At 40.1% G+C, this 72,089-nt stretch overlaps 1 pseudogene; it reads right to left on the bottom strand.

Moving 5' to 3' along the window:
- Window positions 1-6,291: 6,291 nt before the first annotated feature.
- Window positions 6,292-27,708, bottom strand: LOC116657792 (annotated as a pseudogene).
- Between the last annotated feature and the right edge of the window lie 44,381 nt (window positions 27,709-72,089).

The raw sequence follows: 72,089 nt of genomic DNA on the forward strand, positions 1-72,089 counted from the left end.
TACAGAAGTATGGAGGGGCCAAGCTGAGCCAGCTCAATGCAGGGAACTACCTGGCCTGGATCCAGGCCACCTCTTTCTCTGGCAATGGGTCTTGGACCAGTCCTGATTTCTTCTATGTCCAGGCCAAAAGTAAGGCTTGTGGAGGGAGTAACTGGAAAAACTGAAAGCAGGTGGGGCCAGAAATGGGGAGGCATGGGTCACTGTGACTCTCTGATTTTCTGATTTCTGTTGGCTGGCTTTCAGAAGCTGGCACCATCATCTGAGAGCCCAGTCTGGGGACCTTTGGTGCTTGGAGTCCCAAACCTTATCTGATGGGCTAGGAGAGTCTGAATCCCTCTTTTGATGAAGTCAGCAAGGGGCCTTTGATCTCAACTTGGCTTATGTACAAAGCACTTTACATAGCACTGTATTGAACATTCTGCCTCCTTCTTTGTCAGGGATGCTGGTTGGGGACTCAGGTTCAGAGCTTAGAATCCCAAGGTGGGGTGGAGACCTGGGAGGCCATCTGGTCCCACTGCTCTGGGCCAAGAGTCACTGTGACAGCACTCCAGGCTGAGGCATGACCCCCTTCACTGCTCATTGGTAAAATGCAGGTGTATGTTTAAAGCAGCAACACACATTGAAAGCTCACAGTGCTCACCCCTTGGCACAGAGACTGGGCCATGTTGTGAGCTTATGCTCAAACCATCACCAAGACAGAAGTCTTTGTATATCCTTGTAGCTTATTTTATACCTAATAATTTGTACCTCTTATTCTCCTCCCCTACATTGCCCCTCCACCTTCCCTCTTCCAACTGGTAACCACTAGAGAAATTTATTTTTCAGTATGATAGTGAGGTGCGGCTGCAAGTTCATTGAATGTCACCTGACAATCAGATGAGCCTGGGTCTATGTCCCTAGTTCTCTATTTGTTCCTTTGGTCTGTATTTAACCCTGCACCAATTTCACACTGCCCTTGGCCAATACCTCCCAACTTACCAACACAGGTGAGGTAGAGCACTGCATAGGCCAGGGGCAGGGTCTCATGGCTGGAATGGTAGAGAATCTGAACTTGTAGAGAGATGGGCCCAGGGTCAAGCTGGCTGAAGCCAAGAGCCTGCCCCCAAAAAGGTCTTGGGGGATCTGGCAAGGAGGGGAGGAGACCTCAGGAATCTCTGTACACTGAAGTTGGGTTTACCACCTAGACTCCTCCTTTAGTCTTCTCTGTGTCATTTATTTTTCCATGTCTCAATTGGCCCATCTGTAAAATGGGAACTATATGTGAGGGACCCCATGGAGACCTGTGTCCCATTGCTGCCAGTGACTACTGTACGATTTGGGTGAGCCTCCACTCCCCTTTGCATCTCCATTTCACCAGTCATCAAATGAGGGGTTTGGATGGGGCAGGCTTTAGGGATTCTATTTTCATGGTAGGATTCAGATAAGCCTCAACTTGAGCCCAGGAAATTTGGATTCTGTGACCTTGGCCAAGGCCCTTCACCTTTCTGAGCTGCCTCAGTTTCCTCACCTGCAAAATGAGGACCACACAGGTCCCTACCTCAGAGGATGGTCATGTAGCTCTGAAACAATCCACATAAAAGACTAATCCCATTGGAAATGCACAAGAACTACCAGTTTCTGTTATTAGAAGGAGTTAGTGTAAAGCTCAGGAGTCAGACAGCCTGGGCTGGGATTCAGAATCTACCAGGTGAGGACATCCCTGGAAAAGTTACTGTTCTCGCTGGGCCTCAGTTTCCTCAGCTGTAGAGGGGATGATAACATTTCCATAGGACTGATTTCAGGCTATGAGGATGAAAGACAGAACCATGTGACATATCCTATCATGGTGCCTGGTCCGCAGTAGGGACCGAATACCTGCCAGAGGTGAGGCTGAAGATGCGGGTGATGAGAAAGCAATTCCATGCAGATGCAACAAAGCCCCTTTGCCCCCCAGCTCTCATCCTGCACATTCCCTCCTGCTGTGGGTCCCTCCACTCTCTGGCTCTGATGTCCTCATCTCAGCCAGAAGGTTCAGGATCTTGTAGGGGCCACACACCCCTCCAGTCCTGGGAGCCCCTAAATCCTGTGGTTATTAGACCCCATGTGCCAAGCCCCAGCAATGATGTTCACCTGCAGGCAATTACTTGAATCTTGGCCAAAAGTGGGGGGGGAGGAACTGAGGACCCCTCTGACCACCCTCCTCAATCCCTGTGATCCTTAGGGCAAGGAACTTAGAGCACCCAGGGAGGAGGCTGGATTTGGTGTTGGAATAGGAAACCTTGGATCTGCTACAGACTGGCTGAGTGCCTCCAGGGGCCTCCTACCCTCTGGGCCTCAGCATCCTCACCTTTGAAGTGGGGAGATGCTGCCCTCGAGCTTGGATGGTTAGGGAGTTCTGGGAAAAGGTCCAGCTCATGGTAGGTGCTTAAGTAATGTTGGCATTCTCCACTCCCCTAGAGGGGGAGAAAGGTGAGTCAGCTCATGTCCAGAACTCTGCCCTGGTGTGTGTGCCCACTGGCACTGGGGATATTGGGGAGGGCCAGCTGCCAGTCTGAGGTAGGTTTGAAGGAATATCATGGTGTATCAGGAGCTGAAACTCTGGCCCTGAGCTCTGCCTTCAGAGCCATTCATGTGGGTCAGAATCCCTGCAGGGTAGCTGAGCAGTGATGCTGAGAATCCAGGAACACAAGCTGCCCCATAGCCCCCTTCACCTTGCAGGCAGTGCACATGCTGGTCACAGTTGTCCTGGTCATCACAGTTCAGATTGTCCCTGGCACAGCCCACCAGCAGGATGGCTCCATACCCACCAGGCCCCCAGACCCACTTCTGCTGCCAATGGCAAAGCAGAGCTGGTGGTGGGGTCTCAGACCAGACCAGTACCCATCCCCAGTGTCCCCTTGGCCAGCATCTGAACCCCATCTCTTCATCTTCACCCCACCCTCTGAGGATAGGTCTGCTCCTGCTCAAGAAATGGAAATGGCTCCCTAGTGCCCACACCATCAAGTCCAACTACACGGCTGTCTTTAATGGATGTCCGTGTTATGTCCTCCAGCCAGCATCCTTTTTCCCTAGGCAACTTCCTGACTGCAAGATCCATTCCTCCCTCCAGGCCTTGGCCCCTGCTGTCCCTGCACCTGGAATGTCCCCCTTATGGCATCGCTTTGGAGCCCAGCTCAAGTGGACTTCAAGTGAGTCCTCTTTGCTCACAAAGGCCAACTTGACCCTTCTTCTCTATACTCCTAATGCATTAAGTGCCACCACAGTCCAGCCCAAAGCTCTTAGTTTCAACCTTGGTAGATTTCCCTTTTCACCTAGATTGGGGGCTTGACATGCTACTGTCCAAGGATGACATTTGTCTCAGCAACTGCCTGTTTTTCTAAGTGAACTTTTATTGGAACATTGTCACATCCCTTTGCTTCTGTGTTGCCTGCAGCTCTCTCATCCCACAGTGGCAGAACCAAGTAACCTGCAGCGGAGACAGCATGGCTCTCAAAGCCTCAAATAGTTACTAGCTTGCTCTTGCAGAAAATGTTTGCCGACCCCCAGTCTAGACTGAAAATCCAGAAGGTCTTTTCCCTTCAAAGGAAGGTTTGGGCACCTGTGTGCTTGAAAATTCTTGGTGATGATTTTTCTCCCAGTGGAAGACCCCCAGCCACTGCCTGGTTCCTCTTTGGCACCCCCCCTACCTCGGCATCAGCTGGGAGGCAGGAGGACACCTGGGTGGCCTCATCCCTTTTAGCCCAGCCTAGAGCAGCTCCAAACTCCATCCCCCTTTCTGGGCCCAGCCAGAGATCCCCTGCCTTGTCCACAAAGCCCCTGTCCTGCCTGACTTCACAGTTCAGGTCGCAGTCCAGGGCTGTGTCTGCAAGGGGAGGGCAGAGGGCAAGTCACAACAGGGTTCCCTGGAGCCCAGCACAGGCCCATGGCCTCCAACTTCTAACCTGTTTGAGGACCCATCTGGGGCCAGGCAAACAGAAGTCATTTCCAAGAAGATACTGCCCAGAGGTGAGAGCATCTGGAACCCCTCACCCTGGGCTAGGGGCAGAGGCCTTGGGGAAGAAGAAGGGTCAGAGCAAAGGTCAACTGCTGCCCCCTCCAGGAAGCCTTCCCTGAACTCTCTCTTCTGCATCCCTACAGTCCTTGCTGTCCAGGGTGTGCCCTGTATGGAGCCCGGGTCACCCTGGATGCCCTTGGTCTGTATGAAGCTGCTTCATCTCTTTGGGATGGGGCAGTGAGCCTGGACTCTGGTGTCAGACAGTCACGGGTGTGAATCTGAGCTGGCGCCTACTGGCTGTGTGGCATCTCTGAGCCTCAGCTTCTTCCCAATTCTCATCCCCCTTCCCACCTTCTTAACCTTTCTGCCTAGAAATGTGGGGAGATTTTACAACACCAATGAAACACTGAAGGGAGAGAGGAGACCCCCCCAGCCCCCAGTATAGAGAGAGAGAATTTGAAATGATTTTTAATCGTGTGAAATGATACCAAATCACCATGCAACAGTGTATGAATCTCAGAAACATAACATGGGGCAAAAAAGTCCAACCCCAAAGAACGTGTGTAATATGATTTCATCCATAGAAAATTCAAATGTATGCCAAAATAGACTGTATTGTTTGGGCGTGACCACAAGATAGTGGTTACCTCTGTGGGAGGGAGGGGCTTATGATCAGAGAGGAGCTTGGTGGCAAGGTGTACTTTGGGGTGCTGGTCACATTCCATGTTATGTTTCTTGACCTGATGGTTGCCACACATGTAAAATAAAGCTTTGTGCACGTTTCTGTATGTATATTTTCTTTTTTTAATTAAAAAAATTTTAATTGAAGTATAGTCAGTTACAATGTGTCAATTTCTGGTGCACAGCCTAATGTTTCAGCCATTCATGTACATACGTATACTCCTTTTCATATTCTTTTTCATTATAGGTAACTATGAGATATTGAATATAGTTCCCTGTGCTATACAGTAGAAATTTGTTTTCTCTGTATGTGTATTTACCAATGAACAAGGATGTGTATGTGTTCTGGGATGGGGAGGCAGAAAGATACCCAACCTCAATCCTAACAAAAGAAAGGCAAATTAAAGCAACAGTGAGAACCTGTCCTCTCAGATTGTCAAAAATGGAAAAGGTTGATGATGTACAGTGTTAACAAGGCACTCCCATATGCTGTTGGTGGGTGTGTGAAGTTGTGTGGTCTTTTTTGAAGAGCCATTTGGCAATATCTACCAGAGTGTTAAATGTGCATTCCCTGTAGCTCACTGGATCTGCTTCTAAAAATGTTTCCTGCAAACAGAAAACAAACTATTGTTCCCAAAGGACAAAGCATAGGGGAGGGATAAATTGGGAGTTTGGGATTAACAGATACACATGACTCTATACAAAATAGATAAACAACAAGGTCCTATTATAGAGCACAAGGAATGATGCTCAATTTCTTGTAATGACATATAATGGAAAAAATCTAAAGAGAAGAAATATATATGTATTTATATGTATAACTGAACCGCTTTGCTGTACATGTGAAACTGTTACTGAGTCCAAACTCTGCTCACGACATGACAGGCCAATAAATCAAAAGATAAGGTGTTGGTGCAAAGAATGGCAACTTTATTTGGAAAGCCGGCAGACTGAGAGGACGGTGGACTAATGCCTTGGAGAACTATCCTCCCCTAGTAAGAATACAGGATCATTTTATACAAAAAAAAAAAAAAAAAAGACAGGGTTGGGTGTGTGTTAGTTGTTGTAAACTTCTTGGTGTAGGAATACTTTGTTCCTGCAGCTGTCCACGTGCAACAGGTCATGGTGCTCCTCCAAATCCTCCATCAAAACAAATGTTACTTTCTAGTCTGCAGTTTGTTATCTTTATAGGAGTGCAGAAGTGCTGACAACCTTAAAGGTCAGTGCCCCGAGAACAGGCTCTGCTGTCTATTTCAGGCTACAGGCAACATTGTTTTACAAAAGGTGCAGAGCCGGCAATGCTAAGCCTGGGAGACTGGGCACAGGGTTAAAGTTTAAGGAACAGATCTAAGGTGGACTCAGATTTGCTCTTTTCTATTACATCATCAGTATTTGTTATTGTCACTGTTTTTTAAACTGCATATGAAAAGATGCTCAAGTTCACTAATAATTAGAGAAATGCAAATCCAACCAGCAATGTATTGAAAAATCCAAAGTAATCAAAAGCAGAGCATAGGACAGTGAACCCTCAGTGCCCATCTGCTGCAAGGATCACGAGCTCCTGCCACTCTCGTTGGACAAATACTCAACATCCCTGCTTCTATGCGATTGTGTGGGTTTTTCCTGGGGGGGGTAATTAAGCTTATTTATTTTAATGGAGATACTGGAGATTGAAGCCAGGACCTTGTGTAGGCTAGGCACATGCTCTACCACTGAGCAGTACCATCTCCCCCTACCCAGGCTTTTCTGGCACACATCCAAGACATCATTTCAGCCCTAACTACTTCAGTTATTCAATACTCACTTAACTGTATTAAATTACTCATTACCCCAATGAACAGGCACTGAAATCAAAACAAAACTGGCCTTCAGTCCTCTAGCCACACAGATGTACGTCCCCACCCTAGTCAGAAGACACTGGCTCGCCTTTCATGTGGACTCTTGGCAAGATATTCTGGAAAGGGGCTGTGTGCTTCAGGTCACATAATTCTAAAAACCAGAACAGAGAAGTTCACATTAGGTAGTTTATCTCACAACAAAGATGGACAAAGAAATCAGTGCTGAAAACAAGGCACATCTTTGTCATTTAGTGTAAAATAAATGGAGTCTTGGGGCTGGTGGAAATGTTCTCTGCAGTCCACCGAGGTAGCTGCCAGCCACATGTGGTGATCAAGTCCTTGGCTGAGGAACTGCGTTTTCAGTTTACTTACTTTTGACTAACTTCAATGTGGATATGCACAAACACAGCCTCGAACATGGCCTTTGCTTTCCAGCATTGATGGTCTGACAGCCATCCCTGCACAGGTAGAAAGAAGGCACTTCCTGTGCAAACAGGGCAGGAGGCAGGAGGGATGGCACCAGTGTCCCCAGAGCCCTGGAAAAAGTTCTGAGCGGTGGCCCTGAATGTGCTGTTGGGTCACCAGCTCCTTTAGAGAGGTGATAACACCCTACACCATGCAAGGCCCATCCACTCTCCAGGAGAACCCAATGTAGAGAAAAATTTACTTCCAGCATCACAGGGGTGACAGAACTCCCAAAGCCCCACCGTGCATCCACAGATGGTCAAGCACAGGGCACCCTTCCCGAGTGTGGGGCCCGCAAACAGGGGAGGGCTCTCCCGACTGTGGTGCCTTCACCTCAGGGCTCAACTGTCCACCTAACCTGAAACCATAATAAAGCGGTTATTAAACAGAAATCAGAGAGTCAAAACATATGACTGTCAAGAGTTTCCCTTGAGGAGCTCCCCCAAGGTGACAGCAAAGCTAAGACCAAGAGGAGGGAGAGAAGGCTTTCTGTCCCCAACAGGTGAGGGTCCTGTTGTCACCTAACAGACACCTAATGCAGCGGTCAGCTAGCCATCCCTGGCTCCACCAGAACCCCCCAGAAGGAGGCTGACCCCTCAAGCTCCTGGTCACCTGTGCCTGAATCCTGTGCCCAGAATACATGTGGACAGGTGCCCTCTTAGCCAGCACACACACGAGCTGTTCCCAGGCCTCCCGCACTAGGAGTGTGTGTGTGTTGGGGGGACATACTCAAGGAAGGAGAGCATCAAATGGTGAGGAACAGCTTGCAAACAGGAATGAGGGTGGTGTCTGTGGGAGCCTATGCATCTACAAAAAGGTACAGGAATGTCACCACTCATGTGCTATTATCTCCAGGACATACTTACTGTCAAGGAAAAAATGCAAAGTGGAGACGGGTGATTGGCCAGCCTGCACCAATAGGGCAGGAGGGCATTTGGAAGGTGGCTGAGTGCAAGAAAGTGGACTGGCCAGTGTGTGGCATCACGGGGACAGTGCCACACAGACAGGGTCTCTACCGGTGGTAAAGCACCTGCCTACCAGCAGTGCCCCACCAGACGGCCCATCCAGCCATCTATGCTGCTTCCTGCTGCCACAGCCAATGAGCTCAAATTTTTGCCCCCAAACCAAACCATAGAAAGATAGTGAGTGGCTGTAAAAGTCAGCATTAGAAACAAACAAGCATGCAGCAATGTGGGTGGATTTGGATAGCATCATTTTAAGTGAAATAAGCCAGAAAGAAAAAGAAAAACACCATATATCATTCATATGTGGAATCTAAAAAAAGAAAAAAGAGGACACTAATGAACTCATCTACAAAACAGAAACAGACTCACAGACTTAGTAAATAATCTTCTATTACTGGTGGTGGGGAAGTAGGGGCTGAGACGGGATAAATTCAGGAGTTTGAGATTTGCAAACATTAACCATATATAAAAATAGATAAAACAAATTTCTGTACAGCACAGGTAATTATACTCAATATCTTCTAATAACCTTTAATAAAAAATAATATAAAAATGAATATATGTATGTAATGCATAACTGGGACACTATGCTATACATCAAACAGTGACACAATGTAACTGACTATACATCAATTAAAACAAAACAAAACAAAGCAGTGTAAAACTATTGTAAAACAAAGTTTAACAAGTATACACACATACAAGTTAAAAAGAATAAACTACATTACCAAAAATTTCAGGTTGGGTTTAGATGGCAGAATTTGAAAAACAAAATGAAACAACCCTTCTCCAGAAAGCTATAAGAAGCATCTATCTAATGCAAAGATTCAGAGCAAGATCGACATTTTTGGTTACTGAACAAATTCCCGGTGCCAGCCAGGGCCACCACTATCCTGGAGCCTCACCACAGGCACAGTGTCCCCGGAAGCTGGGGGATGGCTAACCCATTTGTCTAATTTGTGGCAATTTGAAGGCCACATCCATCCTTAACATCTCCATCTATATTAGTGGGAGCCCACATGGATGCCAAATGTAATTTACCACCACTTTCCTTGGAGACATGAAAATAACCACCAAGGAGAGGTCAGTGTCTGGAGTCTGGATGTGATGAGATGGAGTGCGAGCAGCCAGGCATCTTCCACTTTCCAAAGTCCACCCCGTGGACCAACTGGAAGACATTACCCCTATTTCTATAAGGACCAAAGCAACAGTGCAGAATTCCAGACTGGAGCTGAGGAGACTGCACTCAGCTTGGCTGCAGGCCATTTTTTATCTATGTTTTGGAAGCAGCCATCCACTCATAAGTCAAAGCTTTAAGATCAATTGACAGCTATTCATAACATCTTTTCTAGATGTCCAGTTCCTCACTGAGGGGAGTCATTACATGGTGTAGACTTGAGACCCAGGCCCAGGTGTCATAAGGAAGGAGACACCAAGGATGTGTGTCAGTGGGCAGCGGGGCCCAGCCCTCATCCACCTCCTGAGAGCTGGAAGGTCCAACCACTGTTGGGGCCTGTCTCCCAGGGCTGGGGGGCCTTTGAGAGTCCTAGACACCTCAGAAAGTCTATGCTTGTGTCCAGGGATAGACAACAAGAATTTAAGGGTCTGGGCAGGTAAGCATCTCATCTGTCCCAGATTTTTCTTTTCCAAGGTTTTTTTTTTTTTTTTTTAAGTATTTTTCATTACTTTATTTATTTATTTATTTATTTATTTAGGGGAAGTAATTAGGTTTATTTATTTTACTGGAGGTGCTGTGGACTGAACCCAGGACCTCGTTGCATGCTAAGCACTCGCTGTACCACTGTGCTATACCCTCCTCCTTCTTTTCCGAAGTATCTAACACAGGATCACACTCCTTCCAGAAGCCAACAAATGTCCAAGTGTTGCCCTGACAACTCCTTTCAGCTGATAATTGATGAGTTCTGCCCCTCCAGCTTCAAACTCCTGTGGTTCCATATATTTTTCTCCTGTGGAACAGAATATAATTATTTTATTGTATTATATCATTGTGCTGTATTACATTACCTTATACTGTAATGAGAGGTACTAAGATTATTTTATCATCAAGGTTACCCATTTGTAGGATAATCACCAGTGAACCCAACCCATCTTCAGTTATTTTAGACAGAACAATGAAAAGTCAGCAAGAAAACAGTTGTTCAAGAAAATCAATCATCTGAAAACTAGAATTTTTTAAAAATTAAAGTGTAGTGATTTACAAGTTGTGTTAGTTTCATGTGTATTGCAAAGGGACTCAGTTATACATATTTATCTCTATTCTTTTTCAGATTCTTTTCCATTATTGGTTATCACAAGAGACTGAATACAGTCCCCTGTGCTGTACAGTAGGCCCTTGTTGGTTATGTATTTTAGATATAGCCATGTGCATCTGTTAGTCCCAAACGCCTAATTTAGGAGTTTGGTTCCATAATTATTTTTTGTTCATACAAGGCATCCTTGACATTTTCTATTTTGTAAAGGAAAAGCTTTTGACAGTTAATCTTATTTCCTAAAAGGGCAGCAGGACCAGAAGAGACCCCAGACACTAAGGAGTCCCTGCCACTAACCCGATCAATCCCACAGAGTGGCACCCGCCCTGCCCTGGAGCCAGTGACTAAGGGGCTCCTTCAGGCCTGGACACACATGGATGAGGCTGTGCTTTATGTGTGTGTTCACAAAAGCCACACGTGAGGGGAACTTTTCTATATTTAACATTTCAATTTCATGATAAGTGATTACTATCTAAAGGAATATTCCGTAACGTATTTGGTTATAAAACATTCACATGTATTTAGGGTGAAGATTCAGCTCTCCCTCAGCTGTTCCTGGGGCAAGGCTGCCCTGGACAGCAGCTTCTCAGGGAGCCACACGCCACCTCCCCGCCACCGGTGCCTGCAGGTTAAGGTGGCCATGCGAGTCACAGGGGGCAGGACAATGAGGGCCTGGGGTCCCCTTCTCTGGAAAGGGTCTCCTGGCAGCAGAGCAGCAGAAGGAAACCTGGAAGATGTGGATCCTGACAAGAGGTTGTACCCAGCACACTTTGATTTTTGCAGACACACATGTGAGGTGGCCAGTCCCTGTGGCACAGCCAGCCCCTACAGGCCTGGCAGTCTGACTGTCATTGTCCAGCACAGTGTACAGGGCTCCCTTGTCTTGGTCATTGCACAACACAACCCTGCCCCTGCCAAGCTGCCAGGGCCCTGGAGACAAGAGACTGCTTTAAGAAGCAACAGAGCAGGAGGAGAAGGGACACCTCAAGTGGTAAAGTGTGTGCTTAGCATGCACAGGGTCCTGGGTTCAGTCCCCAGTACTGCCTTGAAAAATATATAAATAAACCTAATTACCTCCCCGCAAATAAACACCAAAGAAGCAACAGAGCAAAGACCTCCCTATATGGATCCAGAAAGGCAACACAATTCCCACTGAAATCCCAATATGCTTTTTTAACCCACTTGGCAAGCTGATTTTAATCCTTCCAAAGCAGAAACAGGATCCACGAAGAGGCAGAAGGTGCTTGAAGACATAAGGTCAGGAACACGTCCTGTCAGGCGTCAGGACTGAAGTTAGAGCTACAATGCATAAGACTACGAGTTGGAAGCCAGGGACAGATGCACAGACCAGTGGGACATGGAATAAAGCCAGGAGACAGAGCAGCATATCCACTGGGAGCTGCAGGGGGACAGAGTGACCCTAGGGACCAGCAAGGAGAGGCATCAGTCCTTCAGCTGCTGGAGGAGGGACAGCTGGTCACCCCCCAGGGAGAGACAAAAATCTTCCTCCACATCTCATATCGGACACCAAAACCAACCCCAGAAAGATTAGAACTGAAATGTAGAAAGCAAAACCTGCAACGTGTAGATGGAAATACACAAGAATATCTCCATGGCTCCTAAGTAGCAAAGGACTTCTTTTAAGCCATACAAAATGTGTTAACCATGAAAAAAAGTGACTATATTCAAAGAGTATCAGTTTATCAAATACCTTGAGTGAAAACTCAAGCCACAAATGGGAGAGGTGTGTGCATCAAATGTAACACAGAAGATACACAAATTATAGTAAAATGGACACATGACAAGAAGGGAGCATTTAGCAGCAGGGAAGATGCCCTGCTCCTCAGTCCTGAGGGAAATGCAGAGTGAAGCCCATGAGAGCCCGTGTCACACTCACTAGGCCCTCAGTTCAGAGCTGTCAGTGGACATGACCTACAGGGGACAGAGGGACAGGCTAAATGACACCAGAGGCAATTGGTGGAGAAAGCAGGTGTCCCACATGTGATTTCTTAGTGATGGGGGCTCCTAGTGTCTGCTTTATCAGTCTCTCCACACAGCAGGGATGGGGCACGTGCAGTGATTTAAATGTAAAATAATTGAAATTCAATAAAATTTAAAAATCAGTTCTCCTGTCACATGGAGCCGCACTTCGAGGGCTCAACAGCCTCAGCTCTGAACTCTCCATCACAGACAGCGCTCCCGGGCAACGGCGCTCTACACCTTACGTGTATGTCACATACGTTCATTTAGATGCAGCAAATACTATATAATAAAACATTCTGACGATGCTCACAGAGTAAACCATTCTTTAACGATGAGCTCCATTTCATATCTGTTTTTCTTTTTTTAATGATTTTTCAAAATTTCCAACTTTATTTAATAAAATGGGTTTTGAATAGAACAAATAGAAAAAATTCAGTAGTAGTATTTAGAAATATATACAGAGAGAAATATAACATCATATGTAGAGATAAAAATAGCATAGGAACCAAAAGAAATGATGCCATGATTTGTTAAAGCTTAAAAATCATATTTCCAAATAGAAAAAAAAGTTTACTTTTAATTTGAATGTTTTTCTGTTTTTCGATTGTAGGAAACAAATTCAAATTAAAGTATGATAGTCAAGAAGAAAACACTTGCTCCCCTTCCCTGATTAATGATCCCAATAAATCAAGCCTCTAAATCCTTCCTGTCCCATCACCCCCGGGGCGGGGCCCGGCAGGACCCGGGCAGGGCTGGGCACCCACCAGGCTCAGCTGGCTGGGCAGGCAGAAGAGGATGGTGTCACTCACCTCCCGCAGGTTCTGGAAGCATGCTGTCTTCAGCTCCGTGTACTCAACGACATCCTTCATCTGGAGCTGGAAGAATCTCCAGGATGCCTGTGGTAGTAGAGGGTGAGTCTGGGGTTGGGGGAGGCTGGAGGGGTAGGAGATGCCCCAGGGTGCCGCCTGGGGTACCTGGCTGGGAGCATTCTCTGACATGGCCACCGTGCCCCCATGGGCATGGCCACCCGTCTCCTGACCCCAGCACAACCTGGACCCTGGGCCTCAGCTCCAGAGCCTCTGTCTCTGTCAGCCCTGTGCAGAGCTCTTGTTACTGCGCTTGGCAGACACTGTGTGTTTTGCACATTGAAGTTTGTGGTGACCCTGCATCGAGCAAGTCTTCAGGTGTCATTTTTCCAACAGCATCTGCTCACTTCCCGCCTCTGCGTCACATAGTGGTCATCCTTACAATAGTTTAAACTTAAAATTTTTTTGTTTTTTTCCCCCTTATATTATTTTTGTTTTTGCTTTGAGGGCTTGGATTTACTTATTTATCTACTTATTTGTTTATCTATTTATTTATTTTTAATGGCAGTACTGGGGATTGAACCCAGTACCTCATGTATGCTAAGCACGCACTTTACCACTTGAGCTATACCGTCCTCCCTTAATTTTTAAACCCTTTTCTATTTTTTTAATTAAAATTTATTTATTTATTTAGCCAAATGGAGAGGTAATTATTTATTTAGTTTGTTTTTAGGTGGAGGTGCTGGGGATTGAACCCAGGACCTCGTGCTTGCTAAGCACACACTCTACCACTGAGCTGTACCCTGCCCCCATTTTAAAGTTCATTATTATATTTGTTAGGGTGACCTGTGATCAGTGGTCTTGGATGTTACTATGCCAAAAGGTCACAACTTGCTGAAGGCTCAGATGTTGGTTGGCATGTTTCAGCAATGAAGTGTTTTTTAATTACGGTGTGTACGTTCTTTAAGACATAATGCTATTATGCACTTAACAGACTACAGTCTAGTGTAAACATAACTTTATATGCCCTGGGAAACCAAACAAGTCATAGGGGCTCACTTCTTTGCGGAGGTCTGGAACCAAACCCGCCATGTCTCCCAGGTTTGCCTGTATCTTCCAAGGAGGCATCGTGTCCAGCAGAGGTAGGAAAGGTAATTGATAAAACTCACTTCACAGGCACAGAGGGGAGCGCACTTAATCTGATAAAGGACATCCAGGAAAGCCCTGCAGCTAAACTCCTACTCGGTGGTGAAACCCGCACAGCTTCCCCCAGGGCTCCTGAGCAAGACCATGCATCTCCACTGCTGTCCTGGAGGCCCTGGATGTTGTGATATGGCAGGAAAAGACACAAGGCATGAAGCCTGGACAGAGAGTCAGTGTCCTCTGGCTCAGTCCTACACTCAGTGCTGACCCAGTCAGCACTCCCCAAGCTGACTCCGGAATGGGTAGTCACACAGAAGATGTGGAAGAGCTGAAACAACCCCAAGAGGGACAAACTCAGAGACTTAAGAGGTTTCAAACCCCTCACCCCAACAGGTCAGCCCTGAGTGCTGATCCACAAGGACCATGTCCCTGCCCACCCAAGAGGCCATCCTTTCTTCTCGTGGTCCACCGCCCACCTCATCCATCCCCAGATCTCCACATCACCCATCGTGAGCTCAGACCCTCCTGGGGGGATATTCCTCCACATGTGTAGCCCCCCAACAGGCACTAAAGAGCAGGGTGTCCCCAGCAACACAGTGTCATCTACACGAGGTGCACAAGGTGCCATAGGCCCGGCCACACAGTGGGATGAGGACATGTAGGGAGCGGCCCTGAAGTCCACAGCTCTGCCCCTAGACCAGCTCTGGATTTGGCTAAATGGCTTCATCTCCAACATTAAAAATGCCCTCCTCTGGCCAGGATCTAAGCACCACCTTTATGACCCCAGTGTTACCATCTGTTTCTGACAACGGACTCAGGCTCCTGAGCCAGTCTCACCAATGGTCCTTTCCCTCCCCAGCGGCCAAATGGGTCACCTCGCCATCTCCCGAGACACCAGCAACAGCCCTGGGGGCTCAGCCTCACCAGCCAACTGCCCATCAGAGCAGTCTCCCATGGGTGGTCCACATGTGGGCTTAGCAAGGCAGTCATCCAGCCCTCAGGAAAGTATTAATGGATACAAGATAAAAGGCAGTTTTGTACGAGACAAGGGCTCCTGTAGTCCAGTTTTATCAAGGACGATGCTTTCTGAGATCACGAAGGCTGTTTGTGTGGGGAGCCCCAAACCAGTGCTAGTTCAGGCCATGCAGGTCTGGCACCCTGCAGAGCACCCCTGCCCCAGGGCCCTACAGCCAGCCAATCAGTGTGATAGATGGGCTGCACCCTGCATGGAGCTGCCCCCAGGCCTGGGCCAGTCAAGCCCAGCGGGCAGCTGGACCTGGCAGTCAAGCTCCCCACCCCTCCCTGGTCAGTGATGTTCAAGATCCGGGTGTTGCAGAAGAGCTGGAGGTGCACAGGGTTCAGAGCCCTGTCACCCCCGCCCCACAACCCCCACAAACCTTCCTGCAGCCTGCTCCTGGCTGAAAGGCTGCAGACCATCAGGCTCTGGTTGGCCCCCACCTCCTCCCAGTGGGGAAAGCAGATCGGAAACTTGTCAGTGACTGCCCACTCGGTCTCCCTCCCTGCGGCTGGGCTGACACTGCCCCTGCCCCCCGTGCACCCAAGGAGGTGCCGTGCTCACTGGGAGAGCCATACTTGTGCCGAGGCAGCCGGCAGACTTCAGATATCACCTCCATCAGCTTCTCCTCATACTGCAGGATCGTGCCTTGCAGCTGAGGGAGAAGGGCCGTGTCAGCCACCAGCCCCCACTGCCCCACAGGCCGAGGTGTGACAGGGACTTGGGAAAAGGTGTCTGTTCATAAAATGCCCTGTGATGACCCAGGACTGATAATCACTGGCTGCAAAGGAAAGCCCCACTACACTCACCCCAGGAAATGGGTGCAGAATCCCACCCCCAGGAAGGCCGCACACCTAAGGGGTGCACACCAGGCTCCAGACCACCTGCAGCAGCTCCTCCCTGACCACCGCGATGCCCTGGAAGCCCGCAGCTGGCAGACGATCTGGAAGAGTGGGGCCCCCACGAAGCTGTGGCAGCTGCCATAAATACCTGAGTAGGCCAGGTTCAAAGGCTGGGGACAGAGAAAGTCAGTGCTTGATGAAGTCTCGGGGAATTCAATGTAGCCCCTACGTGCATGTGAAGAGGAGGAACTGCTTGGCAAAGTGCATGAGTATTCAGGGCCCCTGGGTGGAGGGATCTGGAGAACCTGTTAGACCCCTCTTACTGGTATCTATGATTTCAACCTGAAAACACGAAAACAAACTTGCTAAAACAGAAGGAAAATAAAACCATTTGGTTTTCAACATTTATTAAACTGCTGATCCTACAAAAACATTTTGAGATCCTGCAAGAATAAATGAAATTACTTTACAGCCTCCTTGCTGCCCCCATGGAACTGCTCCCAGTCTCCTGGGGGAGACATGCAGGACAGACTCTGATGGGGTAGGGGGAGCTGCATTCTCAGGGATGCAGTGTGGGATGGTAGGAAAGGTAATCAGGGTGGCTTCCTTTAAGAGGGGACCTCCAAGCTTGTCTAAGGACATGGGCACACACTCAGCATGGAGACTCCTAATGCAAGCATTCAGTGCTATGCATTTCCCTCACACACTTCTTTAGCTGCACCCTGCACATTTTGATATATTTGCATTTCATTTAGTTCAATGTCTTTTTAAAAAATTTCCCTTGAGTCTTCCTCTTACCCAAGGTTTATTTAGAAATGTGTTCATCTGCAAGTGTTTGGAGATTTTCTTGTCATCTTTTTGTTACTGATTTCTAGTTTGAGTTCACTGTGGTCAGATAACACACTCTGTAATATTTCAATTTTTAAAATTTTGTTGAGGTCTGTTTTAGGATATGGTTTATCTTGGAGAATGCTCATGGGCACTTAAAAAGAATCTGTGTGCTGCTGTTGTGGGGTGAAGTGCTCTATACACGTCAATAGTATCCTGTTGGTTGAAGGTGTTTGGCTGACTTTCTGTGCACTCACTCTTTCAATTACTAAGTGAGAGGAAGGCTGACTTCTCCAGTTACAATTGTGCAGTTGTTCATTTCTCCTTCCACTTACGTCAATTTTTGCTTCAAGTGTTTTGAAACTCTGTTGTTTGGTGCATCAACATTTAGGATTGCTGTATTTTCTTGCTTGACCTTTTTTATCATTGTGTCGTATTCCCCCATCCCTGGTAATATTCTGTGCTCTAAAACCTACTTTATCTTACATTTATACAGTTACTCCTGCTTCCTTCCTTCCTTCCATCCTTTCTTTCTTTCTTTCTTTATTAGTGGGGAGGTAATTAGATTTATTTATTTGTTTGCTTCTTTATTTAATGGAGGTACTAAGGATTGAACCCAGGGCCTCATGCATGCTAAGCACACACTCTACCACTGAGCTGCACCCTCTCCCCTACTCCTGCTTTCTTTTGATTAGTGTCTGCATGATACATCTTTTCCACCCTTTTATTTCCAAACTATGTGTATCATTAACTTGAAGTGAGCTTCTTATATAGTCATGTTTTTAATCCAGTCTGCCCATCTCTATCTTGTAACTGTCTTCAGACCACTGACATTTAATACATTTACACACAACGTGATTACCAATATTTAAGTAGGTTCTGTTTCAGTCTTCTTGCAGGTCACTTTAACATGTCTGAGACTCCACTGTGACTTGCCTGTGGCATTTCTGACAGCATCTCTGGCACAGGTCTGTCGGGGTGCTCCAGCTCTTACATCACACATCACGTAAGTCACCACAGTCTGCTGCTATCAGCATGGTACCACTTTAAGTGCAGCGTAGAACTCTGACCTCCATTTAGGTCCCTGATGTTTCCCCCTTCTCCTTTTATAACTGCCTTAAATATTTCCTCTACATACACAGAGAGTCCCATCAGGACAGCAAGGATTATAAAAATTCAGCACAGCAGGCCTGGTTGCTCAGCCCCAAACATGCCAGCCTACAACTCCTGGGAACTCAGCCCATGGACTGTTGCCTTTGTTACCGACTGACAGCTGTTTTCTACACCTGGGACATTGCCATGACATACAAGCTTGTCTATGTTGTTCACAGAAACAGTGATTGTTGAGGAGCTCCTCCTTTCCTTCTGGGGGTTCTGGGGTTTCAGTGATGGGGGCTGGTCACACAGGTGGCTGTGCCTCTGTCCCCTAGTGAAAGCTTTGGTCCCAGGTGTTCTGTGGGCTACTCTTTCCTGGGCAGGAACAGTCTGCATCCCAGGTCCCATGTGACCCACAAGAGGGACCACGGAACACCTGCACCCACTTCCGTCACCACCTCTGCATCTTTCTGCCTCACTGAGTCTGTTCTGTGTCCATTTGTCATAATACACTCAGCTATGAGTCCGTCTAGAGAATTACCAAATGTGCAGGTGGTCCTAGGACTCCCACAACACAAAGTCTGAATCTAAACCAATGATCAAATGCCAGACTGACCATGGTGGAAACACTGTCAAACACCTGTCCCACACCCATGCCTACAACCCTATTAGACTCGTAAGACCATGTCCTGATCATGGGCTCAGACACAACCTCCTCCAATGTCCCTCCTCAAAGCACAAAGGTGCTTTCAATGCTGGGATTCTGGGTCAGGTTTTTCTTGATAATAAGTTGTAATGCTTGAAAAACAAATCATTAGTGAAATCAAATTGCCTCATGTTACAAGTGAGAAAATTCACTCCCAAAGCCACCTTGACTTGCTTGGGACCTGGGGCTCAATGACATCTAATCCCCGCTCCCCTTGACCAGTGTCTGGCTTCCTGGTGACCTCAGTCACCCCAAGGATGGCACAGCCCAAGGGCAACACAACCAGAGCGATGTCACTACTGAGAGGGAGGGGAGAAGGCACTGCTTCTGGAGAGGGAGAAATTCTAAAACATCTGCTCTAAAACACTCAGACTCAGAGGGAAACCTCCCAGCTCAATTCAAGAAACAGTGCTGGCACGCCCGATGTCTCACCCAGAAACCAGAGGACAGCGGGCTCCAGACTCATTAGCCACCTGCCCTGGGTTCTCTAACGCCCCACCACTGTGCGTCTTCAACTGGGAAGTGCAGACACTTACAGGAAAGAGAATCAGTGACCTGCTCAAGAGCGCTCACTCAGAGCGGTGCCACTACCAAGAAGTAACCAGACTTCACGTAAGGGGCACCCAGCTAAGTCGGTTTTAACCCCATGAGACACTAGCCCAAGTTCACCACTCCTAACAAAAGAAAGGATCAGGTTCCCGTGTGTCCCACAACCTCGCAGGGGCGAGTGCCCCACCTGCACTGCCCACCTCGCTCAGCGGGGACGGCGCCTTCTCACGAGGAACACGGCTCAGCTCCACGGCACCAGGCTGTGGCATTCCGCCTCTTTTTGATCCTCAAAAAAAGTGTCATGTAAGAGGAACAGTCAACATCAGCGTTGCTCATGCAAACTTGTTAAGACTTTCTTATGAGTCCAAACACTCTAACAAACAGTCCTTGTTTTGGTTGTGAGAATACAAATGACACAAACATAATTTCTCAAACAGGCTGAAATCCTTAAGGCCAAGTTCAGTCACCTCTGCTTTAAGATGAGCGATCTATTTTTTCCTTCCCCCCAGGTGGACACCTTCTTTGCAGGTGTCCTGCAGTGCCCCCTGTGGACACGGAGGGTGTGAAGGTGGACCCCCAGTGCCTCGGGACTGGTGGGCTCATGGCTTTGTCTCACAGAAGTGGAAACACTGCTGTCTCTATGTGCGAGCACTCCTGGAGGAAATGCTGCTGAGGGGACCTTCACGCCGTGGTGGGCAGCAGCTCTGGGGGGCCTCTCAGAACCACCCCACAGGCCCTTTCCCCAGGACTGCATCCTCCAGAGACCTGAAGGATGCCGGCCAGAGGCTTGCAGACCTAGGGAAGCCAATCAGAACATCCTTCCCTGAGGGCATCCTCCTCTCAGGACCATTCTGTTTGGAGGCTGACTTCATTGTGCCCCACGACCTGCTTGCAGGGTATGCGTGGTCCTTTTCAGTGATGGCACTGCATCCCCTGGACAGTACCTTGTTCTAATGCTCTTGGTGGCCAGTGAGTTTGCCACCATGTTTTTTCTGAGGATGTTGTACATTATGCCAGTAACAGATATTACTTTGTACTTGAGTGATTTATTTCCACAGGGGTCCGGCTTCCCACCAGTGAGAGAGAACACTTAAATACTGGTGAGTGCTGGCAGATGGCTGCCCCAAGTCACACGGTCTCACATGCACTCCTGCGGCCATCCTTAAGGCAGTTTCACTCCCCCAGCCTTTTCTGATCTGAGAGGCAAAATTACTCACTGCTGTCATGTTTCTCTTCAATCACTGGTGAGGCTGGAGGTCTATTTTTATTTTTCTGCTACATTTTGGGGAAAGTTCTGCTCATTGCATCTGGCTCTTTATTTTACTACAGAGTATCTCTCATAAAACTGTAAGAGGGTTTTAAATATTCACAGTGCTAATGCATACCCGGCCACCGTCAGCCTGGACATGTGCCTCATCTCAGGAGCCAGCGAGTGTCCTGCGCCCACTTGCCTGTGGTCTCTGGGTGTCAGCTGTTCCCCACCTGCCCTCTCCCACCTCATCTCCTCCCTTCAAGGTGTCACACTTGGCTGGGCCCCCTACCCCTCTGTCACAGATGTGCCCCCAAGCCTCTTTCACACACTTTCTTGGCTTGATGTTCTGAAGTTTTTAAATCTGCCAATCATCTCACTTCCATTAGTGCCAGCAGTGAGGCTGGGTCCACCCACCCCATGACCAGAAGGCTGCCCCAGCTCAACATTACTTGTCAGAAAGGGAAGAACAGAAAGGAACTGTAACATTTTGTATGTGGTGTGATAAGTTTAAATTACTGCAACTAAACTGATTCAAACTAAACTTCAAAATATAAACACAAAAGAACCTACCCTTGATCCATGCAAATACTGGAGTTGTGCATTTGGCTGTTTATCTCTTTGAAATTCTTGAGAGAATGGTAATATTGTTTAAACAAATCTAGACAAGAGAGATGAAAGAAAGGAAGGAAGGAAGGAAGGAAGGAAGGAAGGAAGGAAAGAAGGAAACCAAAAGTTTAATGGTAGTTCTTTAAAATTCAAAACTTTCCTATCACTCATCAATTAAGGCTTCCTCCCAATTAACTGATGTAATTATCATATAGGAAAATTCTGAGACACAAATACTCTAACGTATGAGAAGTGTATCCAAAGTTGAGGAACAGAGAGAGAACACCAGGGCCGTCTAGCACATAAACAGTCTCCAAACTTGGCACCAGAACATCTCAAGCCTAATTCAGTCCTTTGACAACTGGGAATGACCAGGAACTCGGGCCTGGCTAATCCTCTGGACATAGCAGTGATGTGGGGACAGGAGCAGGAAGGCAGACTTGGGCAGTGAACTGGTCACTCAGGTCACTGGTTATGTGCTAGCAGAAGGTGAGTCTATAACCTCACTTGCTGGGCCAAGAGACTGTGGCTTTGTAATGGATTAGGAGCCACTGAAAATCAGATGCTTGGATTTTAAAGCAGAAATGTCAATATCTGCTAACACTTTCAAATTGGAAGGGTTTGCTTAAACATGTAAAACTTTTGCAAAGGAGCATGATTAAAAAAATATGAAAGGAACCCTCCTACACTGTTGGTGGGAATGTAGTTTGGTACAACCACTGGAAAATAGTGTGGAGATTCCTTAAAAAATTAAAAATAAAGTTACTACATGATCCATCAATCCCACTCCTGGGCATATATCTGGAGAAAACTCAAACTTGAAAAGACACATGCACCCCAGAGTTCATAGCAGCACTATATACAATAGCCAAGACATGGAAACAACCTAAATGTCCATTGATAGATGAATAGATAAAGAAGATGAGATATATTTCTACAATGGAATACTACTCAGCCATAAAAAAGAATAAAATAATGCCATTTGCAGTAACATGGATGGACCTAGAGATCATCATTCTAAGTGAAGTCAAGAAAGACAAATGTCACATATCACTTATATGTGGAATCTAAAAAAAAGATACAAATGAACTTATATACAAAACAGAAATAGACTCACACTGACATAGAAAACAAACTGTGTTACCCAAGGGGAAGTGGGGAGAGGGCCAAATTGGGAGTTTGGGATTAGCAGATACTAACTACTGTATGTAAAATAGATAACAAAAAAGCACTACTGTATAATACAGGGAACTATATTCATATCTTAGAATAACCTATAGTAGGAAAGAATCTGAAAAAGAACAGATAAATACACATATATGTGACTGAGTCACTATGCTGTACACCTGAAAACTAGCACATTGTAAAACAACTATACATTGATTACAAAAATACAGATTTGCTCATTACTAAATTCTAAGACCTTGACTAACACATATTGCACTTTTAGAAATTAACCAAGGATGTAACTGTCAAAACAACACCAGCGCACGAAATGAACATGTGCATCTGAGGGGAGGACAGCGGCCCAGCAGCACTGAGCACATTTGCACAGAAGCAGCATGTTGTTGAGTGGCTGGATTTTGTCCTCATCCTTTAAAGAGTGTTGAGTGTTTGTGGGCAGATGGCTAAACTGCTTGCAAGTCAGCTGGATCCTTTCATGACCTGTCAGGGTGTGCAGCAGACACTCCTCTAGGGCTGGTACTAAGACAGGCCCTTCTGGCAACTCTCTTCGAGTGCCCGGGTGCTCAGTGAGGTTTCTCTGTTCTTGCGGGCAAGGCCCAGTGAGCTCTGGGAACTAGTCCATCTACAGCAGCTCCTCCTCTCCTAGTCTTGTGTACAGAGATTAAAATTCAATAAAAGACTAAAAAGGGCACCTAGGTTGGTCTCAGGAGCTGTTTCTCTGTGTACCTCTCTCCTTTCCCATACTCTGCCTTGCAAATTCCAGCTGTTTTGGCTTCCTCAATTTCCAATCTGTCTCCTCCACTGAACAAGATGTCCAAAGTGCCTCCAGGCAGAAAGCCAGGGAGTCACAGAGTTCACATCCCTTGTTTCCTTTCCCTCAGGGGAACATCCGGTGAAAACAGTTGTTTCATAAATTGTGTCCAGAGTCTCACTTTCTTAAGGCAAAAGAGTAAATCCAAACTTACTCCAATATCCTAAACAACATTTTTGGGGGGTAATTAGGTTTGTTTGCTTGTTTGTTTATTTTATGGAGGTCCTGGGATTGAACCCAGGACCTTGGGCATGCTAAGCACACGTTCTACCACTGACCTATACCCTTCCCCCCAAACAACTGTTAAACACCATATTTTGACCATATAAATTTCTAAATCGAAAGACCAAAAAAATGGAAACAAATACTGAATTCCAGTTACTAGGTTTGTGTTTTGCAGTGGGTAGGGTCAGTAATTCTGAAGCTACTTTCTGCACAGTCTAGAACTGAGCAAATGAGGGAATACACTAAGAATGATGAAACAAGAACCCTCAGTGTAGAAGGAAGTTACAGAAATGGAACTGAAGCCTGCAGTGCTGAATGGAAACTGATGACCACAGTGTGAATTCATGGCTTCGACAGACATGGAAGGAGATGCACGTAAACATTAGGGGTTTAGCTGTGTACCCCAAAACAGAACTCGTAGTCCTAATCACCAGCCTCTCAGAATGTGCTCATTCAGACACAGGGTTGTTACAGATGTAATTAGTCAAGATGAAGTCATTCTGGAGCAGAGTGGGCCCTTAATCCAATACAACAGGGCTCATGTCCTCACAGGAAGAGGACAGAGACACAGAAGGAAATCATGTACCGACAGAGACAGAGACAGAGACAGGCTGGAGTGATGTGGTTGCAGGCCAGGGACCGCTGGCCACACCACAAGTGGGAAGTCAAGAGAAGTCCTTTCCCAGAGTCCCAGAGGTGCCAGAGGCGAGGACATACCTAACACCCAGGCTTGGCTTAATTTTAAAATATTCTCCATTAAAAGGAGTCCTGGTGAATTGCAGATTTCAGGGATAAGGTAGAATTCCAAGATGAACCTGGAAGCTCCTGCGGTGCAGAAAGTAGGACAGGGCTTCAGAACCCTGGGGACAGCCCAGAAGACACAGAGACAAGGCAGGAGGGGATCCCACCAGCCAAAACATGGCCGACTTGAGCCACAGAATCAAGTCCTGCCAGTAACAGATTATAATCCCGTGTTAGGATCCCTGAGTCCTCACTCATAGTAAATGAACAAACGAATAAACACTAACAAGCGCACACAGCAGAATGCCAACTACTACCTGTAGATGGAATGAAAACGCCCCCACATCACCACAGTTCAGCCACCGCAGTGAGAACTGCCTTGTGTGAGAATCACCAACAGGTGCTGAAATCTGTGGGTCAAGTTTTAACAAGGAGCAAGTTATTTAACGTCTCAAATTACCTCCTTATAAATTACTTATCAACTTCAAACAGAAAAATGGTACAATGCCAGCAGAGAAACTTGGCAGCCACCATCCTGAGCACGGCCAATGGTGGGACAGCCTCGTGGTGCACCACACCCCACTCAGGACACACCCTCCTTCAGTGCTGTTCCAGCCAGAGGGTGACTCTGAGCCCAACTGCTGGCTTACTGCCAAGGCTACAGTATTGTCACAGTGAGATGCTGTACAGGTTAAACTTGAAGTCTCAAGGCCACCTAAGCATCCTCCCAGAGCCACCTAGGCATAACTCATGCATCAGGAATAAGCAGCAAAATAAGCAGATATGCCAAGCAACAGGGAGTTCTGGTCTCCTGCAAGCAGCTCTCAGGAAACCCTGAGGCAGGAATTAAAACACTAGGTGCACACTGCGGTTCTCACTCTGGACACACAAAATGCCTTTTCCAGGTAATGAAACGTTAAGCGGTTCCACCAGAAGACCTAAAAATACAGGATGGCTCTTGCTGGCACTGACTGGAAGGGAGAGGCCCCCAGAGCTGCTCTGGTGTGTGCCTGCCTGAACTGCACCCCAGGTTTCTGGGCCCGAGGAGGCTGAGGTCATATCACACTGGCCCCAGCCAGCACACATGCCAAGGTTGTAGCTCTGACACACATGACACTGGGTTCCCGAGTAATCACCTGGCCTCCAGGTGCCTGGGCTTTGGGCAGGCTCTGCAGACCCGCCCGCGGGCTCCCAGCAAAACACCAGGTGAAGGCAGCTTTCTGCTCACCAACATGATGTAGATCTCATGCTGTGCAGGCTCAGGGAACTGAGGGTAGAGGTCCTGACCTGAGTTCTGACCACCTCGGCTCTGACATTGGGGCTCCTGCCACCAGTAGGACAGTCAGCCCTGGACAGTGAGGCTGTTCCCTAGCATCAGCCACAGTTGGGGTGAGGGCACCCACGTGGGCCCAGCTCAGAGGGTAGAGCCTCAGAATCTCTTTCCCTAACTCCACACTCCTCACCCAGCTTTCATCCAGATGCCTGAAGCATCTTTCAGGAAACACAGTGATTCAACAGAAGAGTTTACAGCACGTGCTGAACGTTCCTCCTCATGTCATTTTCACCTGCCCCACCACCACCCCGCAGTCCTTCCACAGCTCCTGGTGTTTCTGAAGACTCAGCCCATCTGAATTATTATCACCAAGATGACCAGGACAAGTGGGCGATGTGTGCATGCTGTGCAGTGGGCACAAAGGGGGCCCAGGGAACATTTCAACTGTTCCTTTTGCAAGATCTCTGGGAATCCCTTAAAAGGGAGACAAAACACTAGACAATCAAAAATGCAACTGAAAGTAATACCCAAAAATCAGCTCCCGTGTTGCCTGATTCTGCTCCCCACCCCCTGTCCCCACTATAATGTATTTTCTGGACTTGCCAACACTGGGTTCTGTTATGTTTCACCTTTGGAGATGCCAGTTCTAAGCACTGGGCAAAAATGATTTAAGGGACATAATAGAAATTCATTCCAAAGGTTCCAAATGGACCAACCTAAGCAACAAACATCTTGCAAACACTGCCCATGACTTAAACAGATATTCAGAAGCACAACATCACGTATATACCCTTGCTAACATGGCGTGTTCTCCTTTGAGATCATGTGGGAAAAAATGTGTATTTAACAGTATGCCTAATAACAACTATTTCTGCAAAATAAAAAATGTACATCTTCTTTGACTATATGGCAAAAACTCTAGAAGATATTTTTACAATGGAAATCATTAAGAATTTAATTATTTCCATGTATAGAAATATATATATATACATGTATATATATAAGATTTCTAGCTTTTCTACAATTATGGCGTATTACTTGTATAATAAAAATATTTTTTCAGTTAATTCTAACTCTATAACAACTTTAAAAACAAATGTTTCAAGAAAGTGGGCACTCAGAAGGGAGCTGACAGGGATGAGTGGTCTCTCAAGTTTGGTTCTGGTGGCTTATGCCCAGCCAGGCATGGGGACCCCTGACCCAAGAAGGCTCCTCCACCTGTGGCCCCTGTGGCCACAGCCACATGTCCCCTCTGCTGCCTGGGGCTGGGCCAATGGCTCTGATGCACAGCTCCACACACCAGGAACAGGCCTGCCTCCCCATAAGGAAGGTGACGCTGGGTCCCAGACAGACAAGGGACACCAACAGGTATGATCAGACTGCAGGAGAGCCTCCCTTCTGCCCTCAGGGTCAAAGCTCAGCCCCTCTGGATCAAGGCACAAAAATCTAGGCCGAGAAGTCAGCCGTGATTAAGCCAACACGTGGTGGGATGTTCAGACGCAGTAATGAAGCAAAGTAAAAGCCAAAGACACTTATTTTTAAGCAGTGGTGATGACACTCACACAGAAGCTCACATACACTGCACACACTGTCTCTTACACACCCACCATCACTCATATTCCCCCCTTCTCTCACTATTACTCACTCACACACTCTTACATACATGCACACTCCTGCATGTGCTGACACAGAACAGGGCACAGAGAGGACAAGCCTCAGGCAGGTGGATGCCCAGAGTGCAGGGGCCACCCCAGGGCCACCCCAGGATGTGGGCCGCATCACAAGGCGGGACTGCACGACCCTGCGGCCAGCAGCCATGCCACCCACCCAGTGGGTCACTTTGTGCTGCTCAATATAGGAGTGAAATGGTAGGTGGGTGGGAGGCTGGCTGACCAGCTGATCCTCATGTTCCCCAACATCTCAGAGTAGAACCAACGAAAAGAGAGGCGCCCAGCACTGTTCCAACATCTGCAGACTTCAAAGTGTGCTGGTGGTGCCCACCCTGGCAGCCTGCCGTCCACATGCAGCACGGGGTTCACCCTGAGCCACGGGGGGTGCTCCAGAGAAGAGCCCTGGTCCTGCCACGTGGTCTGCACAAGCCATGACCACACCACACTCCCAAGGGCTGGCCCAAGGCTGCACCTGAAAACATGGGAGACCAGGAGGGCCTGAGCACCCTGGATGTGGGAAATGATGGGGGATGGGGGCAGGGTGGAGGCCCTGAGACCATCCTGCTAGATGCCCATTGGCGGGGGCGCCCAGCACCATCCCTGAGGCGGCAAGCTCATGGGCTGGCGGAGCTGCTGTAGCAGCAGTCGGGTGGGAAGCCAGAGCTGAGCTCCCAGAAGATGTGGAGGGTGGCTCTCCCACAGGGCGCCAACACGTTGTGGCTGGCCTCCCAGAACATGGCGTCGAAGCTGTCCAGTCAGGTACCTGCTCAGCAGCCTGTGGGTCATGCAGTTGATTTCCAGAAGGCCATCCAGCTCCTATTGGACCAGAGATGGGGTGTGAGGACAGAGCTGGGCCTGGCACAGCAGCTTCCATCCCCTACACAGGCAGTGGGGGGGGGCAGGGTGGACAGACCAGGGTGTGGGTGGTGAAGGGCTGCACTGTGGGGCCCTGAGGTCTAGGCCAAGTGCACACAGGCGCCTGGCAGGGGACATGCGCTTGCTGCCCACACCCCAATTCAGCACATCCTCTCCACTGCTCCTGCAATGCCCTCTTTTTCACAGTTGCCCCCCAGGGCCACTGTCCTTTCACAACACTGTGGTCACCTCCCCACTGTCCACTGCTGGCCTCCAACCCCCTCACAGGGCAGAGAGCACTGGGATGTGTCCACAGCCACCTGCTGGCAGGCTGTGTCCTAAGGTGTTGGCCTGAGTCAGCAGTCCCTAAGGTGCACCTGAAGGTATTCCAAAGAGAGGCCAGCACTTTCAGAGCCAGCCTCCCAGGCTGTCACACTGACTGTCCACAAACCTGTCCAGGTCTGCATTAGCCACCACGGCAGCCATCCGGCCACATACAGCAACGGGAACATGGCTGGTCTGAACTGAGGTGCACCAGTGCATGAGACACACACAAGATTTCAGAAACTGAATGTGAAAACAAAGAATGTAAGCTACCCACGTCAGTGTGCTTTTATAATGATTGTCTGTTGAACTGTTCATTTGGGGGCGTAGTGGGTTAAATAAAACAGATTGTTAAAATTAATGTCCCCTATTTCTTTTTCCTTTTCTAATGTGATGTTTAAAACAATCTCCATGGCCATATTCTACTTGTACTGGGTGGCATGGGTCTCGGTCAAAGCCTCAACCTAATGTTTTTAATCTGAATCATGTAAGACCAAGGACAATGAAGATACTGTGACCCAGAACAAGCCAGGCTGCAGGAAGGGACCCTGGGGGCCTCTGATCCCAGACAGCCGCTGGATCCTGAGGAAGAGCTGGAGGGCTGCACTCACCCTCACCCCACAGAGATGCTCTCTGCTCAGAGGGTGCCCCAAGGGGACAACTCCACCCCAGAAGCTGCTTCTCAGGAACAGTCTTCCTGGAGTTCTTGCCTGCAGCCTTTACTCTCGGAAGATTGAAATGGCACAGAATCCTTAGTTTGCACTTCCTCCCACTGGCGATCAGATTTTCTGTCCTTGATCACACTGCTCAGACATGCAGGGGACTTTCCTTCTCCTTTAAAGTCCAATACTTTCACTACAATATTCCTTGGTGTTGGCCACCTTGGGTCAGTTTTTCCAGGACATGTGATATAGGCTTTATATATATATATACACTCCATTTTTCATTTCATCAAAGTTTTCTTGAGATACCGTTTTTAATATTTGTTCCATTTTGTTGCTTTGGTTTTTGTCCTCAGGGACGTCTATGATATGTGTGTTAGATATTCACTGACCATCTTCTACATGATTTTCTCTCAACCCTTTTTGTTTGTCTGTCTTTCTTTCTTTCTTTCTCTTTCTTTCTTTCTATTGAGGTATAGTCAGTTTACAATGTTGTGTCAATTTCTGGTGCATAGCACAATGCCTCAGTCATACATGAACATACACATATATTCATTTTCACATTCTTTTTTTACCATAAGCTACTACAAGATATTGAATATAGTTCCCTGTGCTATACAGTATAAACTTGTTTATCTATTTTACATGTACCAGTCAGTATCTGCAAATCTCAAACTCACAGTTTATCCCTTCCCACCTCCCTCTCCACTGGCAACCACAAGTCTGTATTCTATGTCTGTGAGCCTGTTTCTGATTTACATTTAGTTCATTTGTGTTTTGTTTTGTTTTGTTTTTTAATTCCATATATGAGTGATATAGGGTATTTTTCTTTCTCTTTCTGGCTTACTTCACTAGAATGACATTCTCCAGGGCCACCCATGTTGCTGCAAATGGCACTATTTTATCATTTTTAATGGATGAGTAGTATTCCATTGTATAAATATATCACAACCTCTATATCCAGTCATCTGTTGATGGACATTTAGGTTGTTTCCATGTCTTGGCTATTGTAAATAGTGCTGCTATGAACAGTGGAGTGCATATATCTTTTCCAATTAGAGTTCCCTCTGGATACATGCCCAGGAGTGAGACTGCTGGATCACATGGTAAGTCTATTTTTAGTATTTTTGAGGAATCTCCATACTGTTTTTCTATAGTGGCTGCACCAAACTGCATTCCCACCAGCAGTGTAAGTGGGTTCCCTTTTCTCCACAACTTCCCCAGTGTTTATCATTCATGGACTTTTTAATGATGGTCATTTGACTAGTGTGTGGTGATATCTTTATAACCCATTCTTAAAAGAAAAAATATTTATATAATCTTCAATCAATTACTTTTTTTGTGAGTCTCATCCCAGTAAAAAAAAGAAGTGGTTTTTTATTTGCTCACTGAGATGAAGATATGTGGAAAAATTATAATCATCATTCTTTAGAACTTTTAAATTGTTACTACTATAAAAATGAAGATTTTAAAAATATCTAATAACCTAATGCTGGGTAAAAAGCATTATGTATGCTACAGTTTTATTAACAAATTTTTAGGACTTCTGAAAAAATTGAGAATTACAAACAATATATTAGAATTTGGATAAGTGGTGACAGTCCAAAAACTTTTTTTTAAAGGTTGGAATCACACATGCAAGGTGAAGCTTGGGCAGAGACGTGACTAACACAACTACAAGCAGTGAGGCAGGTAACAGAACATCAGTGCCGCAGGCCAAGCACATCACCAGTGAGGACAAGGGGGACCGCGCTGACTGCACAAGCCCGATCTACAAAGGGCAGCTACTGCCCCACCTCTCTGCTCCAAACGGTGGGAACACAGCCAGCCAGTGACTGGATTTTCAAGTCATCCCTAAAAATCCAGAAATCCATAAGCCTCATCGAGAAATTTTCCAATTTTCCAATGCTGATCACTAGTTGAAATTCAAAGACATTGCATATCAACAAAGCACATCTCTAAGGTGGTTCAGTCCAGAGGCCACCTTTAGGCTAAAACATGAAAACTGCTTTCAAAGAAGTATGAGAGGCAATGAATAAAAACTCTCAGCCTTTGAGACCAAATGTCTGGTTTGGTTCTGAATGTCTAGTTCACCACTTAGCAGGGGCATGATGATAGAAAAATTATTTCTTCAAGCCTGCTTCTTCAAATGTAAAACATCACCACTCTCTCATAAACGTTGAGAAGTGACACTTTGAACACAGTATGAGATACACAGCAGACATCATAGAAATGTCCCTTACACTGACTGCTCCAGCCTGCAAGTCTGCAGGATAACTTAACAGATATCAGAAAATAAACACCCTGGAAGACCTTCAGCAAGTTATAAAAAGGAGATCAGAAAACTGAGAGGTGCTTGTCACGCCCACTTCCCTCAAACCCTGCTACTCAGAGAGGCCCTGCACATACACAGGGAAGGTACTGTTAATGTAGGGGATGGCTTGAAATGGGCCTTCTTAAAATGAGACAGCTAACTGGATTGTCAATCTCAGGTTAAAAAGCTGAAGAGTCCAAGCCCCTTAAAGCTAAAGACAAAAAAAGTCTGTCTCTTATTAATTTCACAGACCCTTACTTGCTGGTAGAAGTGAAATAGCTTACTTAAGCTTTGATACTTTTCTAACTTTTGGCCAAAGTTCCAGAAAATGGATTTCTATATAATGCCTGGAGCAAAGCATTTATCCAGATTTTTCAATGTAAAAAACATGTCATAATCTAAAGTTCATTTAAAGTATGATTTCATTAAACCAAAACATTATGGGACTGAATTTACTGCTACAGTTAAAATACCTTTTGACCTCTCAAACACACAAATTAATTTTTTTAAGGAAAAAAAAAAAGACAGTAACTCATCAATGTATTTTTTAAAAAAGTAATACTCACACATACATAAAAATTAATTGGGCTACACCTAATTGTGACAGTTCCAATATATTTCTAATGTGGTTACAAATAACAAAGAAAAGCATTTGTATATATTTGAGTACATGTCTATACAGACACTTCCTGAACTCTAGAAAATTTATGGTGTCTTCCTACAAATGCAGCACAGGCTGGGGCATGTGCTAGAAATGGAGGCATTAGGGAAGTTTAAGTTTTGTGAGTCTAAACACATTAATTCTCTTTTCCAGCTTCCCCCTCCTCACATTAAGTGCAAGAAAAATGAATGCAATACAGTGATTGACAAATTGGATGATGGAACAACTGGAAAAGGACTCAGTACCTAAAAATCCACTACAGTGTCTCCTAATCTACACAAACATGTCCAGTCCTCTCATATGAGAACTTGAATGTGTTCTATTCTACACATCACCCTCATATAAACTTCTTGCAAACTGGACCATAAATATCTCTGACTTGTAGATAAAAATATTATACATTAAATAAAATTACAATTATCTCCATGTACCCAAAAGCTACAACCTTAACCGCTAATTTTAAAATGGAAGAGTTCTAAATCTTTTTGAAAAAGTTCTGCTTAAAACAAACATCAAAAACTAAGACTTTTAACCAATGTTTAACTCAAAATGATACTTTTTAGATGACTCTAGAGTTCTGAATTTAGAAAACTTTTGTTTAACAAGGATCTTAGCCCACAAAGATAAAAAGTAAACTTACTTTTTCTTCAATGATCATGGCCACACCAGTTTCTATTCTTACTGTTTCATGATTGAAAAACAAATGATGTCATACATACTACTACTCATCGGCAGTTTAAACTGTCTCACATGGTTTGTCTTATTTTATCACCTCATAGAAATCAGTGTCTAACAAAAAGTGAAAATGGAGAGAAAAGTGATTTGTTAAAGCCATATGTAGAACATAAATACAGACGTTAAAGAAAAGGCCCTTATGGAGGGTCTATATCTACAATAGTTTAAAAGTAAACAGTCTACTAGAAGCTCCTAACTTGAAATGTTTCTCTAGCAAATGAACACTACTGAAGTCTAAAGTAAAAGTCTACCTACAAAGTATCATCCAGACCAAGCAGAAGACAGGACAAAACTACGCGTGGTTCCACAGTCGTAAGTCAAAGGGACAAAGGAAAGAAAAGAAACCATCCATGACATGAAATATTCGGATATTTTCTAAATTATCAAATTAGTCTATAAGCATCCAAAGCATTCAGGAAAAAATTTCAATCCAAAGCTTTTAAACACACTTTGAGGTCTTTAAGTACAGCTATGGGGAAGTCAAAAAGCTAACCTAAAATAAAGCACTTTACACAGCAACCAAATGATGCAGCTGGCCCTGGTATACACTGGAAATAAAAATCACCTTCAAAACCTGAGTAATCAAGAAATTATATGCTTTATCGAACTTTAACACCAACCTGGGGGGTGGGGTGGAATGTTGCCACTGTTTCCACAATCCACTAACTGCACTAAATGTCGCCTCCACCTTGAGAGTTTAAGAAAACTCTTCAAGTTGGGTCACGCAGGGACCATCCCTCTAAAAGACCCAAAATAACGCAGTCTACAGAACAAACAACATTTAGAACCGGCTTTATCTTTCTCCCCACCAAACACTTTCCCTTAAGCAACAGAATGTTTTCACTGAACAAAAACACACCCTCTTGCTCTCTCTCCAAACCCCCAGGCAGAGGCGGGGCGCTGTGCGGAGCAGCAGCTGCCCGGCTTAGGACACGCAGAACTCCGATCTCATCGCTCCACCCGCGGCCCTTCCGCAAAACCGGGTCCGTCCTGGATCGTCGCGCCCGGTGAAGACCAGTACACCGGCCCGGCCCGGCTGCAGCGCACCCCCATTGCCCACGACCTGGAATTGGCCACCCGGCGGGAGCTGGGGTTAGGAGTTGAGAATGTCTTACTTTGCACTAACTTTAATCCTAAGAGTTATGTCCCTCTTGGGGTCAAGAACCTTTACTGGATTACTGGTTACTCACTGGTGGATATTTGAAAACAATGATACAATATAAAACTATAAAGCAATAATGAAAATCAACCATATTATTTGATATATAAAATATTGAATTAGGAAAAAATATATGTTAAGAATAAGGGCAGTAACACAATGGTGTGTATAGCACATTATGAACAGCTAGGGCTGAACACATATTTTTAAAAATTCATTCTGTATTTCATTGAACAAGAATCTTCTGACATGAGTTTGCTCTTTATGTATGATGGATGTCTAATTTTTAACAATACTGTTGTAAACAAAGATTGATGAAATTGGGTCTAGGCCATGCAAAAGTACACAATCTACTGCTCAAGAGACAAATTATAAAAATTAATTGTGCCATAAGTCTCATAATAGTTATGTGATTCATAGAGGAGGCAAATTTTTATTTACATTTTGTAGATGAACAGTTTACAGTTTGATGGGAGCTGGGATAGAGAATGAAAATTCTAAGTTGAAACAAGAGTAGCAAATGCGTGGAGACAGGAAAGAGTCTACAAGGAGGACCAGCTGCATATTGTTTATGACGCCTTTTGTGGGGTGACTAGGAGAGTATATGAGGAGATACACAGCAGCCAGAGAGTTAAGGGTGTTGTGCCCTCTGCTAGTTAGTTGGAAGTTTATTTTATTAGTAATGTGTAGTCATTGAGAGGTTTAAAACACAAAAAGTGTGGTCAGTTGTGAGTTTTAGTAAGAATATTCTGTTCACAATGTAAAAGTTTTGGGGGAAGGAGGTATACGACCTAGAGCAGTGATTCACAATCCGGATAGATTGTAATAAGAGTTACACAGAGAGTTAGGAAAAAAAAAATAAATCCACATATTCTGGTTAACATCCCAAACTTAAAGAATCACATAGGACTGGAACTTGAGAAGCTATAGTTTTTAAAAGCCCACTCATTAGTTATATATTGCTAGATAAGAAGTTATCACAAACTTTGCAGCTAATACAACAAACATTAATTACCTCAGAGTTTCTATGGGTCAAGAATTAGAAACTTGTTGAGCCAGTCCTTTGGCTTCAAAGTCTATCACAAGACTGTAATCAGGATGTTGGCCAGGACTGGAGTTTCATGTGATAACTGTGATCAAACACTGTAGAAAACATTTTTTCAACTTCAAGAATTAAAGTCAAGCAAGCCAAGTATATGAATTCATCATAATACAATGTTAAAAAGTGATGATAAAAATATAACTAGAAATTTATATATATACATGAATATGTATATATATAAAACATATAGGTAAAAGAAAATTTTATTTTGAAAATTATAAAGTGTTTTTAAATGAACAATACTGATAATACTATACATTAAACTTTCAGGATGCAGCCAAATCACTGATTTCAGTGAAATTCATGGCCTCAGAACCATATCCTAGTAAAGAATTAAAGTTGAAAACAAGCTAAATATCAATCTCTACACGTGATACAAATACAGACAAAGTAGAATAAACCAAAATAAAAATGAAAGCATACTTAATGAAACAGAAAACCAATATACAGTAATGGGATCAAAGCATCCAAAATGTAGGTACTCTGTGAAACTGTTAAAGCTAGAGTGACGTATCAAAAGAAATGAGATCCGTGTTCCAAATTGCTAAGAATCCAAAATGCCTCAAGAAAATACTGTCACAGTCTGAAAAACAAGAAAGGACCAAATAGTCTATAAAATCATGCTTTTAAAAATCCACCTCGGGTTATGTCACAAGGTAGGAATATAAACTGAATTCCAAAGGGTCCAAATCTCCTTTGAGAAGCCATATAAACTTGTTGATTACTAGTAAATTATAGAGATTAGAATAAATTAAATAAAATGTTAATGAATTTCTTGACTGAGTGAGGGCTAGAATCTTGAGAAACCTTGACATAAGAGGAATCCACACATACTCATGAAAAATGTCCCATTGGCCTCCATCAGGTGCTCATAAGAAACAGCAGGTGTCAGGAAGGAGATGTGTGACATCCTTGGCTGGATAGGCTGACTGCAGCTTCCCAAGGTTTGAGGGGCAGCAGGAAGACCTGGAGAACCTAGGAGCCTGCAAGCACTCAACAAAGCCTTGCACTGAGTAACAAAAGGAGCAGTCTACCATTGGAGTAGGTTCAGGGGCACAGAGAGAGACTGTCTGTAAGAAAAGTCTGCAGGTCTGCTAAAAGTTGAGGGTGGAACAGGAATACTCAGGAAATCCTCAGACCTCCCACTCAGAGCAATGCCATGGCAGAATCCCACTGGAGGAACAGGGAAGCTTGTTGTCTGCTTGATGTAGCTACAGGCAACAACAGAGGCCAGCCAGGTGGGGTACAACTGCATTGAATCAATGCCCCCTATAATCATCCTAACTGAAAATTTTCAAACATAAATTATTATCTCAATATCTACAATTTTTTTTCACAATGCCAAGCATACAATAAAAATGGAGTCAAGCAGAAAACATAAACAAAACATGTTAAAACTATACATTATAATGAGATAAGATGAGGAACAGAACAAAAATTGGAGATAGACCAAATGTTGGAACAATCAGACAGGGCAGGGATTTAAAATCGCTATTATTATTATGTTGAAGGATCTAGTGGGAAGGTGAAGAACACACATGAACATATATGAAATGAAATGGAAACTACTTACAGAGTTAAATGAAAGTCCTATAAAAGTAAAGCACAATATCAAATATTAAGAATTATTTTAATGGAATGAAGTAAAAAGATGTGGGCAAATTGGTGGAAAGAATCAGAGAACCTGAGACAGAGCAATACCAATTAACCACATGGAAATCAAAGATAAACAGAAAAAATTACAACTGAGCATTCAGTAGCTGAGAACATCCCACAGGACAATGTCTAAAGGTTTATTGTATGTAATTGGAAAAATCAAAAGAGAAGCAGTAAAGAAGAAAGGAGAAAACATATTCTAAGGGAAAATGGCCAGGAATTTTCTAAAAGTAATGACAGGCAAACAAATGTCAGATCAAAAGCTCATTGAATCCCCAAGCAAAACAAATAGAAGAGAAATATGGCCATGTACCTCACAGACTAGCAATAAAAACCAAGTATAAAGAGAAAAGCTTGTAGGCAATTAGTGAAAAAATGAAACACTACATATAGAGCAACAAAAATTAGGATTGGAAGCAAACATTGCTAGAAATTATAAAACCTAGGAGAAAGTACAATAACATCTCTAAAGAGCTGAAGGAAAAATGTCAACCAGAGTTATCTATATAGTAATAATATTTTTAAAGTGAATGCAAAATAAAGACTTTTGAAGTATAGCTTTTGAACACTTGTACCCTGTTGGATGGGAATGTAAATTGGTGTAACCACTATGAAAAACAGTATAGGGGTTTCTCACAAAGCTAAAACTACAACTGTCATATGATCCAGCATTTCCATTCCTGTGTTTGTATCTGAAAAATCAAAAACACTAATTTGAAAAGACACTTGCCTCCCAATGTTTATAGCAACACTACTTACAATAGCCAAGATATGGAAGCAACACAAGTCCATATCAACACCTGAACTGATAGAGAAGATGTGGTGTATGTATATGTAAATATATATATATATATAAAGTAATATTATTTAGTCCTATAAAAGAATGAAACTCTGCCATTTGCAGCAATGTGGGTCAGCCTAGAGAATAGTATGCTTAGTGAAATAATGTGAGACTGAGAAAGACAAATACTGTGTGATATCATTTATCTGTGGAATGTGAAAAATGATACAAAACAGAAACAGACTCACAGATGTAGAAAACTAGTGGTTATCAGTGGGGAGAGGGAAGGACGGGGGGCAAATTAGGGGTACACCATTAAAAGACACACACTACAATGTATAAAACAGACATCTTACAAGGAGACATTGCACAGCACAGGGAAGTATAGCCATTATTTTATAATAGCTTTGAATATAGTCTGTAAAAATGATGAATTACTATGCTGTACTATGCTGTACAGCATAGTAATTTTTCAAAAAAGGAAAACATAGAGGCAAGGGCTGGGAGGGGGTCAGGTATTGCCAAAACTTTAAGGACTAGCCACTTACGAGAATATTAAATGCATTTTAAAAAGTCAAAAAAAAAAAAAAAAGCTGACAGGATTTACTGCCATCAGGCTTTCAATTTAAGAACTGCTGAAGGTGGGTGCGTCGGGCTGCAGGAAAAGGTGGCCACTCCACAGCCGGTCCCTGGCCCAGCCACCTGCTTTCCCGCCCCGACCCGCGCTGCGCCTCCGCCTGTCGGCCGCTGGTCTACCCCTACCCCCCGACCCCGCGGAGCGCAGCAGGGAGCAGGGAGGGTCCGGCAGCCGTGCCCGCTCGTCGGCCGCTCCCTTTCGGGGGCCGGGCCCGGCTGGGCTACGGGCGGCTGGCGGTGCGGGGTCCCGCGGGCCGGAGGAGAGGAATCTGGGGAAGGCCGCGTCCACCTGGGTGCGCAAGGGCTCGCGAGGGGTCCTGGATGGAGCAGATCCCATCCCCCGACTCGCCTTGACGTGGGCGGAGGAGGACCAGACCACTCTTACCCGAGTGCGTCTTGTCTTTCTCTATTTGAGTGAAAAACTGCGGTGCAAAATAAAAGCGCAGAGCAAGGTGGAATCTAATTGAAGAAAAAATGACATCTTAGATTAGCTGTTCAACTGCCATCTCATACTGGATACAATTTTGGTTTCCTATGAGTACAGACTTTAAGTATTAACACTGAGGTTTTAGGAATTTGACCGTTAAAAGGTTGTGAAGTTTAAAAGGCTGTTTTGTTACTTAAAAATATTAGTACATATGATCTTTCATTTTCTTAATCATTGTTGAAACCAGATTGTAGAATAGTGTCTTATATTTCATGCCATCGTTGCATAATAAAACGAAGTTTCAATTCTATAGGCGCTAAACTGGAAGGCTTCAGGGTATATTGTGTTTGATACTTTAAAGGTAATACCAGTTTACATTCATTTTAGTGAAAAATTGTGTCTTTTAAATTTCTTTTTTGTTATGTGCAGATGTCAGGGTAAGATCTTTAATGGTTTTAGTGTTGGGGGAAGTATTTCGATATACCTGAGGTCAGAACTAACTAGTAAAGCATGGATGATTTAAAGAGTGACATTTTAGTATTAAAATTTTAATTACTGTCCTTGCTATTTGCAATCGAATGTGCTTGTGAAGGGGGCCATATCTTTTAGAATTGTGCTTAGTACCTACCTATAGGCTCTTGAAAATGTAGTAATGAAGTAGTGTATTTTAATTTGATAGTTTTCATTTTGTGGATTTCATTTTTTATTTAAACATGATTTTTCCCCCTAATATGGTACATAAGAGAGTGTGGATATGTTTTGAGATTAGATTATGTTAATGGCAGATACTTTACATTTAGTCAGTTTTGGAAGTTGAATATAAACTATAAAAAGTTACTGATTATTAGTATATTTATTGTACATTGGAAGCCTGCATTTTCTGGTTTATATTTCACCTGTTATATTTATACTGATTTTAGCTTTATGAAATTTTATACCTTAGCACAGTTAAAAATAATATATTTTAGGCAGTTATTGATGTTTTCTTAAACCACTGAACTTTGTTTTGAAACTGTTGCTAAAAATTGCTCTGGCCAATTTCATATTCCATTTGTTCCTTTTCTGTACTTTACATCATTGACAGTATTCTCCAACTGGGGAAGGGAAAAGTGCAGAAGCAGTTTTGGACTATGTTTTAAAACTATTTTAAAATTATACTTTCTATTAGCTATACTTTTGTATTGTTTGCTTCTTGGTAGCATGGGAGGGAAAGAGTATCTGTGTAGTTGTGAAATTTAAAATTAGGTGAGCTAGATAGACATACTGTACATGTTTTGTATTTTAATCTTGATAAATATAGTTGTTTGTTAGGCCAAAAAGCAAAAACACCTGGCAAATATTTTTTGATCTTTATTAAAACATTTTTTAATGTGCCTTATCTAAGTCACATGCTTTTACCCCTTTTACTGGAAGAAAAACTGAGGAGGGGGGATTCTAATTAAACTGAGACTTCTGAGCTGAAACACACTCTGCCCTACCACCCGGTCCTCTTGTTTTGCAGATGAAAAAACTGAGGCCTGAGGAAATATAAGATTTTATGTAGTTGGTTAGTAACAGAGTCAAGATCAGAATCAAAGTTTTGTTTTGTTTTTTTTTTTAACTCAATCTGGTGCTTTTTCCCTCATGTGGTAATATGATTTATGGAAAAATCCTGAAATCAGGAATCTTACTCCCTTTTAGGCTTGAGAGTGGCCTTCATACTTCCCTTCCCAGTAGAAACCTTGTTTCAGACTCTTAGATGGTTCATGGTTGGAGGCAGGGCTGTGGTGGAGACCCCACTGGCTAGGTTCCCATTTCCCAAGAGACAGTCACATCTGGGGCAGGATGGTTTCACATGACATGGCTGAAGAAACACTACTCTAGGGAATAGACATTTATTAGTATATTTAGTACTTGTGATTCAAAAATTTTATTATATCCCAGCACTAATACAAGAATTAGTGTTAGATTAAAAAGTATGTGCAGTACTTAGAAAGAATAAATTTTTAATTTGCAAACAGTCTTAGATTTACAGAAAGGCTGTGAAGGTAACACAGAGAGTTCTCACTCACCTCATGTTCAGTTCCCTGTTGTTCACATCGGACATTAGTGTAGGGGCATTTGTCAGAATTAATGAGCCAATCTTGACACATTTATCATTAACTAAATGTGTTCACATTTCTTTAGTTTTACCTAACGTCCATTTTCTGTCCCAGGATCCCATCCAGGATACATTGTAATGTGAAGCATTTAAAATTTTTTCTTATCCCTTAGTTATACTAGTGTTACAGTGAAGTTCTAGTTTCTGAATGCAGATGATTATAAAATGTCTTTTTTTTTAGTTTTATGAGGGGGCAGTAATTAGATTTTTAAAATTTATTTATACTTGGAGGAGGTGCTGGGGATTGAACCCAGGACCTCATGCATGCTAAGAATGTGCTGTACCACTTGAGATATACCCTCCCACATAAAATGTCTTCTAAGTTATGAGGGGCTCAGAAGAAAATGGAATATTTTTTTCTTTGATGATAGGTCTATGTAAGATGTATGGGTTGAAAACAAAACCAAAATAAAACCAAATTATACTTTTCAGCCATGGTCAGTGTTATGTGTCCTGGAACAGGAACAGGGTTAGCAGTGTTTTAATTCCTCTGCTTCCTGGGAGGTTACTGTGCCACGCTCGGTGTGCCCCTCGTGTCTCCAGAGCCTTACTTTCCCCATCCTTTCTGTGGGAAGCTCGGACAGTATGGTTTTATCTGTTTTCCCCGTCTTCAGGATGGAGCTGTGCGGATATGGGCAGACCTTGAGCGTAGCGTCAGAAGCGGTTTACCACTCATGTTCTAACCAGTGCTTCTAACTGATGACCAGGTCAGGATTGTTATACATGAAGAACACATGACAGAGGGTAAGGGTCTAAACCCTGCCTTACCAGGTGAGAGGTTTATCCTCACATTAACAGTTATACAGCCAGATAGCAAGCATGCTTCAAGCAGTTTATTCTTTGTAAGTACCGTAATTATGTCATAGATTTTTCAGCCTAATTACGGAATGTTATTGAAAAGTACAGAGAATGGAAAGAAAGAAAGAAAGAAAGAAAGAAAGAAAGAAAGAAAGAAAGAAAGAAAGAAAGAAAGAAAGAAAGAAAAAATGCTAAAGAAAGTTCCTCAAGCAGAAGAGAAATGATAGCAGGGATAAATTTAGATCTACTCAAAGGAATAAAAACACCTGAACTGGTAAAATTGTGAGCAAAAATAAGTAGAAGGGAAAGCAGATATCCTGTCAGAAATGAGAATCTATCAAAATGTCTATTTGCTGTTAAAATCCTACAAATATTAAATACTAAGTTATTAATGACCAATTTTATGTAAATAACTTAAAAGTTGGATAAACAAATTCCTTAAAATATAAATTACCACAACTGATTCAAGGGCAAAATACAAAACAGAAAGTCATAATAACTATTAAAGAAATTTAGTCAGTGAGAATTCTTTTAAGATAGCTCATAGCTTGGCCATTTCAACTGTGATTTTTACACTCAATAACAATAATTTCAGTGTTAGCCAAACTCCCATACAACACAAAGAATAAGGTGCATTATTCAGCTCATTATTTGAGTCTTGGAAATATTTAATTCCAAAATACCACTAAAATAGTATACATGAAAATAAAAGCTTATATCACTTATGAATGTAAAGGCAAATAATTTTTGGTTTGACATTTAAAAAGCTAGCCAGTCAGGATTCCCATCACACAACAATAAAAAAGCTGAACAAACTGAAATCAACAAGTCTTCCTAGATACATGGGAGCATCGAGGTCATAGGTTAACTGCTGTCCCCCAGTCTAAAGAGACAGGTAGAAGGACAGAGAATATAGCGCACCAAGAGCAGGCTCCAGTAGGGGTGGGAACAATTTCACTGTAATTGATGAGTTGATGGAGGCTTAGTGTGGACTAAGTTGTGAGTTAAAAACATGGGGGATGGTGGTCTAAGGGGGTGCCTCATACTTTCTTGAGTTTTACTTCTAATGATGCAGGAAAACAGATGTGGGGCATGAGAAGGGCTGTGTCCCAGGCTTCATTTGAGCCCCTGGGACATGCCCTGCCAAATGTGGGTCCTTGGCTTCATGCAGGAAAGAATTCAAGTGTGAGCCACAGTTGAGTAAAGATATCCCCGTCAGTTGAGAGTTCCGGGTTTCTATGCAAATATTGTTACCTCAGTATATCAGAAATTTCCTTTTAGAATCATCTTCAAATTAGGGACAGATTGAAGTGCAAGGTCCTAGATCAAAACAAGCAATGCTTTTAAAAAAAACTCTTATTTTTTGCTGTAGTTCAAAGCAAGTTAATAAATGCTATCTCCTCAACATCATTACAGGGAAGGAAAATTTGACATTGGCCCTCTCATCTGCTTACCATGAAGACTAAGAAGGACTTGTAAAAAACAGAAAAGTATTGTTTCATGTCCTGAAGAAAACAGAAGCAAATTCTTGTGCTGTAAAAAATAATTAAATGTATACAATGGAAAAGAAACCCTTGTAAAACCTTTGTCCATACCTCTGTCTTAGCTCTTATCACACTGAACTATGATAATATGCTTATATTTTGTTTTATTTACTGTGTCATAAACCTCTTAAAGGAAGAGACAATATCTTTTTTATCCTTGTTTCATTAGCACCTACAGCAAATATCTGCCTCACAATAGCTCCTTAGTAAGTGTTAAAAAGAACTGGGGGAGAAAAGAAAGAAAAAAAGTCCTTTTGATAACAGAGTGTTTTTGAGTAAATGAGTCATGAGAACTTTACCTGGTAATTAATTGTGTCATATGTAAAACCTAAAAGGTTTTATGAAGGGACTGTTCAAATAACATTTACTCTGGGGTATTTTTCCATCCACTTAAATAATTGCATATATTTTACCTTAGAGTATAAAAACAACTCAAAATGACACTATCACATTAAAGACATAAAACTCACTTCAACTTTTAAATTGAAACTTTTAGTTTCCTTAAAAAATACAGTTGTTTCACTAATGCTAAAAAATTCATAAATTGAAATTAGTCATTCCTTTAAAAATGTAGTCATTTCACCAATATAAAAAATTCATAAATTGAAATTAATCATTTACATTAGCTTAAGTGAATTACACAAACCTCTAAATAAAATAGAAATTCCTAATATGAAATGAATTCTATTTTTTACATTTTTATAAATAAACAAAATAACTGAATTATTGGTATTTCACATGGCCCAAAGTGAATTCTTAGACTAGATGTGTAAAAATCTGTTATGTATTCATGACAGTATCAATATTTAATAAGAAAGATTATAGCAGCAAATAAGCCAAATATATTATACATATATATGATTTGAAAAATATTCTATAGACTTTTAATAAGGTTTAGAAATTTGATATTTCACAGAATATTGTCTCATGAGATGTCCCCTGGAAGTGAAAACCCAAACAAGACTAGAACTCAGTGATAAAAGAATTAAGCCCCAAATAGTCATAACTTATTTGTGACCTTTCAATTCTGTGAATAACTGAGAGTTGACATTATAGAACCTCAATGGTGAGGAAGTTTCCTCATTGAAATTGTTCCCTTGCTTTCATTCTTGTAGGAATAGAATATAAACCAGTCTGAAACCAGATTGTTTGGTCTGGAGAATATCATTTCAAATCCTAGATCATAGGTATCTTGTCAGGTATGTATTTAAATATCAATTCATCATAAATGCTGCTTATATTCAGTTAATGTGTATGGAAAACAACAAAAATACTTGATTTCCAATGAGAAAAAAAGCAATTATAATTTCCATTTCATAAATAAGTGCATACAAATTTAGGAGAGAAGAGATGTCAGCTTACTGCCAGGTGTACACTTACATCTATAACTACATTGATACTGACATATTTTGCACCTATGCCTACATATTGACGTCCACATTTATATTACATCTAGATCTGTATTTCAGTAGAATTTCCTGCAGCATCATGAGTCTATAGCCATTTTAGCAGTGATCAGCACAATTTACCTGTCTCCTGAATTCATCCACATAATGTAGGAACTCAGCCTTCTGCAAAAATGCTTCAGTTTTTTTTTTCTGGGATTTTCAATGCTGTCTCAAAGGCATGTGCAGTCTCTTCATGTTCTCCTGCTCAAGCCCTTCTCTCACTAGTTGTTCTCTGAATAACTGGCTGAAGGCAATATCCTTCTGACACTGATCATCAGCACCCTCCAGAGGTCAGTGGCTAGCTCCCAAAGCTACAAAGCCTCAATGAAGGAAATGTTAACTACTGCTCCCTAAGAAAATATCTATTGTAAGACTGACATCAAAGCTAAGTTTTCAAAATATATGAAATACTTTCAGTTTGTTGTATATGATCACTAATTTAAAAGATTTTCAAGTTTATAGTACTCAAGATCAGTTCTAAAGTCAGAAATTTGAGAGAAATTAGGTAGAATGGTATGAAAAAGTTCATAGAACCATAGAAATAATGGCTTAGTGAGTGCTGATAAAATAAAATCCATTTATATGCTCTCCAAAATGAAAAGACTTTAAGAGTTAGGTCTTATGAAGCTCTTAGGGAAAATTGAATATGTGTTTGTAAGATTTGTAGTTTAAGGTTATTGGGGACCCTGAGGAGCAGGGGAGAATGTTGGCATATAGGATTGAGCAAAAGATCTTAGATGATAAACAGGAACTTATTAAGTACCTGCTGTGATGCATTAGTTGGAAAATTAGCTCTGTTGGTTATGGCATGATGCTAATGAGCCCAAGGTTGAGTGGTCTCTGTTGACTTCAGGGTCTGTTAGGTGTGCTCTTCAGTGGCCTTTAATTATAAGAAAGGCTTGGCAAGAAGTTTACATGTGCTGCTTGAGCTCAGGGTACAGCGCAATCATGGCAGCTCTATACACCCAACCCTCAGACTGAATGCATACTCTCAAGCCATGTGCTTTCTACTAGCTATCACAGCAATGTCAGGATATGTATAATCATGAACAAAAACAAAAGCACCTCTCTTAACATTTGTCTTATTTATATTTTCCTTTGAAGTTAGTATTGGAGTATGTTATGGCATGATTTCAATAAAGCATTTTGGTTTTATACATAAGTCATGCAAATGTTCATGTACTTTAAGAATCTTCTGGGTGGAAGGGTATAGCTCAGTGGTAGAGTGCCTGCTTAGCATGCATGAGGTCCTGGATTCAATCCCCAGGAATACCATTAAAAAATAAATGAATAAGCCTAATTACACCTGCCAAATAAATAAAAAGAAAAAGAAACTGCCACTTTAAAATTTTTTTTTGAAAAATAGGAAGAACCAGCAAAAAAAAAAAAAAAAAGAATCTTCTGAAAATTTACCTTGGAAAATAATTTTATAACTAAACAAGCTATATATGTATAAATTTATTTTAGAGTTGTTTATGTCAGGCAAAAATTGAATGCAAGCTAAATGAAATGTTAAATCATAGAAGAATGCCTTTTTCAGTTTTAGAACATTATTGTATAGACTGTTATGCATCAATAAAATAAAATATATTTATGGCAATTGAAGGAGAATATGGGAAAAACTTATGAGAGAATGCTAGAAGAAAATGCAGCATGAAATGTTAAGTACATTATGAATACAACTTTGAATATCGAAATATGAATGCAACTATTTGAATACATAAACACACGTATGTGTGCATGCACAGAAAAAAACAAACAAACAAAATACAAGACCCTAGTTGAGAAAGAGAACAGTTGAGTTCAAGTGGTGGCAGGCAATATGTACTACAGATTAATGCTAGAATATGTAGTTTCTGCAGTCACACAGGCATTGGTTTGAATTTTGACTCCTCCACTTACTAGGGACCATGATTAAATTACTTCATTATGTATATGAACTTAAAGAAAAGCCACACAACATATGAGTTGTGAGTTTAAGTTTTATTCCAGGTCTTAGTGATGGCCATAGCCAGGAGATAGCTGCTGAGTAGCTCTGGGGAAACAGCTCTGAAGAGGGAGAGGAGAAGTCAGTTTTTATATGATTTTTGGCTAGGAAATATATGCAGTCAAGCATGCATTCTTGGTAAAAGATTATTGCTAACACAAAGAACAGATATCTCAGGTTCATGATTTTAGTGCTTTTCTATGTATGGGGAAATACAAGAATCTGTGGTCACTGAAATTCTTCCTGGGATTTGCATCTAACAATTCAAAGGCCAAAGCACAGAGTGACTTCATCTTGTTTTTCACCCTGAATTCCTTTCAGACTGCACTGTCCGTGGGCACCTGCAGTGGGTTCCAACTTAATCCTTATAGAACTGTCTGGTGAGAAATGCTCTTAGTCTTAGAGATCTTAATTTTTCCATGTCCACATGTACCTAGGTCTGCTCTTCTGTAATTCTGAGAAAGTATATATTGTTAATTCTAAGAAGTTATTCTATTAGTAAATGTTATTAATTATTACCCTATGAGGTAATTCTATCCTCATAAGGATGTTTGACTCTTGAACAAGATATGTTATGCAAAGGCCCTGATCATACACTGGCACTCAGTATATATTTGTTGTTATTAGAGCAATAATAATAGTACACAATTATTATTTTTGCCATTAGTGATTTTGTAGTTTTTCAGTTTTCACTCTTTAACTTTAATAATTTGATAGCAGCAAATATTTAAATATATATCCCTTGTCAGGCTAGGGCCAAATGCATAGACTGCAGGATTAAGCAAACCTGAGTTTGAAACAAGCTCTATAATTCACTAGTTTTTCAATACTGGAAATGTTACCCGTCTTCTCCATCAGTCCCTTCACTCATGGGTTTGTTGTACAGATTACAAAGCACTCAGAAATTTTTCATTAAATGGCAATTTTTAAACTTCACAACAATTCCACAATACAGTTATATGTAAGTTTAACCTTACATACTACTACAGTTGAAGAAACTATTTAGAGAGTCAAGAAGCTATCCCAGCCATGCTGTGAATAAGATGCTGAATCGGGATTTCAGCTTCTATTTTCTGACCTCAAAGGCTTTGTTCATAATTGGTATAGTATAACATGGCTGATTTTATGACCAGCCATTGCTATAGCCACATCAATTTCAAATGTAGGGGAGCAAAATATGGCTACCCAAAATGTCTCTTTAACATGAGGATTAATTTAGAATGATTATTTTTAAGAAACAGAAGATTCAGCAAGCTTTTCTTGTTACCTCCCATATAACTGCCTAAAGAATTTAGATAAAGGACCTGCTTTTAGAATAGAGATGTTACCAGAGATATTTGCAGAGAACATGGTCTGGGTGTGACAGGGGAAACTCAGAGAAGCCTAGAGAGCCCTGTCTCTGCCTGGCCAAGCAAACATTTGTTTAGCAAACACTTGCTTTTCTATTTCCATGTGAGTTGCCTTCCTCTCCTTTGAAGTCTCAAACCACTAAGACCACCATCTTCTTTTGTCTTTTGCTGAAAATAGCATTTAAGGTGAGGGTTTGGGCCATCTTAGCAAGTTACTCAGTTTTCTTAGATTACCACCATATATACAAGTCATTTAACTTGAAAAAAAAAATCTCCTGTTATTCTATCTCACATCAATTTAATTCTAAGATCAGCTAAGAATACAGAAGGGTAGAGGAAGATGTTTTTTCCTCCCTTACAGAAGAAAAAATAATGGTAAATGGAGGGCTGGAGTTATACCCCTTTTGCATCCTGGCCTGTGGGAGCTGGTGCTGTTGGGGGATATGGGGAGTGAAAATGCCCAGGGTTTTCACAATTGTCATCTTCTTGCCATTTTCTCTAGGGTCTGTGGGTCCCAGGCTACAGTGTCACATACTGCCCTGACTCTGCCACCAACATAGCTACTGTAGAAATCCTTTACCCCCCACCACGCTGTCTCTGGTATTTACTCTCCTTTCTTCTTTCACTCACATTCATAAAAGGCTATGTTTCAGATAAGGAAATCTGGGACTTTTGAGATATCTGCTTAGTTTGATATTGAATGGTATCAGCTTGATATTGAATGACTTAAATGCTCAATTGTCCCTTCCCCAGCCAACAAGGAGGGGACTGCTCAGGCTCCTTGTCCCTTATTTAAAGTGTAACCCCTCAATTCCCCCTGGGAGGTGTAAGTCTCCTTAGGGTCTGAGTTAGAAAAAATGGATGCTTAAAGACATCCACTACTAATTGGTATCATGGCCAAAAGGAGAGATAATACAGAGATAACCCACCTCTGTAAGATGACTGTGTAAGATAATAATGATAAAATAAATAGCAGCCCATTGTATTGTAATGTAAAAAGACACAAGACATTTAAATCAAAGTGTTGTTAGTATCTTACCTTGTTTCAATAAATGCTAAGTAGAAATATATTTATTCAGATATTTCCCCCTCATACATTTTGAATCCACAATCAAGTGTTTCCCTTTATATTCAGCCTCCCATACCTTTTTACATTTGGAATTGCATCAATCCGTTTTATAGCTGAAGGCAGTGACATGCTAACAGAAGGTGAGTGCTACACGATCTGGTTTCCAATTTAATTTGCTACTTGCTTCTCTAAAAGTTTGGGGAAATTATTTTCTTTGAAAACTGGGAGTAAAAGACTCATAAAGATTAATCCCAGTTAATGGTAATGTGGGGACCCAGGATGCCAGAGGGGAGTAGTGCTTAGTTTCTGACATCTTAGCTTGAGAAGAAACAGTTTTCTTATTTGGGGGTGTGTGTCCTTGATGTTTGGGAACCTGTTCTTGGAACTTTCCTTCTTCCTATGATTTCATGAACTAAAATGTAATGATTTTTCATTTTTCCTTTCATACATAAACAATTTTTCTTTTCTTTTCTTTCCTTTTCTGCTCATAATTTTTCTTTCTATTCCATAATTATTTGGTTCTCACCTTTGTTTCTAGATTATATTCCCTCTACTGGAGAGTCTATAATGCCCTGGCCTTTATCCTTATCTGTGAATTCTCTCTTGAGGGACAGGCTCAAATCTCCAAATATCAACCAAATATTACTTGAGTATTTTATTGTCACCTGATGCTTATTCTCTGAACAAAATTCATTAATTTCCTTCCATATCAACTTTCTTGATGTTTTCATATCACCATAATTCTATCCATAGATGCAAAGTCTCTGTATCTTCTAGGTGTTTATTTCTTGTTTTTCCTCATCAAATTCAATAAATTATCGATTCCCCTGTTTTGTTTATAATGTATTTGAAATTTCTATCCTTCTCCCAGAATATCTGGTGAATTATAGCTAACAACTTTGACATATTAATATCACAAATTTATGTTTAAATGATGTGATAGCCAGCCTCCAAGATGCTCCTGAGTGATTTCCTTCTCCTAATGGCCATGTCCTTGTGTAATTTGTCCCCACAAATTAGAGGCTAACTCTGAGTGGCAATTAGAACTCAGCAGAAATAACGATCACTTCTGAGGTTTTGTTATAAAAGAGACAACAGTTTCCATCTTGGCCATGCCTTCTCTTTTGCACTTTTCTCTTGGCTCACATTCACCATGTCATAGGAGCACTATAAAGAGGTCCATGTAGCAAGGACCTAAGACCACTGTTAAAAAGCCACTGAGGAACTGAGGTCTACTGTCTGCAGTCAAATGAGTGGCTTATAAGAGACGCACCATCAGAGACATGTAGCTAAGCCTCTTCCAAATTCAAGACCTGTGGAAACTATGTGAGATACTGAATGTTGAAGCTAAGTTTCAGGATAAATTGTTATGTATCAAAAGATAACTAATACAATGACTTTCCTCAAGGTAGAGTTCAGGATAAATTGTTATGTACCAATAGACAACTAAGACAATTTCTTTCTAGTATAAATAGTATATTAGTGTGATTAAATTGTCTTCAAAAATTAAGGAATGGAGTAGTGTCCAGCAGAGATCTGCTGGAGTCATGCAGTCCCTGGAGAGAGAAGTCTGCTCCCTGAGTGGAGAGAGCTTGGTGGCCATGGGAGTGTGGACAGTCTCACCCCATGAGACTCCTTTGGAAAACATGAAGGAGTGGAGTCAGAAGAGATGTTAAGTTACCTAAGTTCACCCAAAGCAACCATCTCCTCTGCAGTCTTTTGGTAAGTGGCTGATAGGATCTGAAAGAAAAAGGCAAGATTCACTTAGGATGTTTGAAATTTGTCTCATAGCTGTGGTGAGGACCCAAGTAGGTATTCAAGCTCTGATGAGAGTGAAGAAGTTGCCTCTTTATCTATTAGTTTCTCAATTATAAGACATTAATTGACAAGCATATACCCATCCAGATGAAAATCTGTCAAATCTACTGGCATAGTGTGTGTAAGATGTTTTTACTCTAAAATAAAGTATTCTTGCAGTCTTTCATGTTTGGGAACATATTCATCAAACTCCAAGAGGTTTGGCCAGTTTCCAGATAACAGGTAAGCATTCATCAAATAAACAGAGAAAGCAAGAGCTCCTTAGAAACAGACTTAGTTGCTAAGCTAGCAGCATATGCACAGTATCATGCCACAGTGCAAAATCAAGTGAAGACTAAAGTAGCATCGGTAGCCATGGAAGTTTTGATGAGATTACATCTTTAGCAGTAGCTTTATGGAACTTCTTACTGGCTGTAAGCATGCACCTACAAGACCCACTGGGGAAATAGCTCAGAAAGTGTAAGAATCCCCCATGTAGACTTCTGCCTACCTACCTACCTACTCTTCTAGACTTTTGTAAATATGATATTTGTAAATGTTAATATCCTATTTAGATATAAACCATTGGAAATCAATTGAAGCCTGGACTTCTGATACAATATATGTGGTTTTGATGTTCATCACATTGGTTGATGTGCTGGTGGTAGAGGGCCATTTTGTCTATCCTACAACTATTTAACATAAGTATACAAATTGGCAAGATGTTTTAGTGGAATAATGTAATAGTGCCAAATGCTGATGCCTGATTTTTCAAAAAGAGTTTCAGAAAGTATACAGGACTCTCAATCTTTGAATGAGAGTAGAAGTGATTGACAAGGCATTTATTTGAACATGAGTAGCAGTGGTGAAAAGTGTGATTGAAGAAAGATGCACACGCATACAAAAATAAAGTGAAGATAAAGCTGGAACCACATGTATGGTCCGTTAAATCATCAATTTGCTTGACCTTGAGATATAGGCCATTGATTTAAAGCATTTAAGATTATAAAAAATAGAACATGTTTATATACTGATTTGCTAAAGTAGAAGAAATGGGGAATGGTTGAAATAATGAATGATACCTGGAAAATATAAACTCATTAAATCTTTCTACAGTATGCATTGCAAGCATTGGAAAGGTACTGTCTAGTGATTCCTTATGATTGGGATCCATAGCCTGATTGGCTTTGTTACTGTGCACCCTACCCCTCTATTTTCTCTCTTAGCTTCTGTGATATTAACATCATTGAACTCATTTGACTCAGAAGTTACACAAAAATTCCTTTTTAATATTTTGAACAATTTAGAGAATGCAGAACCATCATAGAACCATTAAAACTATTTTAAAACAGAAGTTCCAAATCACAGATATCACATGGGAATATTATTAAAGGGGTAAATTTTATGAAGCTACATTTAATAAGGATAGTCACAGTAATTTGAATTAGGCATTATCTCTTGAGGATACATTTGGATGGAAGGGAAGACAATTATGATTAGTGGGTAGAGGATGAGGCCCTGATTTCTAGCCTGTAAGATGGTATCAATTAACTGGGTATCAACTATAGTCTTGAGAAAGGAACAGACAGATTCATTAAAACAGAAAACAAAGTCCCAACCCCAGCAATGTAAAGGGTATAAGAAAAAACTTACACTGCTTCTGATGAGGTGCTGTATGGAGAGCATTGTAATTCTGATCCACAACATACCTGATCAGTAAAGCAATGGCTCTCTCAACTTCGACATTTAACAAGACCCATCAGCTGGCTCAGAAACACTGGGAGAGGAATTTTACATAGAACAAATGTATAACCAACCCTTCTATACACTGCACTTTTCTACTGGGAAACTGAAAACCACAGAGATGATCTATCAGTTCTAGACTTGTCAAGTGTATGGAGAAACGTATTTTAGTCAACATGGTAGAAGTGTCATTGTATAAAGGTGGCCAGTTTTGTTCTACATTCTAAGTTTTTGAAGAATTTTGTAGTATTTTCTGAGCTAGAGTTAATATGCATTATTAGCAAGAACTGAAAATTACAGTATCAGTGGCTGGATTAAAGGAAATGATAGGAGGGTAGAGTTGTCAATGTGTAGGAACCACAGATTTAAATGAGAGTTTTCAGTATGGGGTGAATATTTGGAAGTTTTAGAAGTTATTCCAGTTGTATCTTTAGCGTTCTTTCTTGTAGAAATGAGCAAGATTATCATCATGTGGTTAGCTTATTGCCTAATTATGGAAGGTGAAATTAATTCTGAATTTGTTAGCATTCACTGCAGCATGTTTAAAAATTTTACAGAAATAGTTATTTTCTGATTTTTTTTCTTTGGAGTTCTATATAAAACTGGAAAACACTGTGTACTGTTATATGTTATATATATTTAAATGTTATGTTTAAAAAAATTAAAATCATCCTAACACTAAAATATTTAACTGGAATGACTCACAAGATTTTATTCACAGGATTTCATTCTCCATGCTGAAGAGCTGCAGAAAAAAAAAAGTACCCTAAGTTGATTTTGGAGAAACACATCCTTTCTCCAAAAAAAGGGATCCTGTTGTTTTCCGGCATTTCCCCTCAGTCTCTGAGATAATACTTAATATAACAACATCTCAAAATATATATTCTGAATTGGCAGGAGAATCAAAAGTTATTTAAAGGTAAACTAACTTCAGATTTCAAAATTATCCCAACTCTACTTTAACTATCCCAAATTTGTAAATCAACTAATCTGCAAGTGAAACTCTTGATTTTCTTAAAATTCAACACATGGTAGGGATTGTCTTTCATTGTATTCAGTAATAATTTTAACAATAATTACTAACGTGAGTGACTTTAAATATTCTTTTTCAAAAAATTAAAAGAAGATAAAGGTAAATGATGAAAGATTTACAGTGTCTATTAAAAAAAAAGAAACAACTTTCTAATGAGTTGTGACTGAATAAGAGAGATTTAGCTTTTTCCAGTGAGGCCCATAAAATGCATTGTCAGAAATTAACTGTGCATGTTGTAGAAGTGATGCTGGATCTTAGCCTGGCTTTTCAAATGGTAATATTGATTATTTCCTCTGTAATACAGGTAGCACTAATTAGAAATTAATCAAAATGATTAACCTCTGCACTCCTTCAGTGAATGAATCACTTTAAAAGACATCAATGGAAAGCCCCAGGAGACCATTTTAGGTAAGGTTTTTGTTTGAAGTTTTAAATGCGTAAAAAGCTAAAAACTAGCAATTTACTAATCTAAAATATTGACCTAGTTGGAGTACAATAGCAGTCATAATTGTCACAGGTTCCCTTCATTTTACACAAGAGGCATTAACAACTTAAACTTTCTACTGGAGGTAAAATGTCTTTATCTATTGTGTAAAGATATGTGGGAACCATATGTCTCTTTGGAGACACTTTGGAGACCTAAACATAGATAATATCAGCACAAGTTATTTTTCATGTGTCAAATATATGTGATTTCAGCTGAGAAATTAATGGACACATGTTGTAAGCCAGTGGTTCTTAGAGTTTTGTCCTTGTACTTAATTGTGTAACAGCACCTGAAATTTGTTACACAGGCAAATTTTACAAGCCCCACCCAGATCTACTGAATTACAAAGTCACAGGATCTGGATGAGCAATCTGGGCTTTAACCAGCCCTTCTACTGACTCAGGTTAATGCTTGTGATAGAGAAACAGGATCCTAATAAACCACCATCGCTGAGAGTGATCCACTGTTAAAGGGGGCATCCTCATAATTCTCAAATCTTAGATGTTGAGGAATTTATCAATAAAACTTAAATCCTGTAAGACTTTGAAAGCAAAGACTTAAACAGCTTTTGTTTCTTGGCTTAGTGAATTAAACCCAAATCTTAAATTTTGTAACTCAGGCATAAAAAGCCAGTTATAGGGGGACACTTTAGGGAACTGGAAAAACCAGGAATGATATGATTTGCTCTCAATAAGTTCTGTTGATTAGTTCTTTGAATTGTTCATATGTAGATGTAGACATGACCTATTAGCTTCCTGATTCTAAAGCAAAATGAAGCATTGGCTATTTTAGAACTTCCCACCTAACTATGAAATATATATCAGTAACACCACTATAAACAGCTTTCCTTGCTTGAATCCTGTGAACCACAGTTAGAAGGTAAGGAACTCCTAATGTCTAAATGCAACCTGAAGTTCTGTTCATTTTGAGGACTCCAACTCCTACTGATAGTGAATAGAAAGTAACAACGCATAGAACTTTTGTTTCCTAGCCATAACCTCCAATTTCTCCTTTCTGGTTTAAAATGGAATTACTCACCTTGGATCTGTCTTTATTTTTTCTTATTGATATATATATATTGTGTGTGTGTGTGTGTGTGTGTTTTGGGGGGCAGAGAAGAAGGAGTTTAAACTCATTCCTCTCTTTGCCCTGTATGAAGCAGACTAAAACTGTTATCAACTTATTATCCCATGAATACCCAATTCCATCAATATTTGTATTATGATACTATATGTATTATAATAATTCACTTATATGGAAGCTTATTTTTAGAACTTTTTCAAATATAGATTTTTCAGCTGTTTCTTGTTTTAATTTTTATTTGACAAATGTCAAAGTAAGTTTCATTATTTGTGTACTTTTGATACTAAGCCACTATCTTTACAGATTTAATATTTTGTTTTTGGTAAATTATTTGATTATTGAGAAAGTGTTTGATTCTCACATGAAATAGTTGTAGATACAGATAGATATAATCATACCTCATAGATACTGAGGGTTCTGTTCCAGATCATTGCAATAAAGCAGATATGGCAATACAGCAAGTCAAACAAATCTTTTGGTTCCCCAGTGCATATAAATATTATGTTTATTCTATGCTGTAGTCTATTAAGTGTGCAATAGCATTATGTATAAAAAAATGTATATCCCTTAGTTAAAAAATTCTTTTTGCTAAAAAATGCCAAGCAGCACCTGAACCTTTAGCTAGTCATAGTCACTGGTTTGGATCACCATAACAAATACAATAATAAAAGAAAGTTTGAAATATTCTGAGAATTACCAAAATGTGATGCAGAGACATGAAATGAGAAAATGCTGTTGGAAAAATAGTGCCGAATGACTTGTTAAGTGCAGGTTTGCCACAAACCTCGAATTTGCCAAAAGTGCAACATCTGTGAAGCACAATTTAAAAAAAAAAAAGCACTATAAAGCCTGTAAAGCTCTATATCACCAAAGTGTTCTCCAGAATGTCTGGCACGGTGATCTCCAACTGCAGTATTTCTGTCTTTATATTTATATATAAATATACATCTATATAGTGCACGTTATATAACTAACTACATTGTTTTATAGATATATTATCTAATTAGACTGTATATTTATATATTATGTAATATTGCATATTTACAAAGTTTACATATACAATTTTATATATATGCAATCAAGTTAGAATGAAAATTGGAATGCTTATAGCTAACCCTACAAAACTGTAATGTGTCTTCTTATAAAAATCTTTAAATACAAACTATTTTACACTACATAATTAAATTTTTTTTAGAACAACAAACAACATAAAGCAACTTGTTAAATAAAAATATTTAGCCTGTGACCCAAACTCACATATTACTCAGCAAATCACTAATTGGTTTAATTCGAGGAGCCCAGTGGTCAGCATCTGCAGCCGCTCAGGAAGGCAGCAGCTTGAAACCAAGAATGTCCTTCAAAATTGCCTGAGGGATTTTAATATACACAGACCTAGGAGTCCAAGCTAGAACTCCCAGAGAAGAATTTTCAAGGTAGGAAGTGTAAGACATTTTGTTTTAATTCAAGTTAAGGAATTTTCATTTTATAGTAAATAATCAGGGCAATATATGATCCATTGGAAACCTGAGAAAATAAAGAATCTCTGAGGTGCTGCTGATTTAGATGTTTTGCTTTTCTGAGGCTTCCCTGGGATGACTCCTACAACTAGTGTTTTGATTTCTCCAGCTCATTTCCCAGCTATCCCATCCGTTCTGCCTCAGTGTTCCAGGTCCTTGGAATGTCTGATGGTTGCCCTTTCCCAGCTTCCAGCCCTTTGGCAGGTTTGTCCTCTCTTTTGCTGTTTCTCTTTCTCAAGTTATCTATTATTTCAGTGGCTCTTTATAAGCAGAAATATATGCTTAGTCTATCATATTTAACCAAAATTAGAATTAATGTGACTGAAATAATGTCAGGCATTTTGACCTAGAAAACCATACGTTCTTTTCTTTGGGAGAAGAAGGTTTTCATCTAGAGTAAATCTGAATATAGCTTTTGTCCTAACTGACCAGGTCATGTCTAGCTTATTTCTAGTTTGGATTTATTTTCTTTGTCCTTTATACACATATCCTATATCTGGTTTCTTTTAATCTTTGGTTGTTTGTTTGTTTCAAAGAGTAGTTTTTAGGTTATTCTCAAGTTTCCTTCCATCCCTCTTTTCAGATGGTCCATCTCTTGCTACCTACTGTCATCTTACTTCAGCCATTCCTGGTCTCCTGTATACTGCCTCCTCTCTCAACCAGCACTCTTTCCACTCCAGCCTATTTTTAAGATATTCTAACCACAAGTGCTACAAATTCCACAGTATTTTAACATAAATTGGTAAGTCAGTCTAATATTCTTCAGATTCCTGTGGCAAATAGTTTCCAGAAATATGCCCATATTCAGAGTAATATTTCTTACCTTTATTTTTCATTTCTTCAGGCCAGGATGGTTCTAAAATATGTATAAGACCAGTCTAGAAGTGAGAATTATGGCCTTCAAAATGGTCATATTTATATGCACAGGTGAAAATTAATGAGACTGGAATGTCACTTGAAGAAACAGCAGTGACTGCAGCTTTAAACCAGCATATATCAAATACTCAGAGTTTTGTGAACAAAAGCCATGCAATTTTCGGTCCTTTTTGTGCCAATAGCTCACAATATCTTATTACTCTGGACATTGTTGTTCTTTGGTTCCAGGTCTCCTCAGCCCATGACTCTGATTTTGGGCTCCTACTTTCATTCTTGCAAGTTTTTTGGCCTCTTTGACTGATCTTGTGTCCTCAACTTGAGGCTCTATGCTCTTATGAACTTAGTGTTAAATGATCCTTTAGTATTTCTGTTGCCTGAGTCATGTCCATGCTCTGATTCCTCAGAACCCAAACCCTGACAATGTGGGCTGGCACCAGGAACACTCTTTCATCCCACTGTGGCTGGAATTGGAGCCCCCAGAAATGTAGTGAGTCAATGCAGTCAAACTATCTGAAGCACTCTGCATGTTTGGTTGGGTATCTTTTTAAATAATAACCAATGTCAGTATTCATTTATTTCAATTCTTCCTTGATTCTGTGTTGATTACTTCCTGTATAAAATGTTTTCAGCTCCAAAAGATAATACTTTCCCTTGATCCTATTTTGCTGATTGAGGATGAATATTGTGTCCTCTTAAACCAACAACTAAAGGAATTACTTAATCCCCTCCTCTAACCAACTCACTCCATCTGGGCCAGGGGCAGAGTTTACTACTGTTGCAGATATGTCAAGAAAGGATTTGGCTTATGGTGATTTAAGAAAGTTCTATCCATATACAGATGTCCATAGCTTGAGAAATTACTGACTTTCTAAAGTGATGTCATATTTTTTGCATTCCTCATCAGTTACTTACTATCGCTGTAATACTTGGTAACAAACAACTACTGAAGCTCAGAGGCATATAGAGCAACAAACAGCCATTGCTCACATCTCTGAACTGGTTGGGTTAGGAGACTGCTGATTTTGGCTGAGCTTTTTCACAGGTGGCATCAGTTGGCTGTTGACCAATCTAGGCTGACTGTGGCTGGATGGCTGACTCTCTCAGCTGAGCTGCCTCACTCTGATACACGTGTCTCATCTTCTCCTAGGAACAACAGGATAGCCTTGGCTTACTTAAAAAGAAAATTATGGCAATGACAGATGGCAAGAGAAAATATCCCAAAAGTTCAAGCTTACTTCATGTCTCTGCTTGTATTGTATCAGCTAAAAGTCATGTTGGCCAAAGCAAACAATATGGCATTCAAGAGCTGAGACGGCAGGCGCTACAAAGTTACATGGCAAAGTCCCTGGGTAGGGGAAGGGTGAAGGTCATTGATGCATTCAGTTATCATATTCTTTGTACACATGGGAGCAAGACATTTAAGCAAACAGAAATTACAAGTCCAAATTGTCTAAAAATTTTCAGAAAATATTATTATTACAATATTATCCCTTGGAAGTCTTCTCCCAAGCATGAAGTCAAAACTACTAAGAACAGTTTGTGTAGAAGCATACCTAATGGAAAACTGCCACTTTCACTAATAAATGCTTTCTATTAGGAAATGAAAATTATCTTAGTTTTTATGTTAGTATTGTGTTCAGGAAAAAGTACGTAGTTTGTTTTATTCTTTGAAAAATAATTATAATCTTAGACAGCTAATGGGTGTGGGATTTCTTTGGGGATGATGAAAATGTTCTGAAATCAGATAGTAGTAATAGCCACACATCTCTGTGAATATACTAAACACCACTAATTTGTAAATAATAAAAGGGTGAATTTTAAGGCAGGTGAACTAATCTTAACAAAGTTATAATTTAAACTATTTAAAATTTGAAGCATCTTTAATGTTGCATGTATAAATAAGAAGTATGTATTATACCTAATATACATAATTTTCAACTTTACTGCTTAAATTTAACAACAGTAAAGGAAAATTTTTGTAGTAGTTACTTTTTCTATGCAGAATTTTGGAATGCTTACTTAAAACTGATTTTGGTATAGTTCTGAATTAAGTGCAAGTAAAACCTTAAAATAAATCTAAATGAAATAATGTAAATCAAAGCCTTAGGAAAACATAAGCATTATCAAAAAGGATCTCATTGCTACAGTAAGTAAACAGGTATAAGTTTATGATTTATAAAATGTCAAATATACTGTTAAAATATTTGTCTATCATCTAGGCTTTTTCCCTCCCTAAGTTCCATTTATCATGAATCACTAAGAGCATAATCACATTTTTATACAAAACATAATACAAGGACTCCATGAAGTGCATATTAAACACAAAGTACACACGCTAGGAGAAGGCTAGGAACATGCTGATGACTAAGCCAAGGTCTCTGCCTTCAAAATCAAAGAAAATTTTAATACCTGGATTTTAATTGGAATATTTTTTCCTGAATTAATTTTTGTTATTTTCTTGGGTTCTTTTCACAATAAGCCATTGAATTAGAAAAGATGCTATTTATGGATTTTCTGACATTATAGCATAAAGTAAATATCTGTATTCTTAAATTTGGATGCTAACATTATACCCTGAAATTCAAAAAAAATTGCTGCTGTGACATTCTCATAGGGACCTTGTCATCTACACAGACAAAAATGCTTGAGCAAGTGTTTGTTACTCAAAGCTATGATTCTATGTTATGAGTCTCTTAGTAACAAAAAGTGTATAAACTAACTATGCTAAATTAAAGCTTTATATATACAAGAATTATTTTTTAAAGTGTTGTGAGCACAAATTAAGCTGATAATCTAATTTATTCTCTTTCTTCTTCTCAGATGTTTTTTAGCAAAAATAAAGATCCAAATGTGCTAGGTTGAACCAGATGAAATTGCTATTTTGTAGGTCCCAAGTGGTCAGACACTGACAATTCTGTGTAGTTCAAACAAACAGAAGTAATACTGAACTGATAGACTGTATATTGAGATACACAAAGGCATGCTCCAGGCCATTTCCTCACAAAACTATTCTGCCCTCCAGAATAAGAAGATATTAAATAAAACCCCAAATTTGTTGGCATTAAAGTTCATCATGGTTTAATCCCTCAAAATGACTTATTCCTGAATATAGAATCATCCTTTCTGGTCTTCTATGTATATGTGATTTTGTTGCTAACATTAATGTAGATTTTTAAAGACAGTTTATTTACTGCAATCAAAGCTAGTGTCCTTCTAAGTGGTTTTCACTGGATTACTATCTAATCCACATTCAGCTTCCCTCTCAAAATTAATCTAAGTCAGGAAAATGGGATGGGGAAGCAAATAGAGGGCATACTATTGTGTATAAAGAATGTTTTAGTGAGAATCATTAAAAAGTGCTGAGCATATCATTGAAGTCTATCAAGCTTTAGAATAGATCATTACCAGATAAGCTGGCTTGAGACATGGGAGGTCCACATATTAGTACCAGTATCTTAATTTACTTCTGCGTTAGTTTTTCAAATCTATATAATATCAGTCACAATATTATTTCCTTAGCTTCATTGCAGAGCTGTTGTTCAGATTAAATACATAATATCCATAAGCACTATTTTCAAAATAAACAATACATTTTAATAACTATTATTTTTGTATTAACTTCAAATTGCAACAATGCGATCACCTAAACATTTGACAAAAGTAATCCATGTCTCAATGGTATTCGAAAGAGCATTTTTGACATAGCAAATGCCAAAGAAAATGGCTCTATTTTTAAATCATTAGTATAATGTAGTACATTTATAATAATCCTGCCAGCAAGAAATCCTCCCTCCCAGACTTCCCATGTAGGATTGCACTTTCAAATCCTTCTGAAAGAAAGCTCATTCAATTGTGCATTTTCAAATTTATGTATAATCTGAAATACTACCACAGCCTGAAATCTCTCTTCCTTTCAGTTAGCTAATTTTATTGTACCACAAAGTGTGAACCGATTTTTTTTACATTTACTTTGAAAGTAAGTACGCTCATACAGTACATTGTCCTACAAGAACTATAGTCTGTGTATTAAATATAAAGCAATTTATGGTATCAGTTGAGATGCCTGTAACTGAATACATGACTCAACCTGACTGAATAAGAATATTTATTATCTAATGTAACAACAGTATAGAGTTATCCCAGGACTGTTAGACACATTGGTCCAATGCTGGTCTCAAAGACAGGAGGTCCTTTTTACCTTTCTTTTCCACCATGTTCAGTTTGACTTTATGTTCATGGCTGCAAGACTGTAATTGATTCAGATGAAATATTAAGATATGAAAATATCCAGGTGAAGAAAAGGACTATCTCTTTCCATGTTCTCTAAGGAGAACTGAAACTCATTGTAAAACTTTTGCTCACAACACATTTGCCAGGATAGGTTTGTATGTAAATCACTGCCAAGGGGCATAGGATTGCCATATTGACCAAGGTAAGTCATTTAGAGTGGAAAGGATGTTGGAAAGTCAACCACAAAAATCACCTTAATCACACTCTCTTCCGTTATTCTCGTATAAAGAGTCATCATATGTATGCATAAATCTTAACATGAAAATACAGGCTTCTGAGATGCTTTTTTAAAAAATACTCAGAAGCCAGAGGAAATCCTGCACTCCAGATTAACACATAAGTAGCTTTCAATTGATAAGGAACAAATAAATAAATAAAAATTTTATTCATTTCATCTGACCTCATGTAGTTGTTGATTATGCATGCTTCTGTTTTCTCCATAAGGGTACACTCTTCATGCCAGAAAAAACACTGAGTTACCTACTTTCCACAAAAACTTTCAGAAGGCAAGGTGTTCATCAGGTGGTCAAAATATGTTCATTTCATTTAATTTCAGAATTTGCAAGTAAGAGTAGTTGAAAATCTCAACTTATATACTCAGAATTTTAGCATTTCAAGATCACATACAAACACATGAAAAAAAATTATCAGACATTTGAAGAAAGCCTCTAACATGAAAAAAGTCTTAACAAAGAAAGGGAGAAAAAAGGAATTTGGAGGAAATAGAGAACATTTTGTAAACAGAAATTTCAGAGAGAAAATTTAAAATGATTATATGTATAAAAAAATAGAATCCTATAATAAATAATATTTAAAGAACAGAGTTAACTCTGTGTGTGTAAAGTGTGTATGTATAACTATATATATAAAGATAGAGTTGATAAAAATGTCCAGTTTTAAAAACAAAAGACATAGGAATATATAAGAAAAAATATATCAAAGTTAGGGAACCAATCCAGAAGTATCAATAGCTAATAATAAGAGTTCCAAAAAAATAACAGAAAATATGGAAGTGAACATTTATATTTAACTATTATGCAAATGGCCCATAACCTGAATAAATATTAGTTTCCAGAAGAATCAATAAAAGTGCCCATAGCAATGACCAAAAAAACCCCACACCTATACCAAAGCCAGTCGCCGTAAAATTTCACAACAGTGGATATAAAGTGAAGATTCTAAATTCTTACAGAAGGAGAAAAAAGAAAGCAGGCCCCTCCAGAGGATCATGATACAGAACGTCCTTAGCCTTCTCATTGGAAGCTAGGAGAATGTGGAATGATGTTTTCAAAATTCTGAGACAAGATGGTGTAAATCCAGCCAAACCACCAATCATGTGTGAAAGTTGTCTAAAGGATTTTCAGATATTCAAAGTCTTGATGCACATATTCATCTTCAAGAAGCTAACTGGGATCTGTGCTCTGCACAGTTGAATGAGAAAAACAAGAAAGTGGAAGAATGGATACACTGGAAAGAGTTTTCACACAGAAGAGGAGTGAAAGTTGATAGGCAAGAGAAGGAAGTCCGAAGATGACCGCCAAGCAGGAAGTCTAGACAGCAAATGATTCAGACTGGAGCTGGAGGACAAAGGACTTCAGGAGGAAGACCTCCAAGAAAAAGTAAAACTAAATAGGAATGTGTTTAGGTCCTTTGAGGAGACATTTAAAGATTGTTTGAGGATGAGCTTGTGATGGTCACACTGAAAGCTGACCAAATGAAAAAATTAAATCCAAGGCAACAATGAATTGGGCAGAATATGAAATATAATGTTACTATACTACGTGGCATATTCTACGTGGCTTAGCTATTTACATAGTTACATAATGCAAATATTGACTATTGAGTTAACTACTAAACACTAAGAATCAGATTTATGTAATTTTTTTGGAAGAAATTTTGTGTGTGTGTGTGTGTGTGTACATAGGTATATGCTTATACATGTGGCTATAAATATGTGCTTTTGCAGAGAGAGGGCAGCATAAGAAGGCTCAATCATTCTCCTGCTTTCAATTTTGGCAGGTCCATAGATACTGCTCATGACTGAATAATCAGGAAACAACAGGATACATATATGATTTGGAAAATAGAGGTAAATAACAGAAGGAACAGCTAAAATGTTAAGTGGAGTACGGTATCTGGGGTTTACAATCTGAAGTATGGAAGAGTAGAACAAAAGACTTGTTTTGGTGCAAGATTCATTGAACTATCAAACTCTTTCAACAATAAGTGGTATGATTTTGCTAAAAATGAGAATCAAAGAAACAATAGGTAGAATACTCCTGAAAACAAAATAGCCCCTAGTGAAGAAAGGAAATGAGTGGCCATTGAACAGGTTTTTTTTTAATTTGTCAATTATTTTATACCTATAAAATAAGCATGCCATGTGCATGTATAATCTCTTCAAAAATTAATCATATGTTATATAAAGGGAAAAAAAAACAAAGACTATGGTATTATATAATCATGCCCCTCCAAATATATACACAGTTTTAATGAAATCTTGCCTGAAATACAGGCACAAAATAGACCATAAGTATCTCTGGGATACCTTGAAGAAAATGTCATATAATGAACTTATCACCTTCCATCTTATGGTATTCCATTATGAAATATAGAGTTTAAAAGTTGAGACTGTATCTTGAAATCAGTATCTCTTCAAAACCTTTTACTGGACACTTACCTACTTTTTAAATTTTCTATTCAATAGAAACAAGTGATGCTCCATCTTAGTGATTTCATAATTGATTATTCTGAAAATTATCATTTTCAAGTTTTGATATTTTATGCAATAAAGGCATTCCATTTTTTACATTACTTGTATTCCACCACAGGAGTTTGTAAATATAACATGGATCTATCCCAGAATAGCAAATACCTAGTAAATAGGTCCAGATGTTTAGGAGAACAACTTTCCACCTGCATGTCTGTAGGACTCCTTTGCCTTCTCCCCCTCCACCTCCCACAAAGTTCTCTTCTCTCATATCTTACTTAATGTAGCAGATGTGGATTAACTAGAGATACACAACAGCTTTTTAAAAATTGAACAATTACTGATTTTATCAGCATAGTAATAAAAAAGTTTTATCTTTCCAACTCAGAAAACCATTGGGTGCTAGAAAACATTTAAATAAGTTTATATTTCTCACATTAAGATTCCCTGATTTTTCAAAGAATAGTACATATTGACAGCTACAAAGAGCTTTAAGGAGGGGGAGTGGTTTTTTTCTTGTAAAATACAAAGTCCAATCTAAATGTAATGGCTGCATTTGAACCCATTTAGAGTTAGAGAGATGGGGAGGTTTAGTTTCCTGAGTCCTATGTAATGTAAGCAGTATGTCTTTAGAGAAATCTGTCCTATTGGGATAAAGGGAACTTCAGTAATATCTTCAATGTACCCAAGGGTGGATCTATTCTTATGCAAATACAATAACCACAGTTCTGTATAGGAAGCTTCCTTCTATGCATGATGCTGCTTCTGTGCCAAGCTACGGAGGGAGAGAAAAATGATTACGCTCTATGTCCAATTGATTCTGCCTTTCTTGCAGAGTGTGTCAAATACATTGCATTTTTCCTGAGCCCATTTAGATGGAGTATTATCCTGCTGTGTTCCTTTGGATCCTGTACAGACTTCTGATTGCTGAATTGTAACACTAATCATAATAAGTATCTATGTAATAAGTTCACAATATGAATTGTTCCAGATTGTCACATTTTCTTTCACAGAGCAATCAAGCTTATTTGTACAATCTACTTGCTCCCAGATAAAACAAAAGGCAACAAGTAGTTTTTGTATGTTCATCACACATTATAAGTGGCAATTTAGGTCTAGTACATCAGAGAAAATGAAAGATGATAAGAGAAAGTGCTAAAGAACTTTTCAATAAAGCATATTTGGATTTTGCTATTAGTTTTATAGATATTATCATTATATATCCAATTAAATAATAAAAATTTGTTTTTTTCACAGCAAGCAATTTTGTTTTTCCTATCTAGAATCTGATATTCATTTTGACAAAAGAGGGCATACAAGTTAATTACAATTCAAATATAATACTGTAAATATAAGTTACTGAAATAGAATATAGAGCAAACTTATGACCTTCAAAAAATGGTCTTCTAGGATTGACTGCGGTTGGAAACAGTTTACCCTCCCTATCACTTCAACAATTGCCATGTGGTCCTTTAGTTAATGAGCCGAATCTGGTCACCACTTACAGGTGGTGGCAGAAATGGAGAGGGATTTTCCTGATATTGACACTGATACTTTGCTGAAGAGATATTTTACTTTTGTCTTGTTGCTGATTCTGAAACATAGCCCATTTTGCTGACCAATGTTTTCTACTAGTATGCCAACAAATTCATTACAGCAAAGGGGGAATTACTTCTCCTCTGACTTTTATTTAATATTTTATCAAAATCAAAGGAGCCTCTGGCATTATGAGGATAAATGCACAGAACATACTTGAAAAGACTAGGAATCTTAGTTGACTGTCTAATGGTGCCTAACTTGTATCTACTCATGATCAAATAGAAGCAAATATTCAATATACATCTATAAAGGTGATTGCATCCCATTTCTCATGCTCTGAGTTCATTTTTGGTTTTACTAGTGGTTTAATTTTTAACCACTAGGATATTATACTGGTCCATCCTGAAGTGAAAACCAAACGTGGTTTTTGGATAGTAACTTCATATCCTAGTCACTGGTCTATAGTGTGCTTTCTGCACTGTGTCCTCAGTATTGAAGTAGTTGTTGAAGTATTAGGAGTGAAATTATGTAACAGCTTTTTAATTAATTAAGTGACATAAAGTTTAAACTGAACATCATAAATCCATTTGAATAGACACACAACAGCTGTAATGCCTGAGAAATGAAGGGTTCAGATATTCTTTAGAAAATAAAAACATACAGAGTGAATTTTTCCTGAGGCCCATCTGATAGTTTATCCTCTTCACATTAAAATGTATGTGATAAAGTGAATGCTATCTTTTAACTCTTTCTTTTCTGGCTACAACTGCCATTTTTATTTCCTGAAAACTTGATTCCTCTTTATTGTAAAGAATAAAATTTAAACTTCCCAACTTTCTAATTTGAAAACCCAAGGAATGAAAACTCTGTTCTGGGACAGCTAGAAGATGTCAATTAATTCATTTAAACTCCAACAGAAAGTAACAGAGTAACAGACATCATGTTCTTTTGGATGGATGGCAGATAATTAACCAAGTGATTTCCAAAAGTTCAAATATAAATAAATAATTCACAGTCAATTTTATTTTTACTAGATATTTTTACTAGATGTAATACAGGCCATATTAATATGCCACAGAGATTTCCATAACTATCCTCTTTCTCTCTGACTCCCAGAGATGTGCCTTCTAATAAGACCATGATGTTATATAAATGATTTTTAGGCTAATATATATATTTCCTTTGATATTTTTCAAGTGAAAGTTACAATAGCTAACATTTATTTTTATAAGATAAGAAAGACATCGTTCTTATTGCAGAGTCACAAAATACTTTTCAAGAAAAGTATTTAGGGGTATAGAGTGTGTAGACATAAAAACTCATCTAAATAAATTTTCTTATTAAATATTACTTCCAGGTTCTAGATATCAAATCATAGTTTTCTCAAGTTAAAATATTTGCTACATCCAAATATCAAGTGCATGCTTTTCAAAGATTTATTAGCTCATTAATGATTGAAATAGTTAAAGAGTAAAGCTGTTTCAAAGAGCATTTTGAGGAACCAGGCAAGTATAGGCATTTAAAAGATAAAGCTGGTGAATGATCAACAGAGGGGTAAAAAGCACACATTGGAGGCTATCTTTTGTAATGGACATCTTTACCAGGCAATAACAAGTTAATGCATAATTTCCAGAGTCTAAAGATAAACAAAAGTACATTCCCCTAGATGATGAAATAATAGTTGAATGAACTTGATAAATTATGTTCCTAGACTCTTTCGCCTTATTACTATGTTTTCCACAATTTTTCTTTACACAATTATCAACCCTAATTCCTGACACCTTACTTGTAGTTCTGACTTCATTCACACTCTGAAGCTCCGTTATCCCTCAGTCTTTCCATTTAAGCCCTCCTCTCTCCAACCCCCGATATTCTATAATTTGCCTGTAAAGTATGAGTGGGTGTTTTGTTAATCATCCTTCCTAAGCCGTTTTAATCTGATGTTTCTTTTAAAAAAAAAATTGTGAAATTGATACCCATTTTTTACCTCAAATCATTATTACTTTTCATCTTTATTTCTTCTGTTCTTGAAATAAATCAATCTTTTTTCCAGATATCAGCAATTTTTCTTCCAGCATGCCTACCTCTAGTTTATCTTTTAGTCTTTTGTGTTTCTTTGTTATTTTTTCTCCAAGAAACTTTCTTGATCTGATCTTCTTGCTAATATATTCCTCATCTGTATCCATATGGTCCTAAATTCTATCTATATTTATTTTAATATTATATATATTTTTTCTGTTTATTTTGTATATTGTTATTCCTGTTTCATCTTAATAATATCTTCCCTTTTATCTTTTAGTTTATCATTTCACTAATTTCAAATTGTGATACATATATTCTAATACTTTTCCTTCTAATAGAGTTAGTAGTTGTGCTTCTCGAGTGTCTTGTTGTTTATACCTGTGAGTTCATTTCCCCTTAGGAATAGAAGCTACTCTGTCTGTCAGTGCTTATGGAGGAAAGTCAGACTTGTAAGTGTCAACTCCAATGTGCTTAAGGGATTTGGGGTGAGGGGAATAGATCAGTCCCAGAGTGGAAAATCCCAGTGACCAGTAAACCATTTCTAATGGCCAACCCCATTAAACAAAGCCTTAGCTAAATGGCTTCACCTTTTACCTTCCAAGGAGAATCAGCATTAGGACAGACAATCCCTACAATAGAGTGTCTCCAACACCCAGGGCGTTTGCAGACGGGATGGGCAAGTGGCTGTGCAAATTTGTTCTCCATCTCTTTCTGTCAGCTCTCTTTTGTCAGGGCTTCTGTACAGTTCTGATTTTATTCTTGACCATGTGTGTTGGAGTTCTGACTGGTCATTGGAGCTGACACTCTTAGTCCCAAGATAGTTTTGGGGAGAAACTGAAGCAGAACTTCCACAGATCCCTCCCATTGTTTGTTCTCACAGGCTGCCTCTTGCCCAGTCAGAAGCACCCCCTCACACATTACAGTTCCAACTTCTGTCACCACAAAATTTTCTTACATCTATAGTTTGATTTGTTTTTACTTTTACTATTAAAGTCATATATAATTTGAAATAATACTTTTTTATTCATAACCCACAAGTTTATAATATGAAGCAAGCAAAATAAAGTGAAAAACAGTTCAACTATAAATATTTCATTGTCAAGTTTCTATAAAATAACAGTGCTATTAATGGAAATGTTCCATATTCTATATGCATTTCTCTGCAGTCTTTTAAATGTGTTTTGTGGAGGGAAAAGAAAGCCTAGATATCTTTCAGTCATTATGCTCTTTATAGGGGCTATAACTGGATTATCATTTGGAAATGCTCTATTTTGCAAGGCAAAGAAATGTAGCAAGAATCTTTAACATTTATTTAGACCTAGTTAAAAGGTGGCATGAAAATCTAGGCCTTTCATCTCTTCTTGAGTGATTTCTTATTCAAACTGAGCTGGAGTTCTGAGAGCAGAATGTTATGCTTTCTTGAGTCTCCATTCAAGAGAGACTTTAATTCACTGTGTTTCATAATAAATCGTAGGAGAGCCAGTTATGACAAAATATGCAGTCATGTGCCCTACTTGAGTAGTGCATGGCTTTCAGTTCTGCAGTATCGTGTATTCTCCATTCATTGACTTCAGGCAAAAAAATATGTAAAACAGTAGGCTAACGATATGTCCTCTGATTGACTTTACATATATTTAAGCTATTCTAAGCAGTTTTAGGTTGAAAATTGTTTCCTTTTGTTTGTGAGGATTATGAAGAACTGAGGTATTTGGCTATTGTTACATGGGGCTCAGAGCTCAGGTTTTGTCTATGAATTATTTTGTAAGGAGTTATGAGTTTGTCCAAGAAGTTTTCATGTTTTTCTTTCTTTTGTGTTTGTTTTAAAATATGCCCAGCAAGTGGTTATCTGAAACTGATAAAAGTACCCATGAATTTTCCCTTGTGAAAAATAATACTTTAAATTTAAACTTTAACTTGGAGAGAAATTCCACATCTTGGAACATGGCAGAAAGAGAAATCAGTAACATGATTCCATGGAAATCATTTGAGGAATAAATACTATTTGATGATGATTGCTACTAAGTGGGAGGAATTGATTCTTGCTATCTGTAGCATCATAGTCACTGTACAGCAGGATGCAACACTCCTGAGCTACTAGTTCATGGGAAATACTGATATGACTCTTTGACCTATTTACAATAGCACTGGATGTTTTTCTTATATTGTTATGGAAATAAAAGGCCAGCCAAGAATCAAGCACCACTTAAGAGGGTTGGAGTACTCAGATGTAATATGCCTGCGGGCTCAGAGGGGCTTCTGCTCTGAAGCTCTGAGCACCTCCAAGATGTGCACATGAGGTTTTATAGGGTAAAGTACAAGCTTGAGGTATTTGGCCAATTGGCATGGAACAGCTTTAGCAGCATCATTATCACAAAAGTGGAGGCAGGGAGGCAGCAAGCCAACATTCCAAAGCCAGATATATCTCTTTGAAAATCCAGCTGGCTAGCAAAAAAACATGAACAGCAAACCAACACTAATTAACTTAGATTTACAAGTTAGTCCACAGAACTCAGATCAGTATTCCGATACTTAGATTTGTGAGTTATCTTGTTAGCCCAGCCCAATTTTCTTTCACATTCTTAGACTTGTGAGTCATCTTGTTAGCCCAGCCTGGCTTTTCCTTCATAATATCAGATACTCTGGCAAAGGTAGAAAAGGATATGAATGAAAATGGTTTAATGCACAGGTGCTTCAACTACCATTGTACTTCTGTGTTTCAGATTATAATACATGTCCTTAGAACAAATCCTATTTTTCTCATAATGCAATAACAACACTGCTGTTACATAGTGGTTGGTATTATAAAATGTGCTGGGAGATAAATGCTGTTATGAAAATCCTACTAGCAAGTCTCTATACATGCAGGGCAGATTTATTAGCATACACTCTGCAGTCACTTTCCTGAAAATAGTTTTATCAGCTATGAAATACTATACAGTAATGCCATTAATAAATGTAGCTAAAAAAATAAGTATATCTAAATTGCAGTATATAAAAGTGAAACATTGAATAGCTTGAAATGGCCTCTGTGAATGGTGAGATTATTTCAAGTAGATGCACTGAGCAATGGATACACTTTGTTACCCCTTTTTTTCATACAGCCACATGTCAGGTAATAGATCATTGAAGTGTACAGCCAGTTAGGCTAATGAGAAAATGCTGGTTCTTTTACAAAAAGCTGTCAGTAGATGGCAATGTGACTCTTTTATAAGGCATTTTTATTCCATATGAAACTAAAAACTTAGATCATTCACACTTGCTACCTAAATTACTGTAATTTCCCCCCAAAGGGCTTTGAGAGCCATTTTAAACTATTCTTTAAATAATAGATAGTTACAAATGAAAAGCCAATCTGAGAACTTCCAAAGTGATCAAAGATGTTTTAATTTTCCATTGGTCATGGTTGAATAAAAATAATGTTACAAACTATACTATCAATAACCAGGGAATGCAGAGCCTCCATTTCAAAGTAAAGCACTTTTAGCAAATCCATATTATGTCCTCACTTAGGCACTATGACCGGCTATGGCCCACTGGTGCAATATTTGTTGCAAGACTCTGAGGAATAATGTTGCATTTAACATTTAATTTTTTTCTAACTTTTTTTATCCTTTCAGCTCTCTTCTTATCTACTTAAATCACCACTATTATTCTTTTATTTCCAGTGATACTTTATATAAATACTTACATGCCTATATATTACATATATGCATATATAATAAAATGATTTTAAATATTCCTAAAATCAAAGAGTGCTAGCTAGACAGTCTGCATATACATTAAGAGGTCATGGTTTCTGACTTCATCATAAATTATAAAAAAAAAAACCCAAAAGAATAATATATTTTTGAGGGAAATTCTTGGAATTGAGTTTTGGTTAATGTGGAAATCTAGGAAAAGAAAAAATATGTTGAAATTCTTAGACAATTCTATCAGAAGACACAAAGACAATATTCAGCTCTATAAAATCACTTTAATCATATTGAGCCTTAAACTTGTGATTCCATTTTAGGGTATATAAGGGGTAAAGATAAAGATGTATTATTAGGAGTGGGACTTTATGATTGTGCCATGCACCATAATAGGGAATCATTGGTCAGCTAAAAAGACAGTTACAAAAATAAATAAATAAATACAGTTACTAGTCATGATCTAACCTGTGGGAAAATCAATTAAATAGCCCAAGTTACTATTTTATCAATAACGTAAATGGAAATAACTTGTCAATGTCTAATATTTCTTCAGATCTGATTAGTGATAGAATGTTTACCCTTTTATCCCACTTTGATTAGCAAGGTATGCTAAAATGGGAAACATCTGATCCTGGGAATCCTATTCAGTCCAGGATCTCTGAGTCCTAATTGGTGTCCACCCCAAAGGAACTAGAACCGATCGGTTTGTGTCTTGAAAATTAGAATTTTTA

Source organism: Camelus ferus, chromosome 19, assembly GCF_009834535.1.
Source record: "Camelus ferus isolate YT-003-E chromosome 19, BCGSAC_Cfer_1.0, whole genome shotgun sequence".
Lineage (NCBI taxonomy): Eukaryota > Metazoa > Chordata > Mammalia > Artiodactyla > Camelidae > Camelus > Camelus ferus.